A 68,329-nucleotide genomic window follows, 5' to 3' on the forward strand; every position below is an offset into this window, starting at 1 on the left:
GGGTAGACCTGGTGTCCCGCCGGCCCCGGGGTAGATCTGGTGTCCTCGGCCACGGGGTAGACCTGGTGTCCCGGGCGGCGGGGTAGACCTGGTGTCCCGGGCGGCGGGGTAGACCTGGTGTCCCGCGGCCCGGGGTAGACCTGGTGGCCCGGGCGGCGGGGTAGACCTGGTTTCCCGGGCGGCGGGGTAGACCTGTTTTCCAAGGCCCCGGGGTAGACCTGGTGTCCCGGGCGGCGGGGTAGACCTGGTGTCCCGCGGCACGGGGTAGACCTGGTGTCCCGCCGCATCCGGGGTAGACCTGGTGTCCCGGGCTCCGGGGTAGACCTGGTGTCCCCGGCCACGGGTTAGACCTGGTGTCCCGGGCTCCGGGGTAGACCTGGTGTCCCCGGCCACGGGGTAGACCTAGTGTCCCGCCGGCCCCGGGGTAGACCTGGTGTCCCCGGCCACGGGGTAGACCTGGTGTCCCGCCGGCCCCGGGGTAGACCTGGTGTCCCGGGCGGCGGGGTAGACCTGGTGTCCCGCCGGATCCGGGGTAGACCTGGTGTCCCGGGCTCCGGGGTAGACCTGGTGTCCCGGGCCCCGGGGTAGACCTGGTGTCCCCGGCCACGGGGTAGACCTGGTGTCCCGCCGGCCACGGGGTAGACCTGGTGTCCCGCCGGACACGGGGTAGACCTGGTGTCCCCGGCCACGGGGTAGACCTGGTGTCCCGCCGCATCCGGGGTAGATCTGGTGTCCTCGGCCACGGGGTAGACCTGGTGTCCCGGGGGGCGGGGTAGACCTGGTGTCCCGGGCGGCGGGGTAGACCTGGTGTCCCGCGGCCCGGGGTAGACCTGGTGGCCCGGGCGGCGGGGTAGACCTGGTTTCCCGGGCGGCGGGGTAGACCTGTTGTCCCGCGGCCCGGGGTAGACCTGGTGGCCCGGGCGGCGGGGTAGACCTGGTTTCCCGGGCGGCGGGGTAGACCTGTTTTCCAAGGCCCCGGGGTAGACCTGGTGTCCCGGGCGGCGGGGTAGACCTGGTGTCCCGCGGCACGGGGTAGACCTGGTGTCCCGCCGCATCCGGGGTAGACCTGGTGTCCCGGGCTCCGGGGTAGACCTGGTGTCCCCGGCCACGGGGTAGACCTGGTGTCCCGGGCTCCGGGGTAGACCTGGTGTCCCCGGCCACGGGGTAGACCTAGTGTCCCGCCGGCCCCGGGGTAGACCTGGTGTCCCCGGCCACGGGGTAGATCTGGTGTCCCGCCGGCCCCGGGGTAGACCTGGTGTCCCGGGCGGCGGGGTAGACCTGGTGTCCCGCCGGATCCGGGGTAGACCTGGTGTCCCGGGCTCCGGGGTAGACCTGGTGTCCCGGGCCCCGGGGTAGACCTGGTGTCCCCGGCCACGGGGTAGACCTGGTGTCCCGCCGGCCACGGGGTAGACCTGGTGTCCCGCCGGACACGGGGTAGACCTGGTGTCCCCGGCCACGGGGTAGACCTGGTGTCCCGCCGCATCCGGGGTAGACCTGGTGTCCTCGGCCACGGGGTAGACCTGGTTTCCCGGGGGGCGGGGTAGACCTGGTGTCCCGGGCGGCGGGGTAGACCTGGTGTCCCGCGGCCCGGGGTAGACCTGGTGGCCCGGGCGGCGGGGTAGACCTGGTTTCCCGGGCGGCGGGGTAGACCTGTTGTCCAAGGCCCCGGGGTAGACCTGGTGTCCCGGGCGGCGGGGTAGACCTGGTGTCCCGCGGCACGGGGTAGACCTGGTGTCCCGCCGCATCCGGGGTAGACCTGGTGTCCCGGGCTCCGGGTTAGACCTGGTGTCCCCGACCACGGGGTAGACCTGGTGTCCCGGGCTCCGGGGTAGACCTGGTGTCCCCGGCCACGGGGTAGACCTAGTGTCCCGCCGGCCACGGGGTAGACCTAGTGTCCCCGGCCACGGGGTAGACCTGGTGTCCCGCCGGATCCGGGGTAGACCTGGTGTCCCGGGCCCCGGGGTAGACCTGGTGTCCCCGGCCACGGGGTAGACCTGGTGTCCCGACGCATCCGGGGTAGACCTGGTGTCCCGCCGGACCCGGGGTAGACCTGGTGTCCCCGGCCACGGGGTAGACCTGGTGTCCCGCCGGCCGCGGGGTAGACCTGGTGTCCCCGGCCACGGGGTAGACCTGGTTTCCGCCGGCACCGGGGTAGACCTGGTGTCCCCGGCCACGGGGTAGACCTGGTGTCCCGCCGGCCCCGGGGTAGACCTGGTGTCCCCGGCCCCGGGGTAGACCTGGTGTCCCGCCGGCCCCGGGGTAGACCTGGTGTCCAAGGCCCCGGGGTAGACCTGGTGTCCCGGGACCCAGGGTAGACCTGGTGTCCCGGGCCCCGGGGTAGACCTGGTGTCCCGCCGGCCCCGGGGTAGACCTGTTGTCCAAGGCCCCGGGGTAGACCTTGTGTCCCCGGCCACGGGGTAGACCTGGTGTCCCGCCGCATCCGGGGTAGACCTGGTGTCCCCGGCCACGGGGTAGACCTGGTGTCCCGCCGGCCCCGGGGTAGACCTGGTGTCCCCGGCCAAGGGGTAGACCTGGTGTCCCGCCGGCCCCGGGGTAGATCTGGTGTCCTCGGCCACGGGGTAGACCTGGTGTCCCGGGCGGCGGGGTAGACCTGGTGTCCCGCGGCCCGGGGTAGACCTGGTGTCCCGGGCGGCGGGGTAGACCTGGTGTCCCGGGCGTCGGGGTAGACCTGGTGTCCGCGGCCACGGGGTAGACCTGGTGTCCCGCCGGCCCCGTGGTAGACATGGTGTCCCGGGCCCCGGAGTAGACCGGGTGTCCAAGGCCCCGGGGTAGACCTGGTGTCCCGGGCCCCGGGGTAGACCTGGTGTCCCCGGCCACGGGGTAGACCTGGTGTCCCGCCGTCCACGTGGTAGACGTGGTGTCCCGCCGGACCCGGGGTAGACCTGGTGTCCCCGGCCCCGTGGTAGACCTGGTGTCCCGCCGGCCCCGGGTTAGATCTGGTGTCCTCGGCCACGGGGTAGACCTGGTGTCCCGGGCGGCGGGGTAGACCTGGTGTCCCGGGCGGCGGGGTAGACCTGGTGTCCCGCGCTCCGGGGTAGACCTGGTTTCCCGGGCGGCCGGGTAGACCTGGTGTCCCGGGCGGCGGGGTAGACCTGGTGTCCCGGGCGGCGGGGTAGACCTGGTGTCCCGCGGCCCGGGGTAGACCTGGTGTCCCGGGCGGCGGGGTAGACCTGGTTTCGCGGGCGGCGGGGTAGACCTGTTGTCCAAGGCCCCGGGGTAGACCTGGTTTCCCGGGCGGCGGCGTAGACCTGGTCTCCCGCGGCACGGGGTAGACCTGGTGTCCCGCCGCATCCGGGGTAGACCTGGTGTCCCGGGCTCCGGGGTAGACCTGGTGTCCCCGGCCACGGGGTAGACCTGGTGTCCCGACGCATCCGGGGTAGACCTGGTGTCCCGCCGGCACCGGGGTAGACCTGGTGTCCCCGGCCACGGGGTAGACCTGGTGTCCCGCCGGCCCCGGGGTAGACCTGGTGTCCCCGGCCACGGGCTAGACCTGGTGTCCCGCCGGCCCCGGGGTAGACCTGGTGTCCCGCCGGACCCGGGGTAGACCTGGTGTCCCGGGCTCCGGGGTAGACCTGGTGTCCCCGGCCACGGGGTAGACCTGGTGTCCCGGGCGGCGGGGTAGACCTGGTGTCCCGCGGCCCGGGGTAGACCTGGTGTCCCGGGCGGCGGGGTAGACCTGGTGTCCCCGGCCGCGGGGTAGACCTGGTGTCCCGCCGGCCCCGGGGTAGACCTGGTGTCCCGCCGTCCCCGGGGTAGACCTGGTGTCCCGGCCCCGGGGTAGACCTGGTGTCCCGGGCGGCGGGGTAGACCTGGTGTCCCGCGGCCCGGGGTAGACCTGGTTTCCCGGGCGGCGGGGTAGACCTGGTTTCCCGGTCGGCGGGGTAGACCTGGTGTCCCGGGCGGCGGGGTAGACCTGGTGTCCCGCGGCCCGGGGTAGACCTGGTGTCCCGGGCGGCGGGGTAGACCTGGTTTCGCGGGCGGCGGGGTAGACCTGGTGTCCCGCCGGCCCCGGGGTAGACCTGGTGTCCCGCAGGCCCCGGGGTAGACCTGGTCTCCCGGGCGGCGGGGTAGACCTGGTGTCCCGCGGCGCGGGGTAGACCTGGTGTCCCGGGCGGTGGGGTAGACCTGGTGTCCCGCCGGCCGCGGGGTAGACCTGGTGTCCCGGGCGGCGGGGTAGACCTGGTGTCCCCGGCCACGGGGTAGACCTGGTGTCCCGCCGCATCCGGGGTAGACCTGGTGTCCCCGGCCACGGGGTAGACCTGGTGTCCCGCCGGATCCGGGGTAGACCTGGTGTCCCGGGCTCCGGGGTAGACCTGGTGTCCACGGCCACGGGGTAGACCTGGTGTCCGGCCGGACCCGGGGTAGAACTGGTGTCCCCGGCCACGGGATAGACCTGGTGTCCCGCCGGCCCCGGGGTAGACCTGGTGTCCCGGGCGGCGGGGTAGACCTGGTGTCCCGCCGGATCCGGGGTAGACCTGGTGTCCCGGGCTACGGGGTACACCTGGTGTCCCGGGCCCCGGGGTAGACCTGGTGTCCCCGGCCACGGGGTAGACCTGGTGTCCCCGGCCACGGGGTAGACCTGGTGTCCCGCCGGCCCCGGGGTAGACCTGGTGTCCCGGGCGGCGGGGTAGACCTGGTGTCCCGCCGGATCCGGGGTAGACCTGGTGTCCCGGGCTCCGGGGTAGACCTGGTGTCCCGGGCCCCGGGGTAGACCTGGTGTCCCCGGCCACGGGGTAGACCTGGTGTCCCGCCGGACCCGGGGTAGACCTGGTGTCCCCGGACACGTGGTAGACCTGGTGTCCCGCCGCATCCGGGGTAGACCTGGTGTCCCCGGCCACGGGGTAGACCTGGTGTCCCGCCGGACCCGGGGTAGACCTGGTGTCCCGCCGGCCACGGGGTAGACCTGGTGTCCCGCCGGACCCGGGGTAGACCTGGTGTCCCCGGACACGTGGTAGACCTGGTGTCCCGCCGCATCCGGGGTAGACCTGGTGTCCCCGGCCACGGGGTAGACCTGGTGTCCCGCCGGACCCGGGGTAGACCTGGTGTCCCGGGCCCCGGGGTAGACCTGGTGTCCCGGGACCCGGGGTAGACCTGGTGTCCCGCCGGCCACGGGGTAGACCTGGTGTCCAAGGCCCCGGGGTAGACCTGGTGTCCCCGGCCACGGGGTAGACCTGGTATCCCGCCGCATCCGGGGTAGACCTGGTGTCCCCGGCCACGGGGTAGACCTGGTGTCCCGCCGGCCCCGGGGTAGATCTGGTGTCCTCGGCCACGGGGTAGACCTGGTGTCCCGGGCGGCGGGGTAGACCTGGTGTCCCGGGCGGCGGGGTAGACCTGGTGTCCCGCGGCCCGGGGTAGACCTGGTGGCCCGGGCGGCGGGGTAGACCTGGTTTCCCGGGCGGCGGGGTAGACCTGTTTTCCAAGGCCCCGGGGTAGACCTGGTGTCCCGGGCGGCGGGGTAGACCTGGTGTCCCGCGGCACGGGGTAGACCTGGTGTCCCGCCGCATCCGGGGTAGACCTGGTGTCCCGGGCTCCGGGGTAGACCTGGTGTCCCCGGCCACGGGGTAGACCTGGTGTCCCGGGCTCCGGGGTAGACCTGGTGTCCCCGGCCACGGGGTAGACCTAGTGTCCCGCCGGCCCCGGGGTAGACCTGGTGTCCCCGGCCACGGGGTAGACCTGGTGTCCCGCCGGCCCCGGGGTAGACCTGGTGTCCCGGGCGGCGGGGTAGACCTGGTGTCCCGCCGGATCCGGGGTAGACCTGGTGTCCCGGGCTCCGGGGTAGACCTGGTGTCCCGGGCCCCGGGGTAGACCTGGTGTCCCCGGCCACGGGGTAGACCTGGTGTCCCGCCGGCCACGGGGTAGACCTGGTGTCCCGCCGGACACGGGGTAGACCTGGTGTCCCCGGCCACGGGGTAGACCTGGTGTCCCGCCGCATCCGGGGTAGATCTGGTGTCCTCGGCCACGGGGTAGACCTGGTGTCCCGGGGGGCGGGGTAGACCTGGTGTCCCGGGCGGCGGGGTAGACCTGGTGTCCCGCGGCCCGGGGTAGACCTGGTGGCCCGGGCGGCGGGGTAGACCTGGTTTCCCGGGCGGCGGGGTAGACCTGTTGTCCCGCGGCCCGGGGTAGACCTGGTGGCCCGGGCGGCGGGGTAGACCTGGTTTCCCGGGCGGCGGGGTAGACCTGTTTTCCAAGGCCCCGGGGTAGACCTGGTGTCCCGGGCGGCGGGGTAGACCTGGTGTCCCGCGGCACGGGGTAGACCTGGTGTCCCGCCGCATCCGGGGTAGACCTGGTGTCCCGGGCTCCGGGGTAGACCTGGTGTCCCCGGCCACGGGGTAGACCTGGTGTCCCGGGCTCCGGGGTAGACCTGGTGTCCCCGGCCACGGGGTAGACCTAGTGTCCCGCCGGCCCCGGGGTAGACCTGGTGTCCCCGGCCACGGGGTAGATCTGGTGTCCCGCCGGCCCCGGGGTAGACCTGGTGTCCCGGGCGGCGGGGTAGACCTGGTGTCCCGCCGGATCCGGGGTAGACCTGGTGTCCCGGGCTCCGGGGTAGACCTGGTGTCCCGGGCCCCGGGGTAGACCTGGTGTCCCCGGCCACGGGGTAGACCTGGTGTCCCGCCGGCCACGGGGTAGACCTGGTGTCCCGCCGGACACGGGGTAGACCTGGTGTCCCCGGCCACGGGGTAGACCTGGTGTCCCGCCGCATCCGGGGTAGACCTGGTGTCCTCGGCCACGGGGTAGACCTGGTTTCCCGGGGGGCGGGGTAGACCTGGTGTCCCGGGCGGCGGGGTAGACCTGGTGTCCCGCGGCCCGGGGTAGACCTGGTGGCCCGGGCGGCGGGGTAGACCTGGTTTCCCGGGCGGCGGGGTAGACCTGTTGTCCAAGGCCCCGGGGTAGACCTGGTGTCCCGGGCGGCGGGGTAGACCTGGTGTCCCGCGGCACGGGGTAGACCTGGTGTCCCGCCGCATCCGGGGTAGACCTGGTGTCCCGGGCTCCGGGTTAGACCTGGTGTCCCCGGCCACGGGGTAGACCTGGTGTCCCGGGCTCCGGGGTAGACCTGGTGTCCCCGGCCACGGGGTAGACCTAGTGTCCCGCCGGCCCCGGGGTAGACCTAGTGTCCCCGGCCACGGGGTAGACCTGGTGTCCCGCCGGATCCGGGGTAGACCTGGTGTCCCGGGCCCCGGGGTAGACCTGGTGTCCCCGGCCACGGGGTAGACCTGGTGTCCCGACGCATCCGGGGTAGACCTGGTGTCCCGCCGGACCCGGGGTAGACCTGGTGTCCCCGGCCACGGGGTAGACCTGGTGTCCCGCCGGCCGCGGGGTAGACCTGGTGTCCCCGGCCACGGGGTAGACCTGGTTTCCGCCGGCCCCGGGGTAGACCTGGTGTCCCCGGCCACGGGGTAGACCTGGTGTCCCGCCGGCCCCGGGGTAGACCTGGTGTCCCCGGCCCCGGGGTAGACCTGGTGTCCCGCCGGCCCCGGGGTAGACCTGGTGTCCAAGGCCCCGGGGTAGACCTGGTGTCCCGGGACCCAGGGTAGACCTGGTGTCCCGGGCCCCCGGGTAGACCTGGTGTCCCGCCGGCCCCGGGGTAGACCTGGTGTCCAAGGCCCCGGGGTAGACCTTGTGTCCCCGGCCACGGGGTAGACCTGGTGTCCCGCCGCATCCGGGGTAGACCTGGTGTCCCCGGCCACGGGGTAGACCTGGTGTCCCGCCGGATCCGGGGTAGACCTGGTGTCCCCGGCCAAGGGGTAGACCTGGTGTCCCGCCGGCCCCGGGGTAGATCTGGTGTCCTCGGCCACGGGGTAGACCTGGTGTCCCGGGCGGCGGGGTAGACCTGGTGTCCCGCGGCCCGGGGTAGACCTGGTGTCCCGGGCGGCGGGGTAGACCTGGTGTCCCGGGCGTCGGGGTAGACCTGGTGTCCGCGGCCACGGGGTAGACCTGGTGTCCCGCCGGCCGCGTGGTAGACATGGTGTCCCGGGCCCCGGAGTAGACCGGGTGTCCAAGGCCCCGGGGTAGACCTGGTGTCCCGGGCCCCGGGGTAGACCTGGTGTCCCCGGCCACGGGGTAGACCTGGTGTCCCGCCGTCCACGGGGTAGACGTGGTGTCCCGCCGGACCCGGGGTAGACCTGGTGTCCCCGGCCCCGTGGTAGACCTGGTGTCCCGCCGGCCCCGGGGTAGATCTGGTGTCCTCGGCCACGGGGTAGACATGGTGTCCCGGGCAGCGGGGTAGACCTGGTGTCCCGGGCGGCGGGGTAGACCTGGTGTCCCGCGGCCCGGGGTAGACCTGGTTTCCCGGGCGGCCGGGTAGACCTGGTGTCCCGGGCGGCGGGGTAGACCTGGTGTCCCGGGCGGCGGGGTAGACCTGGTGTCCCGCGGCCCGGGGTAGACCTGGTGTCCCGGGCGGCGGGGTAGACCTGGTTTCGCGGGCGGCGGGGTAGACCTGTTGTCCAAGGCCCCGGGGTAGACCTGGTTTCCCGGGCGGCGGGGTAGACCTGGTGTCCCGCGGCACGGGGTAGACCTGGTGTCCCGCCGCATCCGGGGTAGACCTGGTGTCCCGGGCTCCGGGGTAGACCTGGTGTCCCCGGCCACGGGGTAGACCTGGTGTCCCGACGCATCCGGGGTAGACCTGGTGTCCCGCCGGCCCCGGGGTAGACCTGGTGTCCCCGGCCACGGGGTAGACCTGGTGTCCCGCCGGCCCCGGGGTAGACCTGGTGTCCCCGGCCACGGGCTAGACCTGGTGTCCCGCCGGCCCCGGGGTAGACCTGGTGTCCCGCCGGACCCGGGGTAGACCTGGTGTCCCGGGCTCCGGGGTAGACCTGGTGTCCCCGGCCACGGGGTAGACCTGGTGTCCCGGGCGGCGGGGTAGACCTGGTGTCCCGCGGCCCGGGGTAGACCTGGTGTCCCGGGCGGCGGGGTAGACCTGGTGTCCCCGGCCGCGGGGTAGACCTGGTGTCCCGCCGGCCCCGGGGTAGACCTGGTGTCCCGCCGTCCCCGGGGTAGACCTGGTGTCCCGGCCCCGGGGTAGACCTGGTGTCCCGGGATACGGGGTAGACCTGGTGTCCCGGGCCCCGGGGTAGACCTGGTGTCCCGCCGGCTTCGGGGTAGACCTGGTGTCCAAGGACCCGGGGTAAACCTGGTTTCCCGGGCCCCAGGGTAGACCTGGTGTCCCGGGCCCCGGGGTAGACCTGGTGTCCCGCCGGCCCCGGGGTAGACCTGGTGTCCAAGGCCCCGGGGTAGACCTGGTGTCCCCGGCCACGGGGTAGACCTGGTGTCCCGCCGCATCCGGGGTAGACCTGGTGTCCCCGGCCACGGTGTAGACCTGGTGTCCCGCCGGATCCGGGGTAGACCTGGTGTCCCCGGCCACGGGGTAGACCTGGTGTACCGCCGGCCCCGGGGTAGATCTGGTGTCCTCGGCCACGGGGTAGACCTGGTGTCCCGGGCCCCGGGGTAGACCTGGTGTCCCGGGCGGCGGGGTAGACCTGGTGTCCCGCCGGCCCCGGGGTAGACCTGGTGTCCCGGGCCCCGGGGTAGACCTGGTCTCCCGGGCGTCGGGGTAGACCTGGTGTCCCGCCGGCCGCGGTGTAGACCTGGTGTCCCGGGCGGCGGGGTAGACCTGGTGTCCCCGGCCACGGGGTAGACCTGGTGTCCCGCCGCATCCGGGGTAGACCTGGTGTCCCCGGCCACGGGGTAGACCCGGTGTCCCGCCGGATCCGGGGTAGACCTGGTGTCCCGGGCTCCGGGGTAGACCTCGTGTCCACGGCCACGGGGTAGACCTGGTTTCCGGCCGGACCCGGGGTAGACCTGGTGTCCCCGGCCACGGGGTAGACCTGGTGTCCCGCCGGCCCCGGGGTAGACCTGGTGTCCCGGGCGGCGGGGTAGACCTGGTGTCCCGCCGGATACGGCGTAGACCTGGTGTCCCGGGCTCCGGGGTACACCAGGTGTCCCGGGCCCCGGGGTAGACCTGGTGTCCCCGGCCACGGGGTAGACCTGGTGTCCCCGGCCACGGGGTAGACCTGGTGTCCCGCCGGCCCCGGGGTAGACCTGGTGTCCCGGGCGGCGGGGTAGACCTGGTGTCCCGCCGGATCCGGGGTAGACCTGGTGTCCCGGGCTCCGGGGTAGACCTGGTGTCCCGGGCCCCGGGGTAGACCTGGTGTCCCCGGCCACGGGGTAGACCTGGTGTCCCGCCGGCCACGGGGTAGACCTGGTGTCCCGCCGGACCCGGGGTAGACCTGGTTTCCCCGGCCACGTGGTAGACCTGGTGTCCCGCCGCATACGGGGTAAACCTGGTGTCCCCGGCCACGGGGTAGACCTGGTGTCCCGCCGGACCCGGGGTAGACCTGGTGTCCCGGGCCCCGGGGTAGACCTGGTGTCCCGGGACCCGGGGTAGACCTGGTGTCCCGCCGGCCACGGGGTAGACCTGGTGTCCAAGGCCACGGGGTAGACCTGGTGTCCCCGGCCACGGGGTAGACCTGGTGTCCCGCCGCATCCGGGGTAGACCTGGTGACCCCGGCCACGGGGTAGACCTGGTGTCCCGCCGGCCCCGGGGTAGATCTGGTGTCCTCGGCCACGGGGTAGACCTGGTGTCCCGGGCGGCGGGGTAGACCTGGTGTCCCGGGCGGCGGGGTAAACCTGGTGTCCCGCGGCCCGGGGTAGACCTGGTGGCCCGGGCGGCGGGGTAGACCTGGTTTCCAGGGCGGCGGGGTAGACCTGGTGTCCAAGGCCCCGGGGTAGACCTGGTGTCCCGGGCTCCGTGGTAGACCTGGTGTCCCCGGCCACGGGGTAGACCTGGTGTCCCGGGCTCCGGGGTAGACCTGGTGTCCCCGGCCACGGGGTAGACCTAGTGTCCCGCCGGCCCCGGGGTAGACCTGGTGTCCCCGTCCACGGGGTAGACCTGGTGTCCCGCCGGATCCGGGGTAGACCTGGTGTCCCGGGCCCCGGGGTAGACCTGGTGTCCCCGGCCACGGGGTAGACCTGGTGTCCCGGCGCATCCGGGGTAGACCTGGTGTCCCGCCGGACCCGGGGTAGACCTGGTGTCCCCGCCCACGGGGTAGACCTGGTGTCCCGCCGGCCGCGGGGTAGACCTGGTGTCCCCGGCCACGGGGTAGACCTGGTTTCCCGCCGGCCCCGGGGTAGACCTGGTGTCCCCGGCCACGGTGTAGACCTGGTGTCCCGCCGGCCCCGGGGTAGACCTGGTGTCCCCGGCCCCGGGGTAGACCTGGTGTCCCGCCGGCCCCGGGGTAGACCTGGTGTCCAAGGCCCCGGGGTTGACCTGGTCTCCCGGGCCCCAGGGTAGACCTGGTGTCCCGGGCCCCGGGGTAGACCTGGTGTCCCGCCGGCCCCGGGGTAGACCTGGTGTCCAAGGCCCCGGGGTAGACCTGGTGTCCCCGGCCACGGGGTAGACCTGGTGTCCCGCCGCATACGGGGTAGACCTGGTGTCCCCGGCCACGGGGTAGACCTGGTGTCCCGCCGGATCCGGGGTAGACCTGGTGTCCCCGGCCACGGGGTAGACCTGGTGTCCCGCCGGCCCCGGGGTAGATCTGGTGTCCTCGGCCACGGGGTAGACCTGGTGTCCCGGGCGGCGGGGTAGACCTGGTGTCCCGGGCGGCGGGGTAGACCTGGTGTCCCGCGGCCCGGGTTAGACCTGGTGTCCCGGGCGGCGGGGTAGACCTGGTGTCCCGGGCGGCGGGGTAGACCTGGTGTCCGCGGCCACGGGGTAGACCTGGTGTCCCGCCGGCCCCGTGGTAGACATGGTGTCCCGGGCCCCGGAGTAGACCGGGTGTCCAAGGCCCCGGGGTAGACCTGGTGTCCCGGGCCCCGGGGTAGACCTGGTGTCCCCGGCCACGGGGTAGACCTGGTGTCCCGCCGGCCACGGGGTAGACGTGGTGTCCCGCGGGACATGGGGTAGACCTGGTGTCCCCGGCCACGTGGTAGACCTGGTGTCCCGCCGGCCCCGGGGTAGATCTGGTGTCCTCGGCCACGGGGTAGACCTGGTGTCCCGGGCGGCGGGGTAGACCTGGTGTCCCGGGCGGCGGGGTAGACCTGGTGTCCCGCGGCCCGGGGTAGACCTGGTTTCCCGGGCGGCGGGGTAGACCTGGTGTCCCGCGTCCCGGGGTAGACCTGGTGTCCCGGGCGGCGGGGTAGACCTGGTGTCCCGCGGCCCGGGGTAGACCTGGTGTCACGGGCGGCGGGGTAGACCTGGTTTCGCGGGCGGCGGGGTAGACCTGTTGTCCAAGGCCCCGGGGTAGACCTGGTTTCCCGGGCGGCGGGGTAGACCTGGTGTCCCGCGGCACGGGGTAGACCTGGTGTCCCGCCGCATCCGGGGTAGACCTGGTGTCCCGGGCTCCGGGGTAGACCTGGTGTCCCCGGCCACGGGGTAGACCTGGTGTCCCGGGCTCCGGGGTAGACCTGGTGTCCCCGGCCACGGGGTAGACCTAGTGTCTCGCCGGCCCCGGGGTAGACCTGGTGTCCCCGGCCACGGGGTAGACCTGGTGTCACGCCGGATCCGGGGTAGACCTGCTGTCCCGCCGGCCCCGGGGTAGACCTGGTGTCCCGCCGGCCGCGGGGTAGACCTGGTGTCCCGGGCGGCGGGGTAGACCTGGTGTCCCGCGGCCCGGGGTAGACCTGGTGTCCGGCCGGACCCGGGGTAGACCTGGTGTCCCCGGCCACGGGTTAGACCTGGTGTCCCGCCGGCCCCGTGGTAGACCTGGTGTCCCGGGCGGCGGGGTAGACCTGGTGTCCCGCCGGATCCGGGGTAGACCTGGTGTCCCGGGCTCCGGGGTACACCTGGTGTCCCGGGCCACGGGGTAGACCTGGTGTCCCCGGCCACGGGGTAGACCTGGTGTCCCCGGCCACGGGGTAGACCTGGTGTCCCGCCGGCCCCGGGGTAGACCTGGTGTCCCGGGCGGCGGGGTAGACCTGGTGTCCCGCCGGATCCGGGGTAGACCTGGTGTCCCGGGCTCCGGGGTAGACCTGGTGTCCCGGGCCCCGGGGTAGACCTGGTGTCCCCGGCCACGGGGTAGACCTGGTGTCCCGCCGGCCACGGGGTAGACCTGGTGTCCCGCCGGACCCGGGGTAGACCTGGTGTCCCCGGCCACGGGGTAGACCTGGTGTCCCGCCGGCCACGGGGTAGATCTGGTGTCCTCGGCCACGGGGTAGACCTGGTGTCCCGGGCGGCGGGGTAGACCTGGTGTCCCGGGCGGCGGGGTAGACCTGGTGTTCCGCGGCCCGGGGTAGACCTGGTGGCCCGGGCGGCGGGGTAGACCTGGTTTCCCGGGCGGCGGGGTAGACCTGTTGTCCAAGGCCCCGGGGTAGACCTGGTGTCCCGGGCGGCGGGGTAGACCTGGTGTCCCGCGGCACGGGGTAGACCTGGTGTCCCGCCGCATCCGGGGTAGACCTGGTGTCCCGGGCTCCGGGGTAGACCTGGTGTCCCCGGCAACGGGGTAGACCTGGTGTCCCGGGCTCCGGGGTAGACCTGGTGTCCCCGGCCACGGGGTAGACCAAGTGTCCCGCCGGCCCCGGGGTAGACCTTGTGTCCCCGGCCACGGGGTAGACCTGGTGTCCCGCCGGATCCGGGGTAGACCTGGTGTCCCCGGCCACGGGGTAGACCTGGTGTCACGCCGGATCCGGGCTAGACTTGGTGTCCCGCCGGCCCCGGGGTAGACCTGGGGTCCCGCAGGCCGCGGGGTAGACCTGGTCTCCCGGGCGGCGGGGTAGACCTGGTGTCCCGCGGCGCGGGGTAGACCTGGTGTCCCGGGCGGTGGGGTAGACCTGGTGTCCCGCCGGCCGCGGGGTAGACCTGGTGTCCCGGGCGGCGGGGTAGACCTGGTGTCCCGCGGCGCGGGGTAGACCTGGTTTCCCGGGCGGCGGGGTAGACCTGGTGTCCCGGGCGGCGGGGTAGACCTGGTGTCCCGCGGCCCGGGGTAGACCTGGTGGCCCGGGCGGCGGAGTAGACCTGGTTTCCCGGGCGGCGGGGTAGACCTGTTGTCCAAGGCCCCGGGGTAGACCTGGTGTCCCGGGCCCCGGGGTAGACCTGGTGTCCCGGGCAGCGGGGTAGACCTGGTGTCCCGCCGGCCACGGGGTAGACGTGGTGTCCCCGGCCACGGGGTAGACCTGGTGTCCCGCCGGATCCAGGGTTGACCTGGTGTCCCCGGCCACGGGGTAGACCTGGTGTCCCGCCGGGTCCGGGGCAGACCTGGTGTCCCCGGCCACGGGGTAGACCTGGTGTCCCGCCGCACCCGGGGTAGACCTGGTGTCCCGGGCTCCGGGGTAGACCTGGTGTCCCCGGCCACGGGGTAGACCTGGTGTCCCGCCGCATACGGGTTAGACCTGGTGTCCCCGTCCACGTGGTAGACCTGGTGTCCCGCCGGATCCGGGGTAGACCTGGTGTCCCGGGCTCCGGGGTAGACCTGGTGTCCACGGCCACGGGGTAGACCTGGTGTCCGGCCGGAACCGGGGTAGACCTGGTGTCCCCGGCCACGGGGTAGACCTGGTGTCCCGCCGGGCCCCGGGGTAGACCTGGTGTCCCCGGCCCCGGGGTAGACCTGGTGTCCCGCCGGCCCCGGGGTAGACCTGGTGTCCAAGGCCCCGGGGTAGACCTGGTGTCCCGGGCCCCAGGGTAGACCTGGTGTCCCGGGCCCCGGGGTAGACCTGGTGTCCCGCCGGCCCCGGGGTAGACCTGGTGTCCAAGGCCCCGGGGTAGACCTGGTGTCCCCGGCCACGGGGTAGACCTGGTGTCCCGCCGCATCCGGGGTAGACCTGGTGTCCCCGGCCACGGGGTAGACCTGGTGTTCCGCCGGATCCGGGGTAGACCTGGTGTCCCCGGCCACGGGGTAGACCTGGTGTCCCGCCGGCTGCGGGGTAGATCTGGTGTCCTCGGCCACGGGGTAGACCTGGTGTCCCGGGCGGCGGGGTAGACCTGGTGTCCCGGGCGGCGGGGTAGACCTGGTGTCCCGCGGCACGGGGTAGACCTGGTGTCCCGGGCGGCGGGGTAGACCTGGTGTCCGCGGCCACGGGGTAGACCTGGTGTCCGCGGCCACGGGGTAGACCTGGTGTCCCGCCGGCCACGTGGTAGACATGGTGTCCCGGGCCCCGGAGTAGACCGGGTGTCCAAGGCCACGGGGTAGACCTGGTGTCCCGGGCCACGGGGTAGACCTGGTGTCCCCGGCCACGGGGTAGACCTGGGTTCCCGCCGGCCACGGGGTAGACGTGGTGTCCCGCCGGACCCGGGGTAGACCTGGTGTCCCCGGCCACGTGGTAGACCTGGTGTCCCGCCGGCCCCGGGGTAGATCTGGTGTCCTCGGCCACGGGGTAGACCTGGTGTCCCGGGCGGCGGGGTAGACCTGGTGTCCCGGGCGGCGGGGTAGACCTGGTGTCCCTCGGCCCGGGGTAGACCTGGTTTCCCGGGCGGCGGGGTAGACCTGGTTTCCCGGGCGGCGGGGTAGACCTGGTGTCCCGGGCGGCGGGGTAGACCTGGTGTCCCGCGGCCCGGGGTAGACCTGGTGTCCCGGGCGGCGGGGTAGACCTGGTTTCGCGGGCGGCGGGGTAGACCTGTTGTCCAAGGCCCCGGGGTAGACCTGGTTTCCCGGGCGGCGGGGTAGACCTGGTGTCCCGCGGCACGGGGTAGACCTGGTGTCCCGCCGCATCCGGGGTAGACCTGGTGTCCCGGGCTCCGGGGTAGACCTGGTGTCTCCGGCCACGGGGTAGACCTGGTGTCCCGGGCTCCGGGGTAGACCTGGTGTCCCCGGCCACGGGGTAGACCTAGTGTCTCGCCGTCCCCGGGGTAGACCTGGTGTCCCCGGCCACGGGGTAGACCTGGTGTCACGCCGGATCCGGGCTAGACTTGGTGTCCCGCCGGCCCCGGGGTAGACCTGGTGTCCCGCAGGCCGCGGGGTAGACCTGGTCTCCCGGGCGGCGGGGTAGACCTGGTGTCCCGCGGCGCGGGGTAGACCTGGTGTCCCGGGCGGTGGGGTAGACCTGGTGTCCCGCCGGCCGCGGGGTAGACCTGGTGTCCCGGGCGGCGGGGTAGACCTGGTGTCCCGCGGCCCGGGGTAGACCTGGTGTCCCGCCGGCCACGGGGTAGACGTGGTGTCTCCGGCCACGGGGTAGACCTGGTGTCCCGCCGGATCCGGGGTAGACCTGGTGTCCCCGGCCACGGGGTAGACCTGGTGTCCCGCCGGGCCACGGGGTAGACCTGGTGTCCCCGGCCACGGGGTAGACCTGGTGTCCCGGGCTCCGGGGTAGACCTGGTGTCCCCGGCCACGGGGTAGACCTGGTGTCCCGCCGCATCCGGGGTAGACCTGGTGTCCCCGGCCACGGGGTAGACCTGGTGTCCCGCCGGATCCGGGGTAGACCTGGTGTCCCGGGCTCCGGGGTAGACCTGGTGTCCACGGCCACGGGGTAGACCTGGTGTCCGGCCGGAACCGGGGTAGACCTGGTGTCCCCGGCCACGGGGTAGACCTGGTGTCCCGCCGGCCACGGGGTAGACCTGGTGTCCCGGGCGGCGGGGTAGACCTGGTGTCCCGCCGGATCCGGGGTAGACCTGGTGTCCCGGGCTCCGGGGTACACCTGGTGTCTCGGGCCCCGGGGTAGACCTGGTGTCCCCGGCCACGGGGTAGACCTGGTGTCCCCGGCCACGGGGTAGACCTGGTGTCCCGCCGGCCACGGGGTAGACCTGGTGTCCCGGGCGGCGGGGTAGACCTGGTGTCCCGCCGGATCCGGGGTAGACCTGGTGTCCCGGGCTCCGGGGTAGACCTGGTGTCCCGGGCCCCGGGGTAGACCTGGTGTCCCCGGCCACGGGGTAGACCTGGTGTCCCGCCGTCCACGGGGTAGACCTGGTTTCCCGCCGGACCCGGGGTAGACCTGTTGTCCCCGGCCACGTGGTAGACCTGGTGTCCCGCCGCATCCGGGGTAGACCTGGTGTCCCCGGCCACGGGGTAGACCTGGTGTCCCGGGCTCCGGGGTAGATCTGGTGTCCCCGGCCACGGGGTAGACCTAGTGTCTCGCCGGCCCCGGGGTAGACCTGGTGTCGCCGGCCACGGGGTAGACCTGGTGTCACGCCGGATCCGGGGTAGACCTGGTGTCCCGGGCCCCGGGGTAGACCTGGTGTCCCCGGCCACGGGGTAGACCTGGTGTCCCGACGCATCCGGTGTAGACCTGGTGTCCCGCCGGACCCGGGGTAGACCTGGTGTCCCCGGCCACGGGGTAGACCTGGTGTCCCGCCGGCCCCGGGGTAGACCTGGTGTCCCCGGCCACGGGGTAGACCTGGTTTCCCGCCGGCCACGGGGTAGACCTGGTGTCCCCGGCCACGGGGAAGACCTGGTGTCCCGCCGGCCCCGGGATAGACCTGGTGTCCCCGGCCACGGGGTAGACCTGGTGTCCCGCCGGCTCCGGGGTAGACCTGGTGTCCCCGGCCACGGGGTAGACCTGGTGTCCCGCCGGACCCGGGTTAGACCTGGTGTCCCCGGCCACGGGGTACACCTGGTGTCCCGCCGGACCCGGGGTAGACCTGGTGTCCCGGGCTCCGGGGTAGACCTGGTGTCCCCGGCCACGGGGTAGACCTGGTGTCCCGGGCGGCGGGGTAGACCTGGTGTCCCGCGGCCCGGGGTAGACCTGGTGTCCCGGGCGGCGGGGTAGACCTGGTGTCCCCGGCCGCGGGGTAGACCTGGTGTCCCGCCGGCCCCGGGGTAGACCTGGTGTCCCGCCGGCCCCGGGGTAGACCTGGTGTCCCGGCCCCGGGGTAGACCTGGTGTCCCGGGATCCGGGGTAGACCTGGTGTCCCGGGCCCCGGGGTAGACCTGGTGTCCCGCCGGCCCCGGGGTAGACCTGGTGTCCAAGGCCCCGGGGTAGACCTGGTGTCCCGGGCCCCAGGGTCGACCTGGTGTCCCGGGCCCCGGGGTAGACCTGGTGTCCCGCCGGCCCCGGGGTAGACCTGGTGTCCAAGGCCCCGGGGTAGACCTGGTGTCCCCGGCCACGGGGTAGACCTGGTGTCCCGCCACCCCGGGATAGACCTTGTGTCCCCGGCCACGGGGTAGACCTGGTGTCCCGCCGGATCCGGGGTAGACCTGGTGTCCCCGGCCACGGGGTAGACCTGGTGTACCGCCGGCCACGGGGTAGATCTGGTGTCCTCGGCCACGGGGTAGACCTGGTGTCCCGGGCCCCGGGGTAGACCTGGTGTCCCGGGCAGCGGGGTAGACCTGGTGTCCCGCCAGCCCCGGGGTAGACCTGGTGTCCCGCAGGCCCCGGAGTAGACCTGGTCTCCCGGGCGGCGGGGTAGACCTGGTGTCCCGCGGCGCGGGGTAGACCTGGTGTCCCGGGCGGTGGGGTAGACCTGGTGTCCCGCCGGCCGCGGGGTAGACCTGGTGTCCCGGGCGGCGGGGTAGACCTGGTGTCCCGCGGCCCGGGGTAGACCTGGTGTCCCGCCGGCCAAGGGGTAGACGTGGTGTCCCCGGCCACGGGGTAGACCTGGTGTCCCGCCGGATCCGGGGTAGACCTGGTGTCCCCGGCCACGGGGTAGACCTGGTTTCCCGCCGGGTCCCGGGGCAGACCTGGTGTCCCCGGCCACGGGGTAGACCTGGTGTCCCGCCGCATCCGGGGTAGACCTGGTGTCCCGGGCTCCGGGGTAGACCTGGTGTCCCCGGCCACGGGGTAGACCTGGTGTCCCGCCGCATCCGGGGTAGACCTGGTGTCCCCGGCGACGGGGTAGACCTGGTGTCCACGGCCACGGGGTAGACCTGGTGTCCGGCCGGACCCGGGGTAGACTTGGTGTCCCCGGCCACGGGGTAGACCTGGTGTCCCGCCGGCCCCGGGGTAGACCTGGTGTCCCGGGCGGCGGGGTAGACCTGGTGTCCCGCGGCCCGGGGTTGACCTGGTGTCCCGGGCGGCGGGATAGACCTGGTGTCCCCGGCCGCGGGGTAGACCTGGTGTCCCGCCGGCCCCGGGGTAGACCTGGTGACCCGCCGTCCCCGGGGTAGACCTGGTGTCCAAGGCAACGGTGTAGACCTGGTGTCCCGCCGGCACCGGGGTAGACCTGGTGTCACGCCGGCCCCGGGGTAAATCTGGTGTCCTCGGCCACGGGGTAGACCTGGTGTACCGGGCGGCGGGGTAGACCTGGTGTCCCGGGCGGCGGTGTAGACCTGGTGTCCGGCCGGACCCGGGGTAGACCTGGTGTCCCCGGCCACGGGCGGCACCGGGGTAGACCTGGTGTCCCGGGCGGCGGGGTAGACCTGGTGTCCCGCCGGATCCGGGGTAGACCTGGTGTCCCGGGCTCCGGGGTACACCTGGTGTCCCGGGCCCCGGGGTAGACCTGGTGTCCCCGGCCACGGGGTAGACCTGGTGTCCCGCCGGCCACGGGGTAGACCTGGTGTCCCGGGCGGCGGGGTAGACCTGGTGTCCCTCCGGATCCGGGGTAGACCTGGTGTCCCGGGCTCCGGGGTAGACCTGGTGTCCCGGGCGGCGGGGTAGACCTGGTGTCCCCGGCCACGGGGTAGACCTGGTGTCCCGCCGGCCACGGGGTAGACCTGGTGTCCCGCCGGACCCGGGGTAGACCTGGTGTCCCCGGCCACGTGGTAGACCTGGTGTCCCGCCGCATCCGGGGTAGACCTGGTGTCCGCGGCCACGGGGTAGACCTGGTGTCCCGCCTGCCCCGGGGTAGATCTGGTGTCCTCGGCCACGGGGTAGACCTGGTGTCCCGGGCGGCGGGGTAGACCTGGTGTCCCGGGCGGCGGGGTAGACCTGGTGTCCCGCGGCCCGGGGTAGACCTGGTGGCCCGGGCGGCGGGGTAGACCTGGTTTCCCGGGCGGCGGGGTAGACCTGTTGTCCAAGGCCCCGGGGTAGACCTGGTGTCCCGGGCGGCGGGGTAGACCTGGTGTCCCGCGGCACGGGGTAGACCTGGTGTCCCGCCGCATCCGGGATAGACCTGGTGTCCCGGGCTCCGGGGTAGACCTGGTGTCCCCGGCCACGGGGTAGACCTGGTGTCCCGGGCTCCGGGGTAGACCTGGTGTCCCCGGCCAGGGGGTAGACCTAGTGTCCCGCCGGCCCCGGGGTAGACCTGGTGTCCCCGGCCACGGGGTAGACCTGGTGTCCCGCCGGATCCGGGGTAGACCTGGTGTCCCGGTCCCCGGGGTAGACCTGGTGTCCCCGGCCACGGGGTAGACATGGTGACCCGACGCATCCGGGGTAGACCTGGTGTCCCGCCGGACCCGGGGTAGACCTGGTGTCCCCGTCCACGGGGTAGACCTGGTGTCCCGCCGGCCGCGGGGTAGACCTGGTGTCCCCGGCCACGGGGTAGACCTGGTTTCACGCCGGCCCCGGGGTAGACCTGGTGTCCCCGGCCACGGGGTAGACCTGGTGTCCCGCCGGCCCCGGGGTAGACCTGGTGTCCCCGGCCCCGGGGTAGACCTGGTGTCCCGCCGGCCCCGGTGTAGACCTGGTGTCCAAGGCCCCGGGGTAGACCTGGTGTCCCGGGCCCCAGGGTAGACCTGGTGTCCCGGGCCCCGGGGTAGACCTGGTGTCCCGCCGGCCCCGGGATAGACCTGGTGTCCAAGGCCCCGGGGTAGACCTGGTGTCCCCGGCCACGGGGTAGACCTGGTGTCCCGCCGCATCCGGGGTAGACCTGGTGTCCCCGGCCACGGGGTAGACCTGGTGTCCCGCCGGATCCGGGGTAGACCTGGTGTCCCCGGCCACGGGGTAGACCTGGTGTCCCGCCGGCCCCGGGGTAGATGTGGTGTCCTCGTCCACGGGGTAGACCTGGTGTCCCGGGCGGCGGGGTAGACCTGGTGTCCCGGGCGGCGGGGTAGACCTGGTGTCCCGCGGCCCGGGGTAGACCTGGTGTCCCGGGCGGCGGGGTAGACCTGGTTTCCCGGGCGGCGGGGTAGACCTGGTGTCCGCGGCCACGGGGTAGACCTGGTGTCCCGCCGGCCCCGTGGTAGACACGGTGTCCCGGGCCACGGAGTAGACCGGGTGTCCAAGGCCCCGGGGTAGACCTGGTGTCCCGGGCCCCGGGGTAGACCTGGTGTCCCCGGCCACGGGGTAGACCTGGTGTCCCGCCGGCCACGGGGTAGACGTGGTGTCCCGCCGGACCCGGGGTAGACCTGGTGTCCCCGGCCACGTGGTAGACCTGGTGTCCCGCCGGCCCCGGGGTAGATCTGGTGTCCTCGGCCACGGGGTAGACCTGGTGTCCCGGGCGGCGGGGTAGACCTGGTGTCCCGGGCGGCGGGGTAGACCTGGTGTCCCGCGGCCCGGGCTAGACCTGGTTTCCCGGGCGGCGGGGTAGACCTTGTTTCCCGGGCGGCGGGGTAGACCTGGTGTCCCGGGCGGCGGGGTAGACCTGGTGTCCCGCGGCCCGGGTTGACCTGGTGTCCCGGGCGGCGGGGTAGACCTGGTTTCGCGGGCGGCGGGGTAGACCTGTTGTCCAAGGCCCCGGGGTAGACCTGGTTTCCCGGGCGGCGGGGTAGACCTGGTGTCCCGCGGCACGGGGTAGACCTGGTGTCCCGCCGCATCCGGGGTAGACCTGGTGTCCCGGGCTCCGGGGTAGACCTGGTGTCCCCGGCCACGGGGTAGACCTGGTGTCCCGGGCTCCGGGGTAGACCTGGTGTCCCCGGCCACGGGGTAGACCTAGTGTCTCGCCGGCCCCGGGGTAGACCTGGTGTCCCCGGCCACGGGGTAGACCTGGTGTCACGCCGGATCCGGGGTAGACCTGGTGTCCCGGGCCCCGGGGTAGACCTGGTGTCCCCAGGCACGGGGTAGACCTGGTGTCCCGCCAGCCCCGGGGTAGACCTGGTGTCCCGCAGGCCCCGGAGTAGACCTGGTCTCCCGGGCGGCGGGGTAGACCTGGTGTCCCGCGGCGCGGGGTAGACCTGGTGTCCCGGGCGGTGGGGTAGACCTGGTGTCCCGCCGGCCGCGGGGTAGACCTGGTGTCCCGGGCGGCGGGGTAGACCTGGTGTCCCGCGGCCCGGGGTAGACCTGGTGTCCCGCCGGCCAAGGGGTAGACGTGGTGTCCCCGGCCACGGGTAGACCTGGTGTCCCGCCGGATCCGGGTAGACCTGGTGTCCCCGGCCACGGGGTAGACCTGGTGTCCCGCCGGGTCCCGGGGCAGACCTGGTGTCCCCGGCCACGGGGTAGACCTGGTGTCCCGCCGCATCCGGGGTAGACCTGGTGTCCCCGGGCTCCGGGGTAGACCTGGTGTCCCCGGCCACGGGGTAGACCTGGTGTCCCGCCGCATCCGGGGTAGACCTGGTGTCCACGGCCACGGGGTAGACCTGGTGTCCACGGCCACGGGGTAGACCTGGTGTCCGGCCGGACCCGGGTAGACTTGGTGTCCCCGGCCACGGGGTAGACCTGGTGTCCCGCCGGCCCCGGGGTAGACCTGGTGTCCCGGTCGGCGGGGTAGACCTGGTGTCCCGCGGCCCGGGTTGACCTGGTGTCCCGGGCGGCGAGATAGACCTGGTGTCCCCGGCCGCGGGGTAGACCTGGTGTCCCGCCGGCCCCGGGGTAGACCTGGTGACCCGCCGTCCCCGGGGTAGACTGGTGTCCCGGGCCCCGGGGTAGACCTGGTGTCCCGGCCGCCGGGGTAGACCTGGTTCCCGCCGGCCCCGGGGTAGACCTGGTGTCCAAGGCAACGGTGTAGACCTGGTGTCCCGCCGGCACCGGGGTAGACCTGGTGTCCCGCCGGCCCCGGGGTAAATCTGGTGTCCTCGGCCACGGGGTAGACCTGGTGTCCCGGGCGGCGGGGTAGACCTGGTGTCCCGGGCGGCGGGGTAGACCTGGTGTCCCGCGGCCCGGGGTAGACCTGGCTGCCCGGCGGCGGGGTAGACCTGGTTTCCCGGGCGGCGGGGTAGACCTGGTGTCCCGGGCGGCGGGGTAGACCTGGTGTCCCGCGGCCCGGGGTAGACCTGGTGGCACGGGCGGCGGAGTAGACCTGGTTTCACGGGCGGCGGAGTAGACCTGTTGTCCAAGGCCCCGGGAGATAGACCTGGTGTCCCGGGCCCCCGGGTAGACCTGGTGTCCCGGGACCCGGGGTAGACCTGGTGTCCCGCCGGCCACGGGGTAGACCTGGTGTCCAAGGCCCCGGGGTAGACCTGGTGTCCCCGGCCACGGGGTAGACCTGGTGTCCCGCCGCATACGGGGTAGACCTGGTGTCCCCGGCCACGGGGTAGACCTGGTGTCCCGCCGGCCCCGGGGTAGATCTGGTGTCCTCGGCCACGGGGTAGACCTGGTGTCCCGTGCGGCGGTATAGACCTGGTGTCCCGGGCGGGGGGTAGACCTGGTGTACCGCGGGCCGGGGTAGACCTGGTGGCCCGGGCGGCGGGTTAGACCTGGTTTCCCGGGCTCTGGGGTAGACCTGGTGTCCCGGGCTCCAGGGTAGACCTGGTGTACCCGGCCACGGGGTAGACCTAGTGTCCCGCCGGCCCCGGGGTAGACCTGGTGTCCCCGGCCACGGGGTAGACCTGGTGTCCCGCCGGATCCGGGGTTGACCTGGTGTCCCGGGGCCCGGGGTAGACCTGGTGTCCCCGGCCACGGGGTAGACCTGGTGTCCCGACGCATCCGTGGTAGACCTGGTGTCCGCCCCGGACCCGGGGTAGACCTGGTGTCCCCGGCCACGGGGTAGACCTGGTGTCCCGACGCATCCGGGGTAGACCTGGTTTCCCCGGCCACGGGGTAGACCTGGTGTACCGCCGGCCCCGGGGTAGACCTGGTGTCCCCGGCCACGGGGTAGACCTGGTGTCCCGCCGGACCCGGGGTAGACCTGGTGTCCCCGGCCCCGGGGAAGACCTGGTGTCCCGCCGGCCCCGGGGTAGACCTGGTGTCCCGGGCGGCGGGGTAGACCTGGTATCCCGCCGCATCCGGGGTAGACCTGGTGTCCCGGGCTCCGGGGTAGACCTGGTGTCCCCGGCCCCGGGGTAGACCTGGTGTCCCTGGCTCCGGGGTAGACCTGGTGTCCCCGGCCACGGGGTAGACCTGGTGTCACGCCGGATCCGGGGTAGACCTGGTGTCCCGGGCCCCGGGGTAGACCTGGTGTCCCCGGCCACGGGGTAGACCTGGTTTCCCGCCGGCCCCGGGGTAGACCTGGTGTCCCCGGCCACGGGGTAGACCTGGTGTCCCGCCGGCCCCGTTATAGACCTGGTGTCCCCGGCCACGGGGTAGACCTGGTGTCCCGCCGGCCCCGGGGTAGACCTGGTGTCCCCGGCCACGGGGTAGACCTGGTGTCCCGCAGGACCAAGGGTAGACCTGGTGTCCCCGGCCACGGGGTAGACCTGGTGTCCCGCCGGACCCGGGGTAGACCTGGTGTCCCCGGCTCAGGGGTAGACCTGGTGTACCCGGCCACGGGGTAGACCTGGTGTCCCGGGCGGCGGGGTAGACCTGGTGTCCCGCGGCCCCGGGGTAGACCTGGTGTCCCGGGCGGCGGGGTAGACCTGGTGTCCCCGGCCGCGGGGTAGACCTGGTGTCCCGCCGGCCCCGGGGTAGACCTGGTGTCCCGCCGGCCCCGGGGTAGACCTGGTGTCCCGGCCCCGGGGTAGACCTGGTGTCCCGGGATCCGGGGTAGACCTGGTATCCCGGGCCCCGGGGTAGACCTGGTGTCCCGCCGGCCCCGGGGTAGACCTGGTGTCCAAGGCCCCGGGGTAGACCTGGTGTCCCGGGCCCCAGGGTAGACTTGGTTTCCCGGGCCCCGGTGTAGACCTGGTGTCCCGCCGGCCCCGGGGTAGACCTGGTGTCCAAGGCCCCGGGGTAGACCTGGTGTCCCCGGCCACGGGGTAGACCTGGTGTACCGCGGCCCGGGGTACACCTGGTGTCCCGGGCGGCGGGGTAGACCTGGTGTCCCCGGCCGCGGGGTAGACCTGGTGTCCCGCCGGCCCCGGGGTAGACCTGGTGTCCCGCCGGCCCCGGGTAGACCTGGTGTCCCGGCCCCGGGGTAGACCTGGTGTCCCGGGATCCGGGGTAGACCTGGTGTCCCGGGACCCGGGGTAGACCTGGTGTCCCGCCGGCCACGGGGTAGACCTGGTGTCCAAGGCCCCGGGGTAGACCTGGTGTCCCCGGCCACGGGGTAGACCTGGTGTCCCGCCGCATACGGGGTAGACCTGGTGTCCCCGGCCACGGGGTAGACCTGGTGTCCCGCCGGCCCCGGGGTAGATCTGGTGTCCTCGGCCACGGGGTAGACCTGGTGTCCGTGCGGCGGTATAGACCTGGTGTCCCGGGCGGGGGGTAGACCTGGTGTACCGCGGGCCGGGGTAGACCTGGTGGCCCGGGCGGCGGGTTAGACCTGGTTTCCCGGGCTCTGGGGTAGACCTGGTGTCCCGGGCTCCAGGGTAGACCTGGTGTACCCGGCCACGGGGTAGACCTAGTGTCCCGCCGGCCCCGGGGTAGACCTGGTGTCCCCGGCCACGGGGTAGACCTGGTGTCCCGCCGGATCCGGGGTTGACCTGGTGTCCCGGGGCCCGGGGTAGACCTGGTGTCCCCGGCCACGGGGTAGACCTGGTGTCCCGACGCATCCGTGGTAGACCTGGTGTCCGCCGGACCCGGGGTAGACCTGGTGTCCCGGCCACGGGGTAGACCTGGTGTCCCGACGCATCCGGGGTAGACCTGGTTTCCCCGGCCACGGGGTAGACCTGGTGTCCCGCCGGCCCCGGGGTAGACCTGGTGTCCCCGGCCACGGGGTAGACCTGGTGTCCCGCCGGACCCGGGGTAGACCTGGTGTCCCCGGCCCCGGGGAAGACCTGGTGTCCCGCCGGCCCCGGGGTAGACCTGGTGTCCCGGGCGGCGGGGTAGACCTGGTATCCCGCCGCATCCGGGGTAGACCTGGTGTCCCGGGCTCCGGGGTAGACCTGGTGTCCCCGGCCCCGGGGTAGACCTGGTGTCCCTGGCTCCGGGGTAGACCTGGTGTCCCCGGCCACGGGGTAGACCTGGTGTCACGCCGGATCCGGGGTAGACCTGGTGTCCCGGGCCCCGGGGTAGACCTGGTGTCCCCGGCCACGGGGTAGACCTGGTTTCCCGCCGGCCCCGGGGTAGACCTGGTGTCCCCGGCCACGGGGTAGACCTGGTGTCCCGCCGGCCCCGTTATAGACCTGGTGTCCCCGGCCACGGGGTAGACCTGGTGTCCCGCCGGCCCCGGGGTAGACCTGGTGTCCCCGGCCACGGGGTAGACCTGGTGTCCCGCAGGACCAAGGGTAGACCTGGTGTCCCCGGCCACGGGGTAGACCTGGTGTCCCGCCGGACCCGGGGTAGACCTGGTGTCCCCGGCTCAGGGGTAGACCTGGTGTACCCGGCCACGGGGTAGACCTGGTGTCCCGGGCGGCGGGGTAGACCTGGTGTCCCGCGGCCCGGGGTAGACCTGGTGTCCCGGGCGGCGGGGTAGACCTGGTGTCCCCGGCCGCGGGGTAGACCTGGTGTCCCGCCGGCCCGGGGTAGACCTGGTGTCCCGCCGGCCCCGGGGTAGACCTGGTGTCCCGGCCCCGGGGTAGACCTGGTGTCCCGGGATCCGGGGTAGACCTGGTATCCCGGGCCCCGGGGTAGACCTGGTGTCCCGCCGGCCCCGGGGTAGACCTGGTGTCCAAGGCCCCGGGGTAGACCTGGTGTCCCGGGCCCCAGGGTAGACTTGGTTTCCCGGGCCCCGGTGTAGACCTGGTGTCCCGCCGGCCCCGGGTAGACCTGGTGTCCAAGGCCCCGGGGTAGACCTGGTGTCCCCGGCCACGGGGTAGACCTGGTGTACCGCGGCCCGGGGTACACCTGGTGTCCCGGGCGGCGGGGTAGACCTGGTGTCCCCGGCCGCGGGGTAGACCTGGTGTCCCGCCGGCCCCGGGGTAGACCTGGTGTCCCGCCGGCCCCGGGGTAGACCTGGTGTCCCGGCCCCGGGGTAGACCTGGTGTCCCGGGATCCGGGGTAGACCTGGTGTCCCGGGCCACGGGGTAGACCTGGTGTCCCGCCGGCCCCGGGGTAGACCTGGTGTCCAAGGACCCGGGGTAGACCTGGTGTCCCGGGCCCCAGTGTAGACCTGGTTTCCCGGGCCACGGGGTAGACCTGGTGTCCCGCCGGCCCCGGGGTAGACCTGGTGTCCAAGGCCCCGGGGTAGACCTGGTGTCCCCGGCCACGGGGTAGACCTGGTGTCCCGCCGCATCCGGGGTTGACCTGGTGTCCCCGTCCACGGGGTAGACCTGGTGTCCCGCGGATGCGGGGTAGACCTGGTGTCCCCGGCCACGGGGGTAGACCTGGTGTCCCGCCGGCCTCGGGGTAGATCTGGTGTCCTCGCCCACGGGGTAGACCTGGTGTCCCGGGCGGCGGGGTAGACCTGGTGTCCCGGGCGGCGGGGTAGACCTGGTGTCCCGCGGCCCGGGGTAGACCTGGTGTCCCGGGCGGCGGGGTAGACCTGGTGTCCCGGGCGGCGGGGTAGACCTGGTGTCCGCGGCCACGGGGTAGACCTGGTGTCCCGCCGGCCCCGTGGTAGACATGGTGTCCCGGGCCCCGGAGTAGACCGGGTGTCCAAGTCCCCGGGGTAGACCTGGTGTCCCGGGCCCCGGGGTAGACCTGGTGTCCCCGGCCACGGGGTAGACCTGGTGTCCGCCGGCCACGGGGTAGACGTGGTGTCCCGCCGGACACGTGGTAGACCTGGTGTCCCCGGCCACGTAGTAGACCTGGTGTCCCGGCGGCCCCGGGGTAGATCTGGTGTCCTCGGCCACGGGGTAGACCTGGTGTCCCGGGCGGCGGGGTAGACCTGGTGTCCCGCCGGCCCCGGGGTAGACCTGCTGTCCCGCAGGCCGCGGGGTAGACCTGGTCTCCCGGGCGGCGGGGTAGACCTGGTGTCCCGCGGCGCGGGGTAGAGCTGGTGTCCCGGGCGGTGGGGTAGACCTGGTGTCCCGCCGGCCGCGGGGTAGACCTGGTGTCCCGGGCGGCGGGGTAGACCTGGTGTCCCGCGGCCCGGGGTAGACCTGGTGTCCGCCGGCCACGGGGTAGACGTGGTGTCTCCGGCCACGGGGTAGACCTGGTGTCCCGCCGGATCCGGGGTAGACCTGGTGTCCCCGGCCACGGGGTAGACCTGGTGTCCCGCCGGGCCCCGGGGTAGACCTGGTGTCCCCGGCCACGGGGTAGACCTGGTGTCCCGGGCTCCGGGGTAGACCTGGTGTCCCCGGCCACGGGGGTAGACCTGGTGTCCCGCCGCATCCGGGGTAGACCTGGTGTCCCCGGCCACGGGGTAGACCTGGTGTCCCGCCGGATCCGGGGTAGACCTGGTGTCCCGGGCTCCGGGGTAGACCTGGTGTCCACGGCCACGGGGTAGACCTGGTGTCCGGCCGGACCCGGGGTAGACCTGGTGTCCCCGGCCACGGGGTAGACCTTGTGTCCCGCCGGCCCCGGGGTAGACCTGGTCTCCCGGGCGGCGGGGTAGACCTGGTGTCCCGCCGGATCCGGGGTAGACCTGGTGTCCCGGGCTCCGGGGTACACCTGGTGTCCCGGGGCCCCGGGTTAGACCTGGTGTCCCCGGCCACGGGGTAGACCTGGTGTCCCCGGCCACGGGGTAGACCTGGTGTCCCGCCGGCCACGGGGTAGACCTGGTGTCCCGGGCGGCGGGGTAGACCTGGTGTCCCGCCGGATCCGGGGTAGACCTGGTGTCCCGGGCTCCGGGGTAGACCTGGTGTCCCGGACCCCGGGGTAGACCTGGTGTCCCCGGCCACGGGGTAGACCTGGTGTCCCGCCGGCCACGGGGTAGACCTGGTGTCCCGCCGGACCCGGGGTAGACCTGGTGTCCCCGGCCACGGGGTAGACCTGGTGTCCCGCCGGCCCCGGGGTAGACCTGGTGTCCCCGGCCACGGGGTAGACCTGGTGTCCCGCCGGCCCCGGGGTAGACCTGGTGTCCCCGGCCACGGGGTAGACCTGGTGTCCCGCCGGACCCGGGGTAGACCTGGTGTCCCCGGCCACGGGGTACACCTGGTGTCCCGCCGGACCCGGGATAGACCTGGTGTCCCGGGCTCCGGGGTAGACCTGGTTTCCCCGGCCACGGGGTAGACCTGGTGTCCCGGGCGGCGGGGTAGACCTGGTGTCCCGCGGCCCGGGGTAGACCTGGTGTCCCGGGGCGGCGGGGTAGACCTGGTGTCCCCGGCCGCGGGGTAGACCTGGTGTCCCGCCGGCCCCGGGGTAGACCTGGTGTCCCGCCGGCCCCGGGGTAGACCTGGTGTCCCGGCCCCGGGGTAGACCTGGTTTCCCGGGATCCGGGGTAGACCTGGTGTCCCGTGCCCCGGGGTAGACCTGGTGTCCCGCCGGCCCCGGGGTAGACCTGGTGACCCGCCGTCCCCGGGGTAGACCTGGTGTCCCGGGCCCCGGGGTAGACCTGGTGTCCCGGCCGCAGGGGTAGACCTGGTTTCCCGCCGGCCCCGGGGTAGACCTGGTGTCCAAGGCAACGGTGTAGACCTGGTGTCCCGCCGGCACCGGGGTAGACCTGGTGTCCCGCCGGCCCGGGGTAAATCTGGTGTCCTCGGCCACGGGGTAGACCTGGTGTACCGGGCGGCGGGGTAGACCTGGTGTCCCGGGCGGCGGGGTAGACCTGGTGTCCCGCGGCCCGGGGTAGACCTGGCTGCCCGGGCGGCGTGGTAGACCTGGTTGCCCGTGCGGCGGGGTAGAACTGGTGTCCCGGGCGGCGGGGTAGACCTGGTGTCCCGCGGCCCGGGGTAGACCTGGTGGCCCGGGCGGCGGAGTAGACCTGGTTTCCCGGGCGGCGGGGTAGACCTGTTGTCCAAGGCCCCGGGTAGACCTGGTGTCCGGGCCCCGGGGTAGACCTGGTGTCCCGGGCAGCAAGGTAGACCTGGTGTCCCGCCGGCCACGGGGTAGACGTGGTGTCCCCGGCCACGGGGTAGACCTGGTGTCCCGCCGGATCCGGGGTAGACCTGGTGTCCCCGGCCACGGGGTAGACCTGGTGTCCCGCCGGGTCCCGGGGCAGACCTGGTGTCCCCGGCCACGGGGTAGACCTGGTGTCCCGCCGCCTCCGGGGTAGACCTGGTGTCCCGGGCTCCGGGGTAGACCTGGTGTCCCCGGCCACGGGGTAGACCTGGTGCCCGCCGCATTCGGGTTAGACCTGGTGTCCCCGGCCACGGGGTAGACCTGGTGTCCCGCCGGATCCGGGGTAGACCTGGTGTCCCGGGCTCCGGGGTAGACCTGGTGTCCACGGCCACGGGGTAGACCTGGTGTCCGGCCGGAACCGGGGTAGACCTGGTGTCCCCGGCCACGGGGTAGACCTGGTGTCCCGCCGGCCCCGGGGTAGACCTGGTGTCCCGGGCGGCGGGGTAGACCTGGTGTCCCGCGGCCCGGGGTTGACCTGGTGTCCCGGGCGGCGGGATAGACCTGGTGTCCCCGGCCGCGGGGTAGACCTGGTGTCCCGCCGGCCCCGGGGTAGACCTGGTGACCCGCCGGCCCCGGGTAGACCTGGTGTCCCGGGCCCCGGGGTAGACCTGGTGTCCCGGCCGCAGGGGTAGACCTGGTGTCCCGGGCGGCGGGGTAGACCTGGTGTCCAAGGCAACGGGGTAGACCTGGTGTCCCGCCGGCACCGGGGTAGACCTGGTGTCCCGCCGGCCCCGGGGTAGATCTGGTGTCCTCGGCCACGGGGTAGACCTGGTGTACCGGGCGGCGGGGTAGACCTGGTGTCCCGGGCGGCGGGGGTAGACCTGGTGTCCCGCGGCCCGGGGTAGACCTGGCTGCCCGGGCGGCGGGGTAGACCTGGTTTCCCGGGCGGCGGGGTAGACCTGGTGTCCCGGGCGGCGGGGTAGACCTGGTGTCCGCGGCCGGGGGTAGACCTGGTGGCACGGGCGGCGGAGTAGACCTGGTTTCACGGGCGGCGGGGTAGACCTGTTGTCCAAGGCCCCGGGGTACACCTGGTGTCCCGGGCCCCGGGGTAGACCTGGTGTCCCGGGACCCGGGGTAGACCTGGTGTCCCGCCGGCCACGGGGTAGACCTGGTGTCCAAGGCCCCGGGGTAGACCTGGTGTCCCCGGCCACGGGGTAGACCTGGTGTCCCGCCGCATACGGGGTAGACCTGGTGTCCCCGGCCACGGGGTAGACCTGGTGTCCCGCCGGCCCCGGGGTAGATCTGGTGTCCTCGGCCACGGGGTAGACCTGGTGTCCCGTGCGGCGGGATAGACCTGGTGTCCAGGGCGGGGGTTAGACCTGGTGTACCGCGGGCCGGGGTAGACCTGGTGGCCCGGGCGGCGGGTTAGACCTGGTTTTCCGGGCTCCGGGGTAGACCTGGTGTCCCGGGCGGCGGGGTAGACCTGGTGTCCCCGGACACGGGGTAGACCTAGTGATCCGCCGGCCCCGGGGTAGACATGGTGTCCCCGGCCACGGGGTAGACTGGTGTCCCGCCGGATCCGGGTTGACCTGGTTTCCGGGCCCCGGGGTAGACCTGGTGTCCCCGGCCACGGGTAGACCTGGTGTCCCGACGCATCCGTGGTAGACCTGGTGTCCGCCGGACCCGGGGTAGACCTGGTGTCCCCGCCCACGGGGTAGACCTGGTGTCCCGCCGGCCCCGGGGTAGACCTGGTGTCCCCGGCCACGGGGTAGACCTGGTGTCCCGCCGGCCCGGTGTAGACCTGGTGTCCCCGGCCACGGGGTAGACCTGGTGTCCCGCCGGCCCCGGGTAGACCTGGTGTCCCCGGCCACGGGTAGACCTGGTGTCCCGCCGGCCCCGGGGTAGACCTGGTGTCCCGGGCGGCGGGGTAGACCTGGTATCCCGCCGCATCCGGGGTAGACCTGGTGTCCCGGGCTCCGGGGTAGACCTGGTGTCCCCGGCCACGGGGTAGACTTGGTGTCCCGGGCTCCGGGGTAGACCTGGTGTCCCCGGCCACGGGGTAGACCTGGTGTCACGCCGGATCCGGGGTAGACCTGGTGTCCCGGGCCCCGGGGTAGACCTGGTGTCCCCGGCCACGGGGTAGACCTGGTGTCCCGACGCATCCGGGGTAGACCTGGTGTCCCGCCGGAACCGGGGTAGACCTGGTGTCCCCGGCCACGGGGCAGACCTGGTGTCCCGCCGGCCCGGGGTAGACCTGGTGTCCCCGGCCACGGGGTAGACCTGGTTTCCCGCCGGCCACGGGGTAGACCTGGTTTCCCCGGCCACGGGGTAGACCTGGTGTCCCGCCGGCCCCGTTATAGACCTGGTGTCCCCGGCCACGGGGTAGACCTGGTGTCCCGCCGGCTCCGGGGTAGACCTGGTGTCCCCGGCCACGGGGTAGACCTGGTGTCCCGCAGGACCCGGGGTAGACCTGGTGTCCCCGGCCACGGGGTAGACCTGGTGTCCCGCCGGACCCGGGGTAGACCTGGTGTCCCCGGCTCCGGGGTAGACCTGGTGTACCCGGGCGGGGGGTAGACCTGGTGTCCCGGGCGGCGGGGTAGACCTGGTTTCCCGCGGCCCGGGGTAGACCTGGTGTCCCGGGCGGCGGGGTAGACCTGGTGTCCCCGGCCGCGGGGTAGACCTGGTGTCCCGCCGGCCCCGGGGTAGACCTGGTGTCCCGCCGGCCCCGGGGTAGACCTGGTGTCCCGGCCCCGGGGTAGACCTGGTTTCCCGGGATCCGGGGTAGACCTGGTATCCGGGCCCCGGTGTAGACCTGGTGTCCCGCCGGCCCCGGGGTAGACCTGGTGTCCAAGGCCCCGGGGTAGACCTGGTGTCCCGGGCCCCAGGGTAGACTTGGTTTCCCGGGCCCCGGGGTAGACCTGGTGTCCCGCCGGCCCCGGGGTAGACCTGGTGTCCAAGGCCCCGGGGTAGACCTGGTGTCCCCGGCCACGGGGTAGACCTGGTGTCCCGCGGCCCGGGGTACACCTGGTGTCCCGGGCGGCGGGGTAGACCTGGTGTCCCCGGCCGCGGGGTAGACCTGGTGTCCCGCCGGCCCCGGGGTAGACCTGGTGTCCCGCCGGCCCCGGGGTAGACCTGGTGTCCCGGCCCCGGGGTAGACCTGGTGTCCCGGGACCGGGGTAGACCTGGTGTCCCGGGCCCCGGGGTAGACCTGGTGTCCCGCCGGCCCGGGGTAGACCTGGTGTCCAAGGCCCCGGGGTAGACCTGGTGTCCCGGGCCCCAGGGTAGACCTGGTTTCCCGGGCCCCGGGGTAGACCTGGTGTCCCGCCGGCCCCGGGGTAGACCTGGTGTCCAAGGCCCCGGGGTAGACCTGGTGTCCCGCCGGCAACGGGGTAGACCTGGTGTCCCGGGCGGCGGGGTAGACCTGGTGTCCCGCCGGATCCGGGGTAGACCTGGTGTCCCGGGCTCCGGGGTAGACCTGGTGTCCCGGGCCCCGGGGTAGACCTGGTGTCCCCGGCCACGGGGTAGACCTGGTGTACCGCCGGCCACGGGGTAGACCTGGTGTCCCGCCGGACCCGGGGTAGACCTGGTGTCCCCGGCCACGTGGTAGACCTGGTGTCCCGCCGCATCCGGGGTAGACCTGGTGTCCCCGGCCACGGGGTAGACCTGGTGTCCCGCCGGCCCCGGGGTAGATCCGGTGTCCTCGGCCACGGGGTAGACCTGGTGTTCCGGGCGGCGGGGTAGACCTGGTGTCCCGGGCGGCGGTGTAGACCTGGTGTCCCGCGGCCCGGGGTAGACCTGGTGGCCCGGGCGGCGGGGTAGACCTGGTTTCCCGGGCGGCGGGGTAGACCTGTTGTCCAAGGCCCCGGGGTAGACCTGGTGTCCCGGGCGGCGGGGTAGACCTGGTGTCCCGCGGCACGGGGTAGACCTGGTGTCCCGCCGCATCCGGGGTAGACCTGGTGTCCCGGGCTCCGGGGTAGACCTGGTGTCCCCGGCCACGGGGTAGACCTGGTGTCCCGGGCTCCGGGGTAGACCTGGTGTCCCCGGCCACGGGGTAGACCTAGTGTCCCGCCGTCCCCGGGGTAGACCTGGTGTCCCCGGCCACGGGGTAGACCTGGTGTCCCGCCGGATCCAGGGTAGACCTGGTGTCCCGGGCCCCGGGGTAGACCTGGTGTCCCCGGCCACGGGGTAGACCTGGTGTCCCGACGCATCCGGGGTAGACCTGGTGTCCCGCCGAACCCGGGGTAGACCTGGTGTCCCCGGCCACGGGGTAGACCTGGTGTCCCGCCGGCCGCGGGGTAGACCTGGTGTCCCCGGCCACGGGGTAGACCTGGTTTCCCGCCGGCCCCGGGGTAGACCTGGTGTCCCCGGCCACGGGGTAGACCTGGTGTCCCGCCGGCCCCGGGGTAGACCTGGTGTCCCCGGCCCCGGGGTAGACCTGGTGTCCCGCCGGCCTCGGGGTAGACCTGGTGTCCAAGGCCCCGGGGTAGACCTGGTGTCCCGGGCCCCAGGGTAGACCTGGTGTCCCGGGCCCCGGGGTAGACCTGGTGTCCCGCCGGCCCCGGGGTAGACCTGGTGTCCAAGGCCCCGGGGTAGACCTGGTGTCCCCGTCCACGGGGTAGACCTGGTGTCCCGCCGCATCCGGGGTCGACCTGATGTCCCCGGCCACGGGGTAGACCTGGTGTCCCGCCGGATCCGGGGTAGACCTGGTGTCCCCGGCCACGGGGTAGACCTGGTGTCCCGCCGGCCCCGGGGTAGATCTGGTGTCCTCGGCCACGGGGTAGACCTGGTGTCCCGGGCGGCGGGGTAGACCTGGTGTCCCGGGACCCGGGGTAGACCTGGTGTCCCGCCGGCCACGGGGTAGACCTGGTGTCCAAGGCCCCGGGGTAGACCTGGTGTCCCCGGCCACGGGGTAGACCTGGTGTCCCGCCGCATACGGGGTAGACCTGGTGTCCCCGGCCACGGGGTAGACCTGGTGTCCCGCCGGCCCCGGGGTAGATCTGGTGTCCTCGGCCACGGGGTAGACCTGGTGTCCCGTGCGGCGGGATAGACCTGGTGTCCAGGGCGGGGGTTAGACCTGGTGTACCGCGGGCCGGGGTAGACCTGGTGGCCCGGGCGGCGGGTTAGACCTGGTTTCCCGGGCTCCGGGGTAGACCTGGTGTCCCGGGCGGCGGGGTAGACCTGGTGTCCCCGGCCACGGGGTAGACCTGGTGTCCCGACGCATCCGTGGTAGACCTGGTGTCCGCCGGACCCGGGGTAGACCTGGTGTCCCCGCCCACGGGGTAGACCTGGTGTCCCGCCGGCCCCGGGGTAGACCTGGTGTCCCCGGCCACGGGGTAGACCTGGTGTCCCGCCGGCCACGGTGTAGACCTGGTGTCCCCGGCCACGGGGTAGACCTGGTGTCCCGCCGGCCCCGGGGTAGACCTGGTGTCCCCGGCCCCGGGGTAGACCTGGTGTCCCGCCGGCCCCGGGGTAGACCTGGTGTCCCGGGCGGCGGGGTAGACCTGGTATCCCGCCGCATCCGGGGTAGACGTGGTGTCCCGTGCTCCGGGGTAGACCTGGTGTCCCCGGCCCCGGGGTAGACTTGGTGTCCCGGGCTCCGGGGTAGACCTGGTGTCCCCGGCCACGGGGTAGACCTGGTGTCACGCCGGATCCGGGGTAGACCTGGTGTCCCGCAGGCCCCGGAGTAGACCTGGTCTCCCGGGCGGCGGGGTAGACCTGGTGTCCCGCGGCGCGGGGTAGACCTGGTGTCCCGGGCGGTGGGGTAGACCTGGTGTCCCGCCGGCCGCGGGGTAGACCTGGTGTCCCGGGCGGCGGGGTAGACCTGGTGTCCCGCGGCCCGGGGTAGACCTGGTGTCCCGCCGGCCAAGGGGTAGACGTGGTGTCCCCGGCCACGGGGTAGACCTGGTGTCCCGCCGGATCCGGGGTAGACCTGGTGTCCCCGGCCACGGGGTAGACCTGGTGTCCCGCCGGGTCCCGGGGCAGACCTGGTGTCCCCGGCCACGGGGTAGACCTGGTGTCCCGCCGCATCCGGGGTAGACCTGGTGTCCCGGGCTCCGGGGTAGACCTGGTGTCCCGCCGGCCTCGGGGTAGATCTGGTGTCCTCGCCCACGGGGTAGACCTGGTGTCCCGGGCGGCGGGGTAGACCTGGTGTCCCGGGCGGCGGGGTAGACCTGGTGTCCCGCGGCCCGGGGTAGACCTGGTGTCCCGCCGGACCCGGGGTAGACCTGGTGTCCCGGGCGGCGGGGTAGACCTGGTGTCCGCGGCCACGGGGTAGACCTGGTGTCCCGCCGGCCCCGTGGTAGACATGGTGTCCCGGGCCCCGGAGTAGACCGGGTGTCCAAGGCCCCGGGGTAGACCTGGTGTCCCGGGCCCCGGGGTAGACCTGGTGTCCCCGGCCACGGGGTAGACCTGGTGTCCCGCCGGCCACGGGGTAGACGTGGTGTCCCGCCGGACACGTGGTAGACCTGGTGTCCCCGGCCACGTAGTAGACCTGGTGTCCCGGCGGCCCCGGGGTAGATCTGGTGTCCTCGGCCACGGGGTAGACCTGGTGTCCCGGGCGGCGGGGTAGACCTGGTGTCCCGCCGGCCCCGGGGTAGACCTGCTGTCCCGCAGGCCGCGGGGTAGACCTGGTCTCCCGGGCGGCGGGGTAGACCTGGTGTCCCGCGGCGCGGGGTAGAGCTGGTGTCCCGGGCGGTGGGGTAGACCTGGTGTCCCGCCGGCCGCGGGGTAGACCTGGTGTCCCGGGCGGCGGGGTAGACCTGGTGTCCCGCGGCCCGGGGTAGACCTGGTGTCCCGCCGGCCACGGGGTAGACGTGGTGTCTCCGGCCACGGGGTAGACCTGGTGTCCCGCCGGATCCGGGGTAGACCTGGTGTCCCCGGCCACGGGGTAGACCTGGTGTCCCGCCGGGCCCCGGGGTAGACCTGGTGTCCCCGGCCACGGGGTAGACCTGGTGTCCCGGGCTCCGGGGTAGACCTGGTGTCCCCGGCCACGGGGTAGACCTGGTGTCCCGCCGCATCCGGGGTAGACCTGGTGTCCCCGGCCACGGGGTAGACCTGGTGTCCCGCCGGATCCGGGGTAGACCTGGTGTCCCGGGCTCCGGGGTAGACCTGGTGTCCACGGCCACGGGGTAGACCTGGTGTCCGGCCGGACCCGGTGTAGACCTGGTGTCCCCGGCCACGGGGTAGACCTTGTGTCCCGCCGGCCCCGGGGTAGACCTGGTGTCCCGGGCGGCGGGGTAGACCTGGTGTCCCGCCGGATCCGGGGTAGACCTGGTGTCCCGGGCTCCGGGGTACACCTGGTGTCCCGGGCCCCGGGTTAGACCTGGTGTCCCCGGCCACGGGGTAGACCTGGTGTCCCCGGCCACGGGGTAGACCTGGTGTCCCGCCGGCCACGGGGTAGACCTGGTGTCCCGGGCGGCGGGGTAGACCTGGTGTCCCGCCGGATCCGGGGTAGACCTGGTGTCCCGGGCTCCGGGGTAGACCTGGTGTCCCGGACCCCGGGGTAGACCTGGTGTCCCCGGCCACGGGGTAGACCCGGTGTCCCGCCGGCCACGGGGTAGACCTGGTGTCCCGCCGGACCCGGGGTAGACCTGGTGTCCCCGGCCACGGGGTAGACCTGGTGTCCCGCCGGCCCCGGGGTAGACCTGGTGTCCCCGGCCACGGGGTAGACCTGGTGTCCCGCCGGCCCCGGGGTAGACCTGGTGTCCCCGGCCACGGGGTAGACCTGGTGTCCCGCCGGACCCGGGGTAGACCTGGTGTCCCCGGCCACGGGGTACACCTGGTGTCCCGCCGGACCCGGGATAGACCTGGTGTCCCGGGCTCCGGGGTAGACCTGGTTTCCCCGGCCACGGGGTAGACCTGGTGTCCCGGGCGGCGGGGTAGACCTGGTGTCCCGCGGCCCGGGGTAGACCTGGTGTCCCGGGCGGCGGGGTAGACCTGGTGTCCCTGGCCGCGGGGTAGACCTGGTGTCCCGCCGGCCCCGGGGTAGACCTGGTGTCCCGCCGGCCCCGGGGTAGACCTGGTGTCCCGGCCCCGGGGTAGACCTGGTTTCCCGGGATCCGGGGTAGACCTGGTGTCCCGTGCCCCGGGGTAGACCTGGTGTCCCGCCGGCCCCGGGGTAGACCTGGTGACCCGCCGTCCCCGGGGTAGACCTGGTGTCCCGGGCCCCGGGGTAGACCTGGTGTCCCGGCCGCAGGGGTAGACCTGGTTTCCCGCCGGCCCCGGGGTAGACCTGGTGTCCAAGGCAACGGTGTAGACCTGGTGTCCCGCCGGCACCGGGGTAGACCTGGTGTCCCGCCGGCCCGGGGTAAATCTGGTGTCCTCGGCCACGGGGTAGACCTGGTGTACCGGGCGGCGGGGTAGACCTGGTGTCCCGGGCGGCGGGGTAGACCTGGTGTCCCGCGGCCCGGGGTAGACCTGGCTGCCCGGGCGGCGTGGTAGACCTGGTTGCCCGTGCGGCGGGGTAGAACTGGTGTCCCGGGCGGCGGGGTAGACCTGGTGTCCCGCGGCCCGGGGTAGACCTGGTGGCCCGGGCGGCGGAGTAGACCTGGTTTCCCGGGCGGCGGGGTAGACCTGTTGTCCAAGGCCCCGGGGTAGACCTGGTGTCCCGGGCCCCGGGGTAGACCTGGTGTCCCGGGCAGCAAGGTAGACCTGGTGTCCCGCCGGCCACGGGGTAGACGTGGTGTCCCCGGCCACGGGGTAGACCTGGTGTCCCGCCGGATCCGGGGTAGACCTGGTGTCCCCGGCCACGGGGTAGACCTGGTGTCCCGCCGCCTCCGGGGTAGACCTGGTGTCCCGGGCTCCGGGGTAGACCTGGTGTCCCCGGCCACGGGGTAGACCTGGTGCCCGCCGCATTCGGGTTAGACCTGGTGTCCCCGGCCACGGGGTAGACCTGGTGTCCCGCCGGATCCGGGGTAGACCTGGTGTCCCGGGCTCCGGGGTAGACCTGGTGTCCACGGCCACGGGGTAGACCTGGTGTCCGGCCGGAACCGGGGTAGACCTGGTGTCCCCGGCCACGGGGTAGACCTGGTGTCCCGCCGGCCCCGGGGTAGACCTGGTGTCCCGGGCGGCGGGGTAGACCTGGTGTCCCGCGGCCCGGGGTTGACCTGGTGTCCCGGGCGGCGGGATAGACCTGGTGTCCCCGGCCGCGGGGTAGACCTGGTGTCCCGCCGGCCCCGGGGTAGACCTGGTGACCCGCCGGCCCCGGGGTAGACCTGGTGTCCCGGGCCCCGGGGTAGACCTGGTGTCCCGGCCGCAGGGGTAGACCTGGTGTCCCGGGCGGCGGGGTAGACCTGGTGTCCAAGGCAACGGGGTAGACCTGGTGTCCCGCCGGCACCGGGGTAGACCTGGTGTCCCGCCGGCCCCGGGGTAGATCTGGTGTCCTCGGCCACGGGGTAGACCTGGTGTACCGGGCGGCGGGGTAGACCTGGTGTCCCGGGCGGCGGGGTAGACCTGGTGTCCCGCGGCCCGGGGTAGACCTGGCTGCCCGGGCGGCGGGGTAGACCTGGTTTCCCGGGCGGCGGGGTAGACCTGGTGTCCCGGGCGGCGGGGTAGACCTGGTGTCCCGCGGCCGGGGGTAGACCTGGTGGCACGGGCGGCGGAGTAGACCTGGTTTCACGGGCGGCGGGGTAGACCTGTTGTCCAAGGCCCCGGGGTAGACCTGGTGTCCCGGGCCCCGGGGTAGACCTGGTGTCCCGGGACCCGGGGTAGACCTGGTGTCCCGCCGGCCACGGGGTAGACCTGGTGTCCAAGGCCCCGGGGTAGACCTGGTGTCCCCGGCCACGGGGTAGACCTGGTGTCCCGCCGCATACGGGGTAGACCTGGTGTCCCCGGCCACGGGGTAGACCTGGTGTCCCGCCGGCCCCGGGGTAGATCTGGTGTCCTCGGCCACGGGGTAGACCTGGTGTCCCGTGCGGCGGGATAGACCTGGTGTCCAGGGCGGGGGTTAGACCTGGTGTACCGCGGGCCGGGGTAGACCTGGTGGCCCGGGCGGCGGGTTAGACCTGGTTTCCCGGGCTCCGGGGTAGACCTGGTGTCCCGGGCGGCGGGGTAGACCTGGTGTCCCCGGACACGGGGTAGACCTAGTGATCCGCCGGCCCCGGGGTAGACATGGTGTCCCCGGCCACGGGGTAGACCTGGTGTCCCGCCGGATCCGGGGTTGACCTGGTTTCCCGGGCCCCGGGGTAGACCTGGTGTCCCCGGCCACGGGGTAGACCTGGTGTCCCGACGCATCCGTGGTAGACCTGGTGTCCGCCGGACCCGGGGTAGACCTGGTGTCCCCGCCCACGGGGTAGACCTGGTGTCCCGCCGGCCCCGGGGTAGACCTGGTGTCCCCGGCCACGGGGTAGACCTGGTGTCCCGCCGGCCCCGGTGTAGACCTGGTGTCCCCGGCCACGGGGTAGACCTGGTGTCCCGCCGGCCCCGGGGTAGACCTGGTGTCCCCGGCCACGGGGTAGACCTGGTGTCCCGCCGGCCCCGGGGTAGACCTGGTGTCCCGGGCGGCGGGGTAGACCTGGTATACCGCCGCATCCGGGGTAGACCTGGTGTCCCGGGCTCCGGGGTAGACCTGGTGTCCCCGGCCACGGGGTAGACTTGGTGTCCCGGGCTCCGGGGTAGACCTGGTGTCCCCGGCCACGGGGTAGACCTGGTGTCACGCCGGATCCGGGGTAGACCTGGTGTCCCGGGCCCCGGGGTAGACCTGGTGTCCCCGGCCACGGGGTAGACCTGGTGTCCCGACGCATCCGGGGTAGACCTGGTGTCCCGCCGGAACCGGGGTAGACCTGGTGTCCCCGGCCACGGGGCAGACCTGGTGTCCCGCCGGCCCCGGGGTAGACCTGGTGTCCCCGGCCACGGGGTAGACCTGGTTTCCCGCCGGCCACGGGGTAGACCTGGTTTCCCCGGCCACGGGGTAGACCTGGTGTCCCGCCGGCCCCGTTATAGACCTGGTGTCCCCGGCCACGGGGTAGACCTGGTGTCCCGCCGGCTCCGGGGTAGACCTGGTGTCCCCGGCCACGGGGTAGACCTGGTGTCCCGCAGGACCCGGGGTAGACCTGGTGTCCCCGGCCACGGGGTAGACCTGGTGTCCCGCCGGACCCGGGGTAGACCTGGTGTCCCCGGCTCCGGGGTAGACCTGGTGTACCCGGGCGGGGGGTAGACCTGGTGTCCCGGGCGGCGGTGTAGACCTGGTTTCCCGCGGCCCGGGGTAGACCTGGTGTCCCGGGCGGCGGGGTAGACCTGGTGTCCCCGGCCGCGGGGTAGACCTGGTGTCCCGCCGGCCCCGGGGTAGACCTGGTGTCCCGCCGGCCCCGGGGTAGACCTGGTGTCCCGGCCCCGGGGTAGACCTGGTTTCCCGGGATCCGGGGTAGACCTGGTATCCCGGGCCCCGGTGTAGACCTGGTGTCCCGCCGGCCCCGGGGTAGACCTGGTGTCCAAGGCCCCGGGGTAGACCTGGTGTCCCGGGCCCCAGGGTAGACTTGGTTTCCCGGGCCCCGGGGTAGACCTGGTGTCCCGCCGGCCCCGGGGTAGACCTGGTGTCCAAGGCCCCGGGGTAGACCTGGTGTCCCCGGCCACGGGGTAGACCTGGTGTCCCGCGGCCCGGGGTACACCTGGTGTCCCGGGCGTCGGGGTAGACCTGGTGTCCCCGGCCGCGGGGTAGACCTGGTGTCCCGCCGGCCCCTGGGTAGACCTGGTGTCCCGCCGGCCCCGGGGTAGACCTGGTGTCCCGGCCCCGGGGTAGACCTGGTGTCCCGGGACCGGGGTAGACCTGGTGTCCCGGGCCCCGGGGTAGACCTGGTGTCCCGCCGGCCCCGGGGTAGACCTGGTGTCCAAGGCCCCGGGGTAGACCTGGTGTCCCGGGCCCCAGGGTAGACCTGGTTTCCCGGGCCTCGGGGTAGACCTGGTGTCCCGCCGGCCCCGGGGTAGACCTGGTGTCCAAGGCCCCGGGGTAGACCTGGTGTCCCGCCGGCCACGGGGTAGACCTGGTGTCCCGGGCGGCGGGGTAGACCTGGTGTCCCGCCGGATCCGGGGTAGACCTGGTGTCCCGGGCTCCGGGGTAGACCTGGTGTCCCGGGCCCCGGGGTAGACCTGGTGTCCCCGGCCACGGGGTAGACCTGGTGTACCGCCGGCCACGGGGTAGACCTGGTGTCCCGCCGGACCCGGGGTAGACCTGGTGTCCCCGGCCACGTGGTAGACCTGGTGTCCCGCCGCATCCGGGGTAGACCTGGTGTCCCCGACCACGGGGTAGACCTGGTGTCCCGCCGGCCCCGGGGTAGATCCGGTGTCCTCGGCCACGGGGTAGACCTGGTGTTCCGGGCGGCGGGGTAGACCTGGTGTCCCGGGCGGCGGTGTAGACCTGGTGTCCCGCGGCCCGGGGTAGACCTGGTGGCCCGGGCGGCGGGGTAGACCTGGTTTCCCGGGCGGCGGGGTAGACCTGTTGTCCAAGGCCCCGGGGTAGACCTGGTGTCCCGGGCGGCGGGGTAGACCTGGTGTCCCGCGGCACGGGGTAGACCTGGTGTCCCGCCGCATCCGGGGTAGACCTGGTGTCCCGGGCTCCGGGGTAGACCTGGTGTCCCCGGCCACGGGGTAGACCTGGTGTCCCGGGCTCCGGGGTAGACCTGGTGTCCCCGGCCACGGGGTAGACCTAGTGTCCCGCCGTCCCCGGGGTAGACCTGGTGTCCCCGGCCACGGGGTAGACCTGGTGTCCCGCCGGATCCAGGGTAGACCTGGTGTCCCGGGCCCCGGGGTAGACCTGGTGTCCCCGGCCACGGGGTAGACCTGGTGTCCCGACGCATCCGGGGTAGACCTGGTGTCCCGCCGAACCCGGGGTAGACCTGGTGTCCCCGGCCACGGGGTAGACCTGGTGTCCCGCCGGCCGCGGGGTAGACCTGGTGTCCCCGGCCACGGGGTAGACCTGGTTTCCCGCCGGCCCCGGGGTAGACCTGGTGTCCCCGGCCACGGGGTAGACCTGGTGTCCCGCCGGCCCCGGGGTAGACCTGGTGTCCCCGGCCCCGGGGTAGACCTGGTGTCCCGCCGGCCTCGGGGTAGACCTGGTGTCCAAGGCCCCGGGGTAGACCTGGTGTCCCGGGCCCCAGGGTAGACCTGGTGTCCCGGGCCCCGGGGTAGACCTGGTCTCCCGCCGGCCCCGGGGTAGACCTGGTGTCCAAGGCCCCGGGGTAGACCTGGTGTCCCCGTCCACGGGGTAGACCTGGTGTCCCGCCGCATTCGGGGTCGACCTGATGTCCCCGGCCACGGGGTAGACCTGGTGTCCCGCCGGATCCGGGGTAGACCTGGTGTCCCCGGCCACGGGGTAGACCTGGTGTCCCGCCGGCCCCGGGGTAGATCTGGTGTCCTCGGCCACGGGGTAGACCTGGTGTCCCGGGCGGCGGGGTAGACCTGGTGTCCCGGGACCCGGGGTAGACCTGGTGTCCCGCCGGCCACGGGGTAGACCTGGTGTCCAAGGCCCCGGGGTAGACCTGGTGTCCCCGGCCACGGGGTAGACCTGGTGTCCCGCCGCATACGGGGTAGACCTGGTGTCCCCGGCCACGGGGTAGACCTGGTGTCCCGCCGGCCCCGGGGTAGATCTGGTGTCCTCGGCCACGGGGTAGACCTGGTGTCCCGTGCGGCGGGATAGACCTGGTGTCCAGGGCGGGGGTTAGACCTGGTGTACCGCGGGCCGGGGTAGACCTGGTGGCCCGGGCGGCGGGTTAGACCTGGTTTCCCGGGCTCCGGGGTAGACCTGGTGTCCCGGGCGGCGGGGTAGACCTGGTGTCCCCGGCCACGGGGTAGACCTGGTGTCCCGACGCATCCGTGGTAGACCTGGTGTCCGCCGGACCCGGGGTAGACCTGGTGTCCCCGCCCACGGGGTAGACCTGGTGTCCCGCCGGCCCCGGGGTAGACCTGGTGTCCCCGGCCACGGGGTAGACCTGGTGTCCCGCCGGCCACGGTGTAGACCTGGTGTCCCCGGCCACGGGGTAGACCTGGTGTCCCGCCGGCCCCGGGGTAGACCTGGTGTCCCCGGCCCCGGGGTAGACCTGGTGTCCCGCCGGCCCCGGGGTAGACCTGGTGTCCCGGGCGGCGGGGTAGACCTGGTATCCCGCCGCATCCGGGGTAGACGTGGTGTCCCGGGCTCCGGGGTAGACCTGGTGTCCCCGGCCCCGGGGTAGACTTGGTGTCCCGGGCTCCGGGGTAGACCTGGTGTCCCCGGCCACGGGGTAGACCTGGTGTCACGCCGGATCCGGGGTAGACCTGGTGTCCCGCAGGCCCCGGAGTAGACCTGGTCTCCCGGGCGGCGGGGTAGACCTGGTGTCCCGCGGCGCGGGGTAGACCTGGTGTCCCGGGCGGTGGGGTAGACCTGGTGTCCCGCCGGCCGCGGGGTAGACCTGGTGTCCCGGGCGGCGGGGTAGACCTGGTGTCCCGCGGCCCGGGGTAGACCTGGTGTCCCGCCGGCCAAGGGGTAGACGTGGTGTCCCCGGCCACGGGGTAGACCTGGTGTCCCGCCGGATCCGGGGTAGACCTGGTGTCCCCGGCCACGGGGTAGACCTGGTGTCCCGCCGGGTCCCGGGGCAGACCTGGTGTCCCCGGCCACGGGGTAGACCTGGTGTCCCGCCGCATCCGGGGTAGACCTGGTGTCCCGGGCTCCGGGGTAGACCTGGTGTCCCGCCGGCCTCGGGGTAGATCTGGTGTCCTCGCCCACGGGGTAGACCTGGTGTCCCGGGCGGCGGGGTAGACCTGGTGTCCCGGGCGGCGGGGTAGACCTGGTGTCCCGCGGCCCGGGGTAGACCTGGTGTCCCGCCGGACCCGGGGTAGACCTGGTGTCCCGGGCGGCGGGGTAGACCTGGTGTCCGCGGCCACGGGGTAGACCTGGTGTCCCGCCGGCCCCGTGGTAGACATGGTGTCCCGGGCCCCGGAGTAGACCGGGTGTCCAAGGCCCCGGGGTAGACCTGGTGTCCCGGGCCCCGGGGTAGACCTGGTGTCCCCGGCCACGGGGTAGACCTGGTGTCCCGCCGGCCACGGGGTAGACGTGGTGTCCCGCCGGACACGTGGTAGACCTGGTGTCCCCGGCCACGTAGTAGACCTGGTGTCCCGGCGGCCCCGGGGTAGATCTGGTGTCCTCGGCCACGGGGTAGACCTGGTGTCCCGGGCGGCGGGGTAGACCTGGTGTCCCGCCGGCCCCGGGGTAGACCTGCTGTCCCGCAGGCCGCGGGGTAGACCTGGTCTCCCGGGCGGCGGGGTAGACCTGGTGTCCCGCGGCGCGGGGTAGAGCTGGTGTCCCGGGCGGTGGGGTAGACCTGGTGTCCCGCCGGCCGCGGGGTAGACGTGGTGTCCCGGGCGGCGGGGTAGACCTGGTGTCCCGCGGCCCGGGGTAGACCTGGTGTCCCGCCGGCCACGGGGTAGACGTGGTGTCTCCGGCCACGGGGTAGACCTGGTGTCCCGCCGGATCCGGGGTAGACCTGGTGTCCCCGGCCACGGGGTAGACCTGGTGTCCCGCCGGGCCCCGGGGTAGACCTGGTGTCCCCGGCCACGGGGTAGACCTGGTGTCCCGGGCTCCGGGGTAGACCTGGTGTCCCCGGCCACGGGGTAGACCTGGTGTCCCGCCGCATCCGGGGTAGACCTGGTGTCCCCGGCCACGGGGTAGACCTGGTGTCCCGCCGGATCCGGGGTAGACCTGGTGTCCCGGGCTCCGGGGTAGACCTGGTGTCCACGGCCACGGGGTAGACCTGGTGTCCGGCCGGACCCGGGGTAGACCTGGTGTCCCCGGCCACGGGGTAGACCTTGTGTCCCGCCGGCCCCGGGGTAGACCTGGTGTCCCGGGCGGCGGGGTAGACCTGGTGTCCCGCCGGATCCGGGGTAGACCTGGTGTCCCGGGCTCCGGGGTACACCTGGTGTCCCGGGCCCCGGGTTAGACCTGGTGTCCCCGGCCACGGGGTAGACCTGGTGTCCCCGGCCACGGGGTAGACCTGGTGTCCCGCCGGCCACGGGGTAGACCTGGTGTCCCGGGCGGCGGGGTAGACCTGGTGTCCCGCCGGATCCGGGGTAGACCTGGTGTCCCGGGCTCCGGGGTAGACCTGGTGTCCCGGACCCCGGGGTAGACCTGGTGTCCCCGGCCACGGGGTAGACCTGGTGTCCCGCCGGCCACGGGGTAGACCTGGTGTCCCGCCGGACCCGGGGTAGACCTGGTGTCCCCGGCCACGGGGTAGACCTGGTGTCCCGCCGGCCCCGGGGTAGACCTGGTGTCCCCGGCCACGGGGTAGACCTGGTGTCCCGCCGGCCCCGGGGTAGACCTGGTGTCCCCGGCCACGGGGTAGACCTGGTGTCCCGCCGGACCCGGGGTAGACCTGGTGTCCCCGGCCACGGGGTACACCTGGTGTCCCGCCGGACCCGGGATAGACCTGGTGTCCCGGGCTCCGGGGTAGACCTGGTTTCCCCGGCCACGGGGTAGACCTGGTGTCCCGGGCGGCGGGGTAGACCTGGTGTCCCGCGGCCCGGGGTAGACCTGGTGTCCCGGGCGGCGGGGTAGACCTGGTGTCCCTGGCCGCGGGGTAGACCTGGTGTCCCGCCGGCCCCGGGGTAGACCTGGTGTCCCGCCGGCCCCGGGGTAGACCTGGTGTCCCGGCCCCGGGGTAGACCTGGTTTCCCGGGATCCGGGGTAGACCTGGTGTCCCGTGCCCCGGGGTAGACCTGGTGTCCCGCCGGCCCCGGGGTAGACCTGGTGACCCGCCGTCCCCGGGGTAGACCTGGTGTCCCGGGCCCCGGGGTAGACCTGGTGTCCCGGCCGCAGGGGTAGACCTGGTTTCCCGCCGGCCCCGGGGTAGACCTGGTGTCCAAGGCAACGGTGTAGACCTGGTGTCCCGCCGGCACCGGGGTAGACCTGGTGTCCCGCCGGCCCGGGGTAAATCTGGTGTCCTCGGCCACGGGGTAGACCTGGTGTACCGGGCGGCGGGGTAGACCTGGTGTCCCGGGCGGCGGGGTAGACCTGGTGTCCCGGGCGGCGGGGTAGACCTGGTGTCCCGCGGCCCGGGGTAGACCTGGCTGCCCGGGCGGCGTGGTAGACCTGGTTGCCCGGGCGGCGGTGTAGACCTGGTGTCCCGGGCGGCGGGGTAGACCTGGTGTCCCGCGGCCCGGGGTAGACCTGGTGGCCCGGGCGGCGGAGTAGACCTGGTTTCCCGGGCGGCGGGGTAGACCTGTTGTCCAAGGCCCCGGGGTAGACCTGGTGTCCCGGGCCCCGGGGTAGACCTGGTGTCCCGGGCAGCAAGGTAGACCTGGTGTCCCGCCGGCCACGGGGTAGACGTGGTGTCCCCGGCCACGGGGTAGACCTGGTGTCCCGCCGGATCCGGGGTAGACCTGGTGTCCCCGGCCACGGGGTAGACCTGGTGTCCCGCCGGGTCCCGGGGCAGACCTGGTGTCCCCGGCCACGGGGTAGACCTGGTGTCCCGCCGCATCCGGGGTAGACCTGGTGTCCCGGGCTCCGGGGTAGACCTGGTGTCCCCGGCCACGGGGTAGACCTGGTGTCCCGCCGGCCCCGGGGTAGACCTGGTGTCCCCGGCCACGGGGTAGACCTGGTGTCCCGCCGGATCCGGGGTAGACCTGGTGTCCCGGGCTCCGGGGTAGACCTGGTGTCCACGGCCACGGGGTAGACCTGGTGTCCGGCCGGAACCGGGGTAGACCTGGTGTCCCCGGCCACGGGGTAGACCTGGTGTCCCGCCGGCCCCGGGGTAGACCTGGTGTCCCGGGCGGCGGGGTAGACCTGGTGTCCCGCGGCCCGGGGTTGACCTGGTGTCCCGGGCGGCGGGATAGACCTGGTGTCCCCGGCCGCGGGGTAGACCTGGTGTCCCGCCGGCCCCGGGGTAGACCTGGTGACCCGCCGGCCCCGGGGTAGACCTGGTGTCCCGGGCCCCGGGGTAGACCTGGTGTCCCGGCCGCAGGGGTAGACCTGGTGTCCCGCCGGCCCCGGGGTAGACCTGGTGTCCAAGGCAACGGGGTAGACCTGGTGTCCCGCCGGCACCGGGGTAGACCTGGTGTCCCGCCGGCCCCGGGGTAGATCTGGTGTCCTCGGCCACGGGGTAGACCTGGTGTACCGGGCGGCGGGGTAGACCTGGTGTCCCGGGCGGCGGGGTAGACCTGGTGTCCCGCGGCCCGGGGTAGACCTGGCTGCCCGGGCGGCGGGGTAGACCTGGTTTCCCGGGCGGCGGGGTAGACCTGGTGTCCCGGGCGGCGGGGTAGACCTGGTGTCCCGCGGCCGGGGGTAGACCTGGTGGCACGGGCGGCGGAGTAGACCTGGTTTCACGGGCGGCGGGGTAGACCTGTTGTCCAAGGCCCCGGGGTACACCTGGTGTCCCGGGCCCCGGGGTAGACCTGGTGTCCCGGGACCCGGGGTAGACCTGGTGTCCCGCCGGCCACGGGGTAGACCTGGTGTCCAAGGCCCCGGGGTAGACCTGGTGTCCCCGGCCACGGGGTAGACCTGGTGTCCCGCCGCATACGGGGTAGACCTGGTGTCCCCGGCCACGGGGTAGACCTGGTGTCCCGCCGGCCCCGGGGTAGATCTGGTGTCCTCGGCCACGGGGTAGACCTGGTGTCCCGTGCGGCGGGATAGACCTGGTGTCCAGGGCGGGGGTTAGACCTGGTGTACCGCGGGCCGGGGTAGACCTGGTGGCCCGGGCGGCGGGTTAGACCTGGTTTCCCGGGCTCCGGGGTAGACCTGGTGTCCCGGGCGGCGGGGTAGACCTGGTGTCCCCGGACACGGGGTAGACCTAGTGATCCGCCGGCCCCGGGGTAGACATGGTGTCCCCGGCCACGGGGTAGACCTGGTGTCCCGCCGGATCCGGGGTTGACCTGGTTTCCCGGGCCCCGGGGTAGACCTGGTGTCCCCGGCCACGGGGTAGACCTGGTGTCCCGACGCATCCGTGGTAGACCTGGTGTCCGCCGGACCCGGGGTAGACCTGGTGTCCCCGCCCACGGGGTAGACCTGGTGTCCCGCCGGCCCCGGGGTAGACCTGGTGTCCCCGGCCACGGGGTAGACCTGGTGTCCCGCCGGCCCCGGTGTAGACCTGGTGTCCCCGGCCACGGGGTAGACCTGGTGTCCCGCCGGCCCCGGGGTAGACCTGGTGTCCCCGGCCCCGGGGTAGACCTGGTGTCCCGCCGGCCCCGGGGTAGACCTGGTGTCCCGGGCGGCGGGGTAGACCTGGTATCCCGCCGCATCCGGGGTAGACCTGGTGTCCCGGGCTCCGGGGTAGACCTGGTGTCCCCGGCCACGGGGTAGACTTGGTGTCCCGGGCTCCGGGGTAGACCTGGTGTCCCCGGCCACGGGGTAGACCTGGTGTCACGCCGGATCCGGGGTAGACCTGGTGTCCCGGGCCCCGGGGTAGACCTGGTGTCCCCGGCCACGGGGTAGACCTGGTGTCCCGACGCATCCGGGGTAGACCTGGTGTCCCGCCGGAACCGGGGTAGACCTGGTGTCCCCGGCCACGGGGTAGACCTGGTGTCCCGCCGGCCCCGGGGTAGACCTGGTGTCCCCGGCCACGGGGTAGACCTGGTTTCCCGCCGGCCACGGGGTAGACCTGGTTTCCCCGGCCACGGGGTAGACCTGGTGTCCCGCCGGCCCCGTTATAGACCTGGTGTCCCCGGCCACGGGGTAGACCTGGTGTCCCGCCGGCTCCGGGGTAGACCTGGTGTCCCCGGCCACGGGGTAGACCTGGTGTCCCGCAGGACCCGGGGTAGACCTGGTGTCCCCGGCCACGGGGTAGACCTGGTGTCCCGCCGGACCCGGGGTAGACCTGGTGTCCCCGGCTCCGGGGTAGACCTGGTGTACCCGGGCGGGGGGTAGACCTGGTGTCCCGGGCGGCGGGGTAGACCTGGTTTCCCGCGGCCCGGGGTAGACCTGGTGTCCCGGGCGGCGGGGTAGACCTGGTGTCCCCGGCCGCGGGGTAGACCTGGTGTCCCGCCGGCCCCGGGGTAGACCTGGTGTCCCGCCGGCCCAGGGGTAGACCTGGTGTCCCGGCCCCGGGGTAGACCTGGTGTCCCGGGATCCGGGGTAGACCTGGTATCCCGGGCCCCGGTGTAGACCTGGTGTCCCGCCGGCCCCGGGGTAGACCTGGTGTCCAAGGCCCCGGGGTAGACCTGGTGTCCCGGGCCCCAGGGTAGACTTGGTTTCCCGGGCCCCGGGGTAGACCTGGTGTCCCGCCGGCCCCGGGGTAGACCTGGTGTCCAAGGCCCCGGGGTAGACCTGGTGTCCCCGGCCACGGGGTAGACCTGGTGTCCCGCGGCCCGGGGTACACCTGGTGTCCCGGGCGGCGGGGTAGACCTGGTGTCCCCGGCCGCGGGGTAGACCTGGTGTCCCGCCGGCCCCGGGGTAGACCTGGTGTCCCGCCGGCCCCGGGGTAGACCTGGTGTCCCGGCCCCGGGGTAGACCTGGTGTCCCGGGACCGGGGTAGACCTGGTGTCCCGGGCCCCGGGGTAGACCTGGTGTCCCGCCGGCCCCGGGGTAGACCTGGTGTCCAAGGCCCCGGGGTAGACCTGGTGTCCCGGGCCCCAGGGTAGACCTGGTTTCCCGGGCCCCGGGGTAGACCTGGTGTCCCGCCGGCCCCGGGGTAGACCTGGTGTCCAAGGCCCCGGGGTAGACCTGGTGTCCCGCCGGCCACGGGGTAGACCTGGTGTCCCGGGCGGCGGGGTAGACCTGGTGTCCCGCCGGATCCGGGGTAGACCTGGTGTCCCGGGCTCCGGGGTAGACCTGGTGTCCCGGGCCCCGGGGTAGACCTGGTGTCCCCGGCCACGGGGTAGACCTGGTGTCCCGCCGGCCACGGGGTAGACCTGGTGTCCCGCCGGACCCGGGGTAGACCTGGTGTCCCCGGCCACGTGGTAGACCTGGTGTCCCGCCGCATCCGGGGTAGACCTGGTGTCCCCGGCCACGGGGTAGACCTGGTGTCCCGCCGGCCCCGGGGTAGATCCGGTGTCCTCGGCCACGGGGTAGACCTGGTGTTCCGGGCGGCGGGGTAGACCTGGTGTCCCGGGCGGCGGTGTAGACCTGGTGTCCCGCGGCCCGGGGTAGACCTGGTGGCCCGGGCGGCGGGGTAGACCTGGTTTCCCGGGCGGCGGGGTAGACCTGTTGTCCAAGGCCCCGGGGTAGACCTGGTGTCCCGGGCGGCGGGGTAGACCTGGTGTCCCGCGGCACGGGGTAGACATGGTGTCCCGCCGCATCCGGGGTAGACCTGGTGTCCCGGGCTCCGGGGTAGACCTGGTGTCCCCGGCCACGGGGTAGACCTGGTGTCCCGGGCTCCGGGGTAGACCTGGTGTCCCCGGCCACGGGGTAGACCTAGTGTCCCGCCGTCCCCGGGGTAGACCTGGTGTCCCCGGCCACGGGGTAGACCTGGTGTCCCGCCGGATCCAGGGTAGACCTGGTGTCCCGGGCCCCGGGGTAGACCTGGTGTCCCCGGCCACGGGGTAGACCTGGTGTCCCGACGCATCCGGGGTAGACCTGGTGTCCCGCCGAACCCGGGGTAGACCTGGTGTCCCCGGCCACGGGGTAGACCTGGTGTCCCGCCGGCCGCGGGGTAGACCTGGTGTCCCCGGCCACGGGGTAGACCTGGTTTCCCGCCGGCCCCGTGGTAGACCTGGTATCCCCGGCCACGGGGTAGACCTGGTGTCCCGCCGGCCCCGGGGTAGACCTGGTGTCCCCGGCCCCGGGGTAGACCTGGTGTCCCGCCGGCCTCGGGGTTGACCTGGTGTCCAAGGCCCCGGGGTAGACCTGGTGTCCCGGGCCCCAGGGTAGACCTGGTGTCCCGGGCCCCGGGGTAGACCTGGTGTCCCGCCGGCCCCGGGGTAGACCTGGTGTCCAAGGCCCCGGGGTAGACCTGGTGTCCCCGTCCACGGGGTAGACCTGGTGTCCCGCCGCATCCGGGGTCGACCTGATGTCCCCGGCCACGGGGTAGACCTGGTGTCCCGCCGGATCCGGGGTAGACCTGGTGTCCCCGGCCACGGGGTAGACCTGGTGTCCCGCCGGCCCCGGGGTAGATCTGGTGTCCTCGGCCACGGGGTAGACCTGGTGTCCCGGGCGGCGGGGTAGACCTGGTGTCCCGGGACCCGGGGTAGACCTGGTGTCCCGCCGGCCACGGGGTAGACCTGGTGTCCAAGGCCCCGGGGTAGACCTGGTGTCCCCGGCCACGGGGTAGACCTGGTGTCCCGCCGCATACGGGGTAGACCTGGTGTCCCCGGCCACGGGGTAGACCTGGTGTCCCGCCGGCCCCGGGGTAGATCTGGTGTCCTCGGCCACGGGGTAGACCTGGTGTCCCGTGCGGCGGGATAGACCTGGTGTCCAGGGCGGGGGTTAGACCTGGTGTACCGCGGGCCGGGGTAGACCTGGTGGCCCGGGCGGCGGGTTAGACCTGGTTTCCCGGGCTCCGGGGTAGACCTGGTGTCCCGGGCGGCGGGGTAGACCTGGTGTCCCCGGACACGGGGTAGACCTAGTGATCCGCCGGCCCCGGGGTAGACATGGTGTCCCCGGCCACGGGGTAGACCTGGTGTCCCGCCGGATCCGGGGTTGACCTGGTTTCCCGGGCTTCGGGGTAGACCTGGTGTCCCCGGCCACGGGGTAGACCTGGTGTCCCGACGCATCCGTGGTAGACCTGGTGTCCGCCGTCCCCGGGGTAGACCTGGTGTCCCCGCCCACGGGGTAGACCTGGTGTCCCGCCGGCCCCGGGGTAGACCTGGTGTCCCCGGCCACGGGGTAGACCTGGTGTCCCGCCGGCCACGGTGTAGACCTGGTGTCCCCGGCCACGGGGTAGACCTGGTGTCCCGCCGGCCCCGGGGTAGACCTGGTGTCCCCGGCCCCGGGGTAGACCTGGTGTCCCGCCGGCCCCGGGGTAGACCTGGTGTCCCGGGCGGCGGGGTAGACCTGGTATCCCGCCGCATCCGGGGTAGACGTGGTGTCCCGGGCTCCGGGGTAGACCTGGTGTCCCCGGCCCCGGGGTAGACTTGGTGTCCCGGGCTCCGGGGTAGACCTGGTGTCCCCGGCCACGGGGTAGACCTGGTGTCACGCCGGATCCGGGGTAGACCTGGTGTCCCGGGCCCCGGGGTAGACCTGGTGTCCCCGGCCACGGGGTAGACCTGGTGTCACGACGCATCCGGGGTAGACCTGGTGTCCCGCCGGAACCGGGGTAGACCTGGTGTCCCCGGCCACGGGGTAGACCTGGTGTCCCGCCGGCCCCGGGGTAGACCTGGTGTCCCCGGCCACGGGGTAGACCTGGTTTCCCGCCGGCCACGGGGTAGACCTGGTGTCCCCGGCCACGGGGTAGACCTGGTGTCCCGCCGGCCCCGTTATAGACCTGGTGTCCCCGGCCACGGGGTAGACCTGGTGTCCCGCCGGCTCCGGGGCAGACCTGGTGTCCCCGGCCACGGGGTAGACCTGGTGTCCCGCAGGACCCGGGGTAGACCTGGTGTCCCCGGCCACGGGGTAGACCTGGTGTCCCGCCGGACCCGGGGTAGACCTGGTGTCCCCGGCTCCGGGGTAGACCTGGTGTACCCGGGCGGGGGGTAGACCTGGTGTCCCGGGCGGCGGGGTAGACCTGGTGTCCCCGGCCGCGGGGTAGACCTGGTGTCCCGCCGGCCCCGGGGTAGACCTGGTGTCCCGCCGGCCCCGGGGTAGACCTGGTGTCCCGGCCCCGGGGTAGACCTGGTGTCCCGGGATCCGGGGTAGACCTGGTATCCCGGGCCCCGGTGTAGACCTGGTGTCCCGCCGGCCCCGGGGTAGACCTGGTGTCCAAGGCCCCGGGGTAGACCTGGTGTCCCGGGCCCCAGGGTAGACTTGGTTTCCCGGGCCCCGGGGTAGACCTGGTGTCCCGCCGGCCCCGGGGTAGACCTGGTGTCCAAGGCCCCGGGGTAGACCTGGTGTCCCCGGCCACGGGGTAGACCTGGTGTCCCGCGGCCCGGGGTAGACCTGGTGTCCCGGGCGGCGGGGTAGACCTGGTGTCCCCGGCCGCGGGGTAGACCTGGTGTCCCGCCGGCCCCGGGGTAGACCTGGTGTCCCGCCGGCCCCGGGGTAGACCTGGTGTCCCGCGGCCCGGGGTACACCTGGTGTCCCGGGCGGCGGGGTAGACCTGGTGTCCCCGGCCGCGGGGTAGACCTGGTGTCCCGCCGGCCCCGGGGTAGACCTGGTGTCCCGCCGGCCCCGGGGTAGACCTGGTGTCCCGGCCCCGGGGTAGACCTGGTGTCCCGGGATCCGGGGTAGACCTGGTGTCCCGGGCCCCGGGGTAGACCTGGTGTCCCGCCGGCCCCAGGGTAGACCTGGTGTCCAAGGCCCCGGGGTAGACCTGGTGTCCCGGGCCCCAGGGTAGACCTGGTTTCCCGGGCCCCGGGGTAGACCTGGTGTCCCGCCGGCCCCGGGGTAGACCTGGTGTCCAAGGCCCCGGGGTAGACCTGGTGTCCCGCCGGCCACGGGGTAGACCTGGTGTCCCGGGCGGCGGGGTAGACCTGGTGTCCCGCCGGATCCGGGGTAGACCTGGTGTCCCGGGCTCCGGGGTAGACCTGGTGTCCCGGGCCCCGGGGTAGACCTGGTGTCCCCGGCCACGGGGTAGACCTGGTGTCCCGCCGGCCACGGGGTAGACCTGGTGTCCCGCCGGACCCGGGGTAGACCTGGTGTCCCCGGCCACGTGGTAGACCTGGTGTCCCGCCGCATCCGGGGTAGACCTGGTGTCCCCGGCCACGGGGTAGACCTGCTGTCCCGCCGGCCCCGGGGTAGATCCGGTGTCCTCGGCCACGGGGTAGACCTGGTGTTCCGGGCGGCGGGGTAGACCTGGTGTCCCGGGCGGCGGTGTAGACCTGGTGTCCCGCGGCCCGGGGTAGACCTGGTGGCCCGGGCGGCGGGGTAGACCTGGTTTCCCGGGCGGCGGGGTAGACCTGTTGTCCAAGACCCCGGGGTAGACCTGGTGTCCCGGGCGGCGGGGTAGACCTGGTGTCCCGCGGCACGGGGTAGACATGGTGTCCCGCCGCATCCGGGGTAGACCTGGTGTCCCGGGCTCCGGGGTAGACCTGGTGTCCCCGGCCACGGGGTAGACCTGGTGTCCCGGGCTCCGGGGTAGACCTGGTGTCCCCGGCCACGGGGTAGACCTAGTGTCCCGCCGTCCCCGGGGTAGACCTGGTGTCCACGGCCACGGGGTAGACCTGGTGTCCCGCCGGATCCAGGGTAGACCTGGTGTCCCGGGCCCCGGGGTAGACCTGGTGTCCCCGGCCACGGGGTAGACCTGGTGTCCCGACGCATCCGGGGTAGACCTGGTGTCCCGCCGGACCCGGGGTAGACCTGGTGTCCCCGGCCACGGGGTAGACCTGGTGTCCCGCCGGCCGCGGGGTAGACCTGGTGTCCCCGGCCACGGGGTAGACCTGGTTTCCCGCCGGCCCCGGGGTAGACCTGGTGTCCCCGGCCACGGGGTAGACCTGGTGTCCCGCCGGCCCCGGGGTAGACCTGGTGTCCCCGGCCCCGGGGTAGACCTGGTGTCCCGCCGGCCTCGGGGTAGACCTGGTGTCCAAGGCCCCGGGGTAGACCTGGTGTCCCGGGCCCCAGGGTAGACCTGGTGTCCCGGGCCCCGGGGTAGACCTGGTGTCCCGCCGGCCCCGGGGTAGACCTGGTGTCCAAGGCCCCGGGGTAGACCTGGTGTCCCCGTCCACGGGGTAGACCTGGTGTCCCGCCGCATCCGGGGTCGACCTGATGTCCCCGGCCACGGGGTAGACCTGGTGTCCCGCCGGATCCGGGGTAGACCTGGTGTCCCCGGCCACGGGGTAGACCTGGTGTCCCGCCGGCCCCGGGGTAGATCTGGTGTCCTCGGCCACGGGGTAGACCTGGTGTCCCGGGCGGCGGGGTAGACCTGGTGTCCCGGGCGGCGGTGTAGACCTGGTGTCCCGCGGCCCGGGGTAGACCTGGTGTCCCGGGCGGGTGGGTAGACCTGGTGTCCCGGGCGGCGGGGTAGACCTGGTGTCCGCGGCCACGGCGTAGACCTGGTGTCCCGCCGGCCCCGTGGTAGACATGGTTTCCCGGGCCCCGGAGTAGACCGGGTGTCCAAGGCCCCGGGGTAGACCTGGTTTCCCGGGCCCCGGGGTAGACCTGGTGTCCCCGGCCACGGGGTAGACCTGGTGTCCCGCCGGCCACGGGGTAGACGTGGTGTCCCGCCGGACCCGGGGTAGACCTGGTGTCCCCGGCCACGTGGTAGACCTGGTGTCCCGCCGGCCCCGGGGTAGATCTGGTGTCCTCGGCCACGGGGTAGACCTGGTGTCCCGGGCGGCGGGGTAGACCTGGTGTCCCGGGCGGCGGGGTAGACCTGGTGTCCCGCGGCCCGGGGTAGACCTGGTGTCCCGCCGGCACCGGGGTAGACCTGGTGTCCCGCCGGCCCCGGGGTAAATCTGGTGTCCTCGGCCACGGGGTAGACCTGGTGTACCGGGCGGCGGGGTAGACCTGGTGTCCCGGGCGGCGGGGTAGACCTGGTTGCCCGGGCGGCGGGGTAGACCTGGTGTCCCGGGCGGCGGGGTAGACCTGGTGTCCCGCGGCCCGGGGTAGACCTGGTGGCCCGGGCGGCGGAGTAGACCTGGTTTCCCGGGCGGCGGGGTAGACCTGTTGTCCAATGCCCCGGGGTAGACCTGGTGTCCCGGGCCCCGGGGTAGACCTGGTGTCCCGGGCAGCGGGGTAGACCTGGTGTCCCGCCGGCCACGGGGTAGACGTGGTGTCCCCGGCCACGGGGTAGACCTGGTGTCCCGCCGGATCCGGGGTAGACCTGGTGTCCCCGGCCACGGGGTAGACCTGGTGTCCCGCCGGGTCCCGGGGCAGACCTGGTGTCCCCGGCCACGGGGTAGACCTGGTGTCCCGCCGCATCCGGGGTAGACCTGGTGTCCCGGGCTCCGGGGTAGACCTGGTGTCCCCGGCCACGGGGTAGACCTGGTGCCCGCCGCATTCGGGTTAGACCTGGTGTCCCCGGCCACGGGGTAGACCTGGTGTCCCGCCGGATCCGGGGTAGACCTGGTGTCCCGGGCTCCGGGGTAGACCTGGTGTCCACGGCCACGGGGTAGACCTGGTGTCCGGCCGGAACCGGGGTAGACCTGGTGTCCCCGGCCACGGGGTAGACCTGGTGTCCCGCCGGCCCCGGGGTAGACCTGGTGTCCCGGGCGGCGGGGTAGACCTGGTGTCCCGCGGCCCGGGGTTGACCTGGTGTCCCGGGCGGCGGGATAGACCTGGTGTCCCCGGCCGCGGGGTAGACCTGGTGTCCCGCCGGCCCCGGGGCAGACCTGGTGACCCGCCGGCCCCGGGGTAGACCTGGTGTCCCGGGCCCCGGGGTAGACCTGGTGTCCCGGCCGCAGGGGTAGACCTGGTGTCCCGCCGGCCCCGGGGTAGACCTGGTGTCCAAGGCAACGGGGTAGACCTGGTGTCCCGCCGGCACCGGGGTAGACCTGGTGTCCCGCCGGCTCCGGGGCAGATCTGGTGTCCTCGGCCACGGGGTAGACCTGGTGTACCGGGCGGCGGGGTAGACCTGGTGTCCCGGGCGGCGGGGTAGACCTGGTGTCCCGCGGCCCGGGGTAGACCTGGCTGCCCGGGCGGCGGGGTAGACCTGGTTTCCCGGGCGGCGGGGTAGACCTGGTGTCCCGGGCGGCGGGGTAGACCTGGTGTCCCGCGGCCGGGGGTAGACCTGGTGGCACGGGCGGCGGAGTAGACCTGGTTTCACGGGCGGCGGGGTAGACCTGTTGTCCAAGGCCCCGGGGTAGACCTGGTGTCCCGGGCCCCGGGGTAGACCTGGTGTCCCGGGACCCGGGGTAGACCTGGTGTCCCGCCGGCCACGGGGTAGACCTGGTGTCCAAGGCCCCGGGGTAGACCTGGTGTCCCCGGCCACGGGGTAGACCTGGTGTCCCGCCGCATACGGGGTAGACCTGGTGTCCCCGTCCACGGGGTAGACCTGGTGTCCCGCCGGCCCCGGGGTAGATCTGGTGTCCTCGGCCACGGGGTAGACCTGGTGTCCCGTGCGGCGGGATAGACCTGGTGTCCAGGGCGGGGGTTAGACCTGGTGTACCGCGGGCCGGGGTAGACCTGGTGGCCCGGGCGGCGGGTTAGACCTGGTTTCCCGGGCTCCGGGGTAGACCTGGTGTCCCGGGCGGCGGGGTAGACCTGGTGTCCCCGGCCACGGGGTAGACCTAGTGATCCGCCGGCCCCGGGGTAGACATGGTGTCCCCGGCCACGGGGTAGACCTGGTGTCCCGCCGGATCCGGGGTTGACTTGGTTTCCCGGGCCCCGGGGTAGACCTGGTGTCCCCGGCCACGGGGTAGACCTGGTGTCCCGACGCATCCGTGGTAGACCTGGTGTCCGCCGGCCCCGGGGTAGACCTGGTGTCCCCGCCCACGGGGTAGACCTGGTGTCCCGCCGGCCCCGTGGTAGACCTGGTGTCCCCGGCCACGGGGTAGACCTGGTGTCCCGCCGGCCCCGGTGTAGACCTGGTGTCCCCGGCCACGGGGTAGACCTGGTGTCCCGCCGGCCCCGGGGTAGACCTGGTGTCCCCGGCCCCGGGGTAGACCTGGTGTCCCGCCGGCCCCGGGGTAGACCTGGTGTCCCGGGCGGCGGGGTAGACCTGGTATCCCGCCGCATCCGGGGTAGACCTGGTGTCCCGGGCTCCGGGGTAGACCTGGTGTCCCCGGCCCCGGGGTAGACTTGGTGTCCCGGGCTCCGGGGTAGACCTGGTGTCCCCGGCCACGGGGTAGACCTGGTGTCACGCCGGATCCGGGGTAGACCTGGTGTCCCGGGCCCCGGGGTAGACCTGGTGTCCCCGGCCACGGGGTAGACCTGGTGTCCCGACGCATCCGGGGTAGACCTGGTGTCCGCCGGAACCGGGGTAGACCTGGTGTCCCCGGCCACGGGGTAGACCTGGTGTCCCGCCGGCCCCGGGGTAGACCTGGTGTCCCCGGCCACGTGGTAGACCTGGTTTCCCGCCGGCCACGGGGTAGACCTGGTGTCCCCGGCCACGGGGTAGACCTGGTGTCCCGCCGGCCCCGTTATAGACCTGGTGTCCCCGGCCACGGGGTAGACCTGGTGTCCCGCCGGCTCCGGGGTAGACCTGGTGTCCCCGGCCACGGGGTAGACCTGGTGTCCCGCAGGACCCGGGGTAGACCTGGTGTCCCCGGCCACGGGTAGACCTGGTGTCCCGCCCGACCCGGGGTAGACCTGGTGTCCCGGGCGGCGGGGTAGACCTGGTGTCCCCGGCCGCGGGGTAGACCTGGTGTCCGCCGGCCCCGGGGTAGACCTGGTGTCCCGCCGCCCCGGGGTAGACCTGGTGTCCCGGCCCCGGGTAGACCTGGTGTCCCGGGATCCGGGGTAGACCTGGTATCCCGGGCCCCGGTGTAGACCTGGTGTCCCGCCGGCCCCGGGGTAGACCTGGTGTCCAAGGCCCCGGGGTAGACCTGGTGTCCCGGGCCCCAGGCAAGACTTGGTTTCCCGGGCCCCGGGGTAGACCTGGTGTCCCGCCGGCCCCGGGGTAGACCTGGTGTCCAAGGCCCCGGGGTAGACCTGGTGTCCCGCCGGCCCCGGGGTAGATCTGGTGTCCTCGGCCACGGGGTAGACCTGGTGTCCCGGGCGGCGGGGTAGACCTGGTGTCCCGGGCGGCGGGGTAGACCTGGTGTCCCGCGGCCCGGGGTAGACCTGGTGTCCCGGGCGGCGGGTAGACCTGGTGTCCCGGGCGGCGGGGTAGACCTGGTGTCCGCGGCCACGGGGTAGACCTGGTGTCCCGCCGGCCCCGTGGTAGACATGGTGTCCCGGGCCCCGGAGTAGGACCGGGTGTCCAAGGCCCCGGGGTAGACCTGGTGTCCCGGGCCCCGGGGTAGACCTGGTGTCCCCCGGCCACGGGGTAGACCTGGTGTCCCGCCGGCCACGGGGTAGACGTGGTGTCCCGCCGGACCCTTGGTAGACCTGGTGTCCCCGGCCACGTAGTAGACCTGGTGTCCCGGCGGCCCCGGGGTAGATCTGGTGTCCTCGGCCACGGGGTAGACCTGGTGTCCCGGGCGGCGGGGTAGACCTGGTGTCCCGCCGGCCCCGGGGTAGACCTGGTGTCCCGCAGGCCGCGGGGTAGACCTGGTCTCCCGGGCGGCGGGGTAGACCTGGTGTCCCGCGGCCCGGGGTAGACCTGGTGTCCCGCCGGCCACGGGGTAGACGTGGTGTCTCCGGCCACGGGGTAGACCTGGTGTCCCGCCGGATCCGGGGTAGACCTGGTGTCCCCGGCCACGGGGTAGACCTGGTGTCCCGCCGGGCCCCGGGTAGACCTGGTTTCCCCGGCCACGGGGTAGACCTGGTGTCCCGGGCTCGGGGGTAGACCTGGTGTCCCCGGCCACGGGGTAGACCTGGTGTCCCGCCGCATCCGGGGTAGACCTGGTGTCCCCGGCCACGGGGTAGACCTGGTGTCCCGCCGGATCCGGGGTAGACCTGGTGTCCCGGGCTCCGTGGTAGACCTGGTGTCCACGGCCACGGGGTAGACCTGGTGTCCGGCCGGACCCGGGGTATGACCTGGTGTCCCGGCCACGGGGTAGACCTGGTGTCCCGCCGGCCACGGGGTAGACCTGGTGTCCCGGGCGGCGGGGTAGACCTGGTGTCCCGCCGATCCGGGGTAGACCTGGTGTCCCGGGCTCCGGGGTACACCTGGTGTCCCGGGCCGCGGGGTAGACCTGGTGTCCCCGGCCACGGGGTAGACCTGGTGTCCCCGGCCACGGGGTAGACCTGGTGTCCCGCCGGCCACGGGGTAGACCTGGTGTCCCGGGCGGCGGGGTAGACCTGGTGTCCCGCCGGATCCGGGGTAGACCTGGTGTCCCGGGCTCCGGGGTAGACCTGGTGTCCCGGGCCCCGGGGTAGACCTGGTGTCTCCGGCCACGGGGTAGACCTGGTGTCCCGCCGGCCACGGGGTAGACCTGGTGTCCCGCCGGACCCGGGGTAGACCTGGTGTCCCCGGCCACGTGGTAGACCTGGTGTCCCGCCGCATCCGGGGTAGACCTGGTGTCCCCGGCCACGGGGTAGACCTGGTGTCCCGCCGGCCCCGGGGTAGATCTGGTGTCCTCGGCCACGGGGTAGACCTGGTGTCCCGGGCGGCGGGGTAGACCTGGTGTCCCGGGCGGCGGGGTAGACCTGGTGTCCCGCGGCCCGGGGTAGACCTGGTGGCCCGGGCGGAGGGGTAGACCTGGTTTCCCGGGCGGCGGGGTAGACCTGTTGTCCAAGGCCCCGGGGTAGACCTGGTGTCCCGGGCGGCGGGGTAGACCTGGTGTCCCGCGGCACGGAGTAGACCTGGTGTCCCGCCGCATTCGGGGTAGACCTGGTGTCCCGGGCTCCGGGGTAGACCTGGTTGTCCCCGGCCACGGGGTAGACCTGGTGTCCCGGGCTCCGGGGTAGACCTGGTGTCCCCGTCCACGGGGTAGACCTAGTGTCCCGCCGTCCCCGGGGTAGACCTGGTGTCCCCGGCCACGGGGTAGACCTGGTGTCCCGCCGGATCCAGGGTAGACCTGGTGTCCCGGGCCCCGGGGTAGACCTGGTGTCCCCGGCCACGGGGTAGACCTGGTGTCCCGACGCATCCGGGGTAGACCTGGTGTCCCGCCAGACACGGGGTAGACCTGGTGTCCCCGGCCACGGGGTAGACCTGGTGTCCCGCCGGCCGCGGGGTAGACCTGGTGTGCCCGGCCACGGGGTAGACCTGGTTTCCCGCCGGCACCTGGGTAGACCTGGTGTCCCGCCGGCCACGGGGTAGACCTGGTGTCCAAGGCCCCGGGGTAGACCTGGTGTCCCCGGCCACGGGGTAGACCTGGTGTCCCGCCGCATACGGGATAGACCTGGTGTCCCCGTCCACGGGGTAGACCTGGTGTCCCGCCGGCCCCGGGGTAGATCTGGTGTCCTCGGCCACGGGGTAGACCTGGTGTCCCGTGCGGCGGGATAGACCTGGTGTCCAGGGCGGGGGTTAGACCTGGTGTACCGCGGGCCGGGGTAGACCTGGTGGCCCGGGCGGCGGGTTAGACCTGGTTTCCCGGGCTCCGGGGTAGACCTGGTGTCCCGGGCGGCGGGGTAGACATGGTGTCCCCGGCCACGGGGTAGACCTAGTGATCCGCCGGCCCCGGGGTAGACATGGTGTCCCCGGCCACGGGGTAGACCTGGTGTCCCGCCGGATCCGGGGTTGACTTGGTTTCCCGGGCCCCGGGGTAGACCTGGTGTCCCCGGCCACGGGGTAGACCTGGTGTCCCGACGCATCCGTGGTAGACCTGGTGTCCGCCGTCCCCGGGGTAGACCTGGTGTCCCCGCCCACGGGGTAGACCTGGTGTCCCGCCGGCCCCGGGGTAGACCTGGTGTCCCCGGCCACGGGGTAGACCTGGTGTCCCGCCGGCCCCGGTGTAGACCTGGTGTCCCCGGCCACGGGGTAGACCTGGTGTCCCGCCGGCCCCGGGGTAGACCTGGTGTCCCCGGCCCCGGGGTAGACCTGGTGTCCCGCCGGCCCCGGGGTAGACCTGGTGTCCCGGGCGGCGGGGTAGACCTGGTATCCCGCCGCATCCGGGGTAGACCTGGTGTCCCGGGCTCCGGGGTAGACCTGGTGTCCCCGGCCCCGGGGTAGACTTGGTGTCCCGGGCTCCGGGGTAGACCTGGTGTCCCCGGCCACGGGGTAGACCTGGTGTCACGCCGGATCCGGGGTAGACCTGGTGTCCCGGGCCCCGGGGTAGACCTGGTGTCCCCGGCAACGGGGTAGACCTGGTGTCCCGACGCATCCGGGGTAGACCTGGTGTCCCGCCGGAACCGGGGTAGACCTGGTGTCCCCGGCCACGGGGTAGACCTGGTGTCCCGCCGGCCCCGGGGTAGACCTGGTGTCCCCGGCCACGGGGTAGACCTGGTTTCCCGCCGGCCACGGGGTAGACCTGGTGTCCCCGGCCACGGGGTAGACCTGGTGTCCCGCCGGCCCCGTTATAGACCTGGTGTCCCCGGCCACGGGGTAGACCTGGTGTCCCGCCGGCTCCGGGGTAGACCTGGTGTCCCCGGCCACGGGGTAGACCTGGTGTCCCGCAGGACCCGGGGTAGACCTGGTGTCCCCGGCCACGGGGTAGACCTGGTGTCCCGCCCGACCCGGGGTAGACCTGGTGTCCCGGGCGGCGGGGTAGACCTGGTGTCCCCGGCCGCGGGGTAGACCTGGTGTCCCGCCGGCCCCGGGGTAGACCTGGTGTCCCGCCGGCCCCGGGGTAGACCTGGTGTCCCGGCCCCGGGGTAGACCTGGTGTCCCGGGATCCGGGGTAGACCTGGTATCCCGGGCCCCGGTGTAGACCTGGTGTCCCGCCGGCCCCGGGGTAGACCTGGTGTCCAAGGCCCCGGGGTAGACCTGGTGTCCCGGGCCCCAGGCAAGACTTGGTTTCCCGGGCCCCGGGGTAGACCTGGTGTCCCGCCGGCCCCGGGGTAGACCTGGTGTCCAAGGCCCCGGGGTAGACCTGGTGTCCCGCCGGCCCCGGGGTAGATCTGGTGTCCTCGGCCACGGGGTAGACCTGGTGTCCCGGGCGGCGGGGTAGACCTGGTGTCCCGGGCGGCGGGGTAGACCTGGTGTCCCGCGGCCCGGGGTAGACCTGGTGTCCCGGGCGGCGGGGTAGACCTGGTGTCCCGGGCGGCGGGGTAGACCTGGTGTCCGCGGCCACGGGGTAGACCTGGTGTCCCGCCGGCCCCGTGGTAGACATGGTGTCCCGGGCCCCGGAGTAGACCGGGTGTCCAAGGCCCCGGGGTAGACCTGGTGTCCCGGGCCCCGGGGTAGACCTGGTGTCCCCGGCCACGGGGTAGACCTGGTGTCCCGCCGGCCACGGGGTAGACGTGGTGTCCCGCCGGACCCGTGGTAGACCTGGTGTCCCCGGCCACGTAGTAGACCTGGTGTCCCGGCGGCCCCGGGGTAGATCTGGTGTCCTCGGCCACGGGGTAGACCTGGTGTCCCGGGCGGCGGGGTAGACCTGGTGTCCCGCCGGCCCCGGGGTAGACCTGGTGTCCCGCAGGCCGCGGGGTAGACCTGGTCTCCCGGGCGGCGGGGTAGACCTGGTGTCCCGCGGCGCGGGGTAGACCTGGTGTCCCGGGCGGTGGGGTAGACCTGGTGTCCCGCCGGCCGCGGGGTAGACCTGGTGTCCCGGGCGGCGGGGTAGACCTGGTGTCCCGCGGCCCGGGGTAGACCTGGTGTCCCGCCGGCCACGGGGTAGACGTGGTGTCTCCGGCCACGGGGTAGACCTGGTGTCCCGCCGGATCCGGGGTAGACCTGGTGTCCCCGGCCACGGGGTAGACCTGGTGTCCCGCCGGGCCACGGGGTAGACCTGGTGTCCCCGGCCACGGGGTAGACCTGGTGTCCCGGGCTCGGGGGTAGACCTGGTGTCCCCGGCCACGGGGTAGACCTGGTGTCCCGCCGCATCCGGGGTAGACCTGGTGTCCCCGGCCACGGGGTAGACCTGGTGTCCCGCCGGATCCGGGGTAGACCTGGTGTCCCGGGCTCCGTGGTAGACCTGGTGTCCACGGCCACGGGGTAGACCTGGTGTCCGGCCGGACCCGGGGTAGACCTGGTGTCCCCGGCCACGGGGTAGACCTGGTGTCCCGCCGGCCACGGGGTAGACCTGGTGTCCCGGGCGGCGGGGTAGACCTGGTGTCCCGCCGGATACGGGGTAGACCTGGTGTCCCGGGCTCCGGGGTACACCTGGTGTCCCGGGCCGCGGGGTAGACCTGGTGTCCCCGGCCACGGGGTAGACCTGGTGTCCCCGGCCACGGGGTAGACCTGGTGTCCCGCCGGCCACGGGGTAGACCTGGTGTCCCGGGCGGCGGGGTAGACCTGGTGTCCCGCCGGATCCGGGGTAGACCTGGTGTCCCGGGCTCCGGGGTAGACCTGGTGTCCCGGGCCCCGGGGTAGACCTGGTGTCTCCGGCCACGGGGTAGACCTGGTGTCCCGCCGGCCACGGGGTAGACCTGGTGTCCCGCCGGACCCGGGGTAGACCTGGTGTCCCCGGCCACGTGGTAGACCTGGTGTCCCGCCGCATCCGGGGTAGACCTGGTGTCCCCGGCCACGGGGTAGACCTGGTGTCCCGCCGGCCCCGGGGTAGATCTGGTGTCCTCGGCCACGGGGTAGACCTGGTGTCCCGGGCGGCGGGGTAGACCTGGTGTCCCGGGCGGCGGGGTAGACCTGGTGTCCCGCGGCCCGGGGTAGACCTGGTGGCCCGGGCGGAGGGGTAGACCTGGTTTCCCGGGCGGCGGGGTAGACCTGTTGTCCAAGGCCCCGGGGTAGACCTGGTGTCCCGGGCGGCGGGGTAGACCTGGTGTCCCGCGGCACGGAGTAGACCTGGTGTCCCGCCGCATTCGGGGTAGACCTGGTGTCCCGGGCTCCGGGGTAGACCTGGTGTCCCCGGCCACGGGGTAGACCTGGTGTCCCGGGCTCCGGGGTAGACCTGGTGTCCCCGTCCACGGGGTAGACCTAGTGTCCCGCCGTCCCCGGGGTAGACCTGGTGTCCCCGGCCACGGGGTAGACCTGGTGTCCCGCCGGATCCAGGGTAGACCTGGTGTCCCGGGCCCCGGGGTAGACCTGGTGTCCCCGGCCACGGGGTAGACCTGGTGTCCCGACGCATCCGGGGTAGACCTGGTGTCCCGGCGGACCCGGGGTAGACCTGGTGTCCCCGGCCACGGGGTAGACCTGGTGTCCCGCCGGCCGCGGGGTAGACCTGGTGTGCCCGGCCACGGGGTAGACCTGGTTTCCCGCCGGCACCGGGGTAGACCTGGTGTCCCCGGCCACGGGGTAGACCTGGTGTCCCGCCGGCCCCGGGGTAGACCTGGTGTCCCCGGCCCCGGGGTAGACCTGGTGTCCCGGGCCCCGGGGTAGACCTGGTGTCCCGGCCGCAGGGGTAGACCTGGTGTCCCGCCGTCCCCGGGGTAGACCTGGTGTCCCCGGCCACGGGGTAGACCTGGTGTCCCGCCGGATCCAGGGTAGACCTGGTGTCCCGGGCCACGGGGTAGACCTGGTGTCCCCGGCCACGGGGTAGACCTGGTATCCCGACGCATCCGGGGTAGACCTGGTGTCCCGCCGGACCCGGGGTAGACCTGGTGTCCCCGGCCACGGGGTAGACCTGGTGTCCCGCCGGCCGCGGGGTAGACCTGGTGTCCCCGGCCACGGGGTAGACCTGGTGTCCCGCCGGCCCCGGGGTAGACCTGGTGTCCCCGGCCCCGGGGTAGACCTGGTGTCCCGCCGGCCTCGGGGTAGACCTGGTGTCCAAGGCCCCGGGGTAGACCTGGTGTCCCGGGCCCCAGGGTAGACCTGGTGTCCCGGGCCCCGGGGTAGACCTGGTGTCCCGCCGGCCCCGGGGTAGACCTGGTGTCCAAGGCCCCGGGGTAGACCTGGTGTCCCCGGCCACGGGGTAGACCTGGTGTCCCGCCGCATCCGGGGTAGACCTGGTGTCCCGCCGGCCACGGGGTAGACCTGGTGTCCCGCCGGATCCGGGGTAGACCTGGTGTCCCCGGCCACGGGGTAGACCTGGTGTCCCGTCGGCCCCGGGGTAGATCTGGTGTCCTCAGGCACGGGGTAGACCTGGTGTCCCGGGCGGCGGGGTAGACCTGGTGTCCCGGGCGGCGGGGTAGACCTGGTGTCCCGCGGCCCGGGGTAGACCTGGTGTCCCGGGCGGCGGGGTAGACCTGGTGTCCCGGGCGGCGGGGTAGACCTGGTGTCCGCGGCCACGGGGTAGACCTGGTGTCCCGCCGGCCCCGTGGTAGACATGGTGTCCCGGGCCCCGGAGTAGACCGGGTGTCCAAGGCCCCGGGGTAGACCTGGTTTCCCGGGCCCCGGGGTAGACCTGGTGTCCCCGGCCACGGTGTAGACCTGGTGTCCCGCCGGCCACGGGGTAGACGTGGTGTCCCGCCGGACCCGGGGTAGACCTGGTGTCCCCGGCCACGTGGTAGACCTGGTGTCCCGCCGGCCCCGGGGTAGATCTGGTGTCCTCGGCCACGGGGTAGACCTGGTGTCCCGGGCGGCGGGGTAGACCTGGTGTCCCGGGCGGCGGGGTAGACCTGGTGTCCCGCGGCCCGGGGTAGACCTGGTTTCCCGGGCGGCGGGGTAGACCTGGTGTCCCGCGGCCCGGGGTAGACCTGGTGTCCCGGGCGGCGGGGTAGACCTGGTTTCGCGGGCGGCGGGGTAGACCTGTTGTCCAAGGCCCCGGGGTAGACCTGGTTTCCCGGGCGGCGGGGTAGACCTGGTGTCCCGCGGCACGGGGTAGACCTGGTGTCCCGCCGCATCCGGGGTAGACCTGGTGTCCCGGGCTCCGGGGTAGACCTGGTGTCCCCGGCCACGGGGTAGACCTGGTGTCCCGGGCTCCGGGGTAGACATGGTATCCCCGGCCACGGGGTAGACCTAGTGTCTCGCCGGCCCCGGGGTAGACCTGGTGTCCCCGGCCACGGGGTAGACCTGGTGTCACGCCGGATCCGGGGTAGACCTGGTGTCCCGGGCCCCGGGGTAGACCTGGTGTCCCTGGCCACGGGGTAGACCTGGTGTCCCGACGCATCCGGTGTAGACCTGGTGTCCCGCCGGACCCGGGGTAGACCTGGTGTCCCCGGCCACGGGGTAGACCTGGTGTCCCGCCGGCCCCGGGGTAGACCTGGTGTCCCCGGCCACGGGGTAGACCTGGTTTCCCGCCGGCCCCGGGGTAGACCTGGTGTCCCCGGCCACGGGGTAGACCTGGTGTCCCGCCGGCCCCGGGATAGACCTGGTGTCCCCGGCCACGGGGTAGACCTGGTGTCCCGCCGGCCCCGGGGTAGACCTGGTGTCCCCGGCCAAGGGGGAGACCTGGTGTCCCGCCGGACCCGGGGTAGACCTGGTGTCCCCGGCCACGGGGTACACCTGGTGTCCCGCCGGACCCGGGATAGACCTGGTGTCCCGGGCTCCGGGGTAGACCTGGTTTCCCCGGCCACGGGGTAGACCTGGTGTCCCGGGCGGCGGGGTAGACCTGGTGTCCCGCGGCCCGGGGTTGACCTGGTGTCCCGGGCGGCGGGGTAGACCTGGTGTCCCCGGCCGCGGGGTAGACCTGGTGTCCCGCCGGCCCCGGGGTAGACCTGGTGTCCCGCCGGCCCCGGGGTAGACCTGGTGTCCCGGCCCCGGGGTAGACCTGGTTTCCCGGGATCCGGGTTAGACCTGGTGTCCGGGCCCCGGGGTAGACCTGGTGTCCCGCCGGCCCCGGGGTAGACCTGGTGTCCAAGGCCCCGGGGTAGACCTGGTGTCCCGGGCCCCAGGGTAGACCTGGTGTCCCGGGCCCCGGGGTAGACCTGGTGTCCCGCCGTCCCCGGGGTAGACCTGGTGTCCAAGGCCCCGGGGTAGACCTGGTGTCCCCGGCCACGGGGTAGACCTGGTGTCCCGCCGGCCCCGGGATAGACCTTGTGTCCCCGGCCACGGGGTAGACCTGGTGTCCCGCCGGATCCGGGGTAGACCTGGTGTCCCGGGCTCCGGGGTAGACCTGGTGTCCACGGCCACGGGGTAGACCTGGTGTCCGGCCGGAACCGGGGTAGACCTGGTGTCCCCGGCCACGGGGTAGACCTGGTGTCCCGCCGGCCCCGGGGTAGACCTGGTGT

Source organism: Melospiza melodia, chromosome 17, assembly GCF_035770615.1.
Source record: "Melospiza melodia melodia isolate bMelMel2 chromosome 17, bMelMel2.pri, whole genome shotgun sequence".
Classification (NCBI taxonomy): domain Eukaryota; kingdom Metazoa; phylum Chordata; class Aves; order Passeriformes; family Passerellidae; genus Melospiza; species Melospiza melodia.